The following is a 72089-nucleotide window of genomic DNA, read 5'->3' as shown; positions in this document are numbered from 1 at the left end:
ATTCTGTCTTCATTCATTTCCTATTGATTATTTTTCAGGATTGCAATTATTTCTTTATACATAAAGTATGAATTGTAAATCAATTTCAATCTTTATAAAATTGACAATATAGTTCTAATTCTAATTATACATAGATGCATTTTTTTATTTTTTGCATCTAGATTCCAGTTAGCTAGGACATTAGAGATTGTGAACAAGTTGTGAACAAATTAGATCCCAAAGCTTGTGAGAAGACAATGAGTTTGAACTTTCTACAACCATCAATCATATAAAAATGGGTTACGTACTGCATTTATCTTATTTAATGGGAATTTATAGGATGAAAAGTTAAGTTACCTCGTCTACCAGGTTTGAGAAAACCAAAGACGGCTAAGTTATTGTTGTCTTTATTTATTTTCAGTGTCACAGTTTCCCATTGGTTAACTTTTTAAAAAATAAAACGGGGTGGTTTGTATATGGCTTGTATTATTGTTATGCTTTACAAGATATTTTCTTTCTTTTTTTCAACTTTGGAATGATAATTTATGTCAAATTGTCAATGCATATGTATGAGCCTAAGTGGGTTGAGAGATATGTGTTATTAAGTGTTTTACGATTTTTTTAAAAAGGATTAATGATACTTTGTTTGCATTGTTTAAAATATGTTATTCAAACTTGTTATGCAACACTGTCAATGCTTTAACATTATATATATATAATGTTTGAGTAGTTCATCACTCTTGTTGAGTTATGACCAAGTTCCCTGAATGTGTGTGTGGTATGAGGAGATTCTGGGAAAATGGACATCATATGGGTGATTATATCCTGCAAGAAGAGTTTGAAAAATTTATGACTTTGTGCAATGATGCAGCTCCACATAAAACAATCAGGGATGCTGTAGAGAAGGCAAATATCTAGTCAGATAATATTGGCCATAAACTCCTATCCAAGATGGGTTGAAAAGAAGGTAACTTAAACTATTTACTTAACTTTCTGAGTAATTCTAAATGGCTGGAATATGCAGGAGAGGGTCTAGGGAGCTCTAGGACTGAGCTTGAAAATCCAATAATAGCAGGTGGCTGGAATATGCAGGAGAGGGTCTAGGGAGCTCTAGGACTGAGCTTGCAAATCCAATAATAGCAGGTGATGTTAAACTGAACAATTTGGGTGTTAGAGCTAGCCAACCTGGAAAAGTGGTGTATGATGATGATATATATGAACAACATAATAGGAAGATGCTTGGTTATAGACACATGGCCAACCCCTGGTATGTAATTTAACTTACATTACATTAATTATTCCTATAGAGCAATGAAGTCATTCTCCAGATTTTGTTGACTAGTTATTTGATTATGATCCAATCTAACCTCTTTAAATGTAGGCATAATTGAATCAATATACACATGCATTTCAATATTAATATTTGATTAAGATTTTTAGTACTTATTAAGTTGTTTATCTTTTGATGGGAACAAAAAAGATTATAGTTTTTTACTTTATGAAATTTATTGAATCCTTAATTCTTGTTACTGAACACTGGTATTACTGTTCTCATGATAAATTTAATTGTAAAAGGTCCAAATCGGGAGATCAAAAGTATTTGTAAAAATAAAATTAGATTTCAATATACATTGGACTTAACACACTTTTAGTTTCATTTTTTATTTGTATTATAAATGTGATTGAATTGAGTTTGAATTTGACTTAATTGTTATTCAAATGATTAAGTGATTATATGAGTACATTATAGTATTCCTAGATGATAAAGTGATGATGATATCTTTTCATTTATTTAGTGTTTGGTTTTTGGAAGGTCTTTGACAAGCCAATTAATTTGAAGATTATGAACTGAGATTTTTGAGAGACAAATGGAGAGCATCATATTTTAAGGATTCATATATTTTATTTTTATTTTATAAGAATGAGAAACAATGTTTGTATTTAATAGAAATATTATGTATGTTTAGTTGAGTAATATAAATCATCTAGTTTTACTAAAAATAAATCATATTTTGAGATATTTGTAAACTTTTTATTAATGTTAAATTTAATAAATTATAAAAAAAAATAGTAATTGTTTTCAATTAATTTAGCTACCTTTTAGCGACAGTAAATATATCCTGTAGTCACTTCTTTAGCCACAGTAATTTATTACTGTAGCTACACAATAGCCGCAGTACTTGGTCCTGTTGCTATATTTTAGCTACGGAAATAATAGCGTCGGCAACGGGCTGTTTTACCGTGGCTATTGATCTTTAACGACGGTAGAATGTGCAATAGCGACAGCCTTTCCTGTCGTTATTGATCTATTTTTTACTAGTGAGAAATATACTTAATAGAGGGAATATGAAAACCAAGAGACTCAACTGTGTTCTTTAATTGTAGAGTCTTTAATACAGACCAGACCACTCGAAAAATTATTGATCCTGAGGAGAACTCCTCATCCGGATCAGTCAACAATCATGGGGTCTCATCTCAAAGTAAATAATGGCACCTCTCAGGTAAGGGATCATAGGTAAACACCATAGCTCGAACGGGAGCATGAAGCGGTTGTACATTGCAAGAACCTTCACCATTAAGATTTTTTTGCTTTGTTAGGTTGGAATGACATTGTTTGAGTGTTTTTGGTTGTTTATGATTTACTCTTTTAGGTATATTAAACAATATTTTAACCCCACATTATATAATATATATATATATATATTAAATTTTAGAATGTTTACGAAATCATTTTAAGGAATTTATATTTAATAATTAGTTCACTATATCGATCTCGTATAATCAAATTTCAAATTACAATAATTATACTAATTATAAACTTGTAAAAAATAAAATATATATCGACAAATAAAAAATAAAATTGTAATAACTCCTATATAAACAGATTTTTATATTTTATATCAAAATATTCATATAATAAATTGTAAATTAACTACTATATGAATATCATACAAAAATAAATAAAAAAGTTTTAAAAAAAATTATTTTTATTGAATTAGTTAAAAAATTACGTTTTCTAATAATTATCTTAATGTCTCATATAATATCTTTTATGTTTGTTTTTACAAGCTTCCTATTTCTGTTTTCGAAAACTTTTTCCATCATTATCGTTTATAATTTTAATCGTTAATTAAAATTAATCATAAAATATTAAGACACAACAACATTATAAAATTATATAATTAAACCTAAAATATTATTATTTAAAATCAGTTATTTTCCATAATTTAATTCATAAACTAATTTTTAAATTCTAAAATAAAGTGAAAAAATTAACCAATAAATTAATATCTTAAATAAAAGTATTTAATTAAATTCTAGATTAAAGAAAAAAAAATGTATGGTTGTTAGCATATCAGATCTTTTGACAAATCTCAACTAGAAAGTTTAACCCAGTTATATACCCTTCTCAATCTCGTGAACACGATGAGAAACCAAATTGGGATTTACCTAGAATTTGTTTTTTTTATTGATGTTGATAATTGGTTAAGTCATGTAACTTTCCGTCCTCTAAAATCTCGTAAAATGAGGTAAAGAAATGACTTTCTCGAATCGCCTAAGTGTGAGACTTAACAAGATTAGAGTAATTTTGACTCATTAAGTGTCACACCAAATTTAACTACATGTTTTTGAGAGGGATATAAAATTAAGGATATTAAAAATATTAGATGAGAAATATAGATAGACATAGAAATGATGAGTAAGGGTGACAATTCAGGTCGGATTGGCTGATTATGGTGTTAAACGATACCTGGCCTATTTTATAATTTGGGTCAAAATCTCTGATTTAACTAGACTTTATTTGTAATTGATCCGATCTCGACATGATTGACCTGATTCAACTCGAACTCAATCCATTTTAACCCTTAATATCACATCTTTATTTCATATTAAAATGACATAAAAAAATAATGATGTTAAATAAAAAATTCGTCTATAAAATATTCTAAAAAAAGAGAGTAGAAAGGACAAACAAAAATCCTAGAAAAAAAATTAACGGGTTAGCGGTTTACGTTGGAACATTTGAGATCGAACCGATTTGACCCATTTTTTAATTGGGTCAAATGTGTCGCCTGATTTTGAGGGGAACCAAAAAATACATTATCCTAACCTGATTTTTCCGTTTGCGGTTCGAGTTGTGTTTTCGTGTCTTGCATTTGACATTAGTAATATGGATATGGTGTTGGATAATTAGGCAAGAAGAGTGATTATAAGAGAATAACTAATATTTAATTAAATTGTAATATAATTTGGGCCCATTGGCAAGGGACCAGAAACACTCTTCTACCTAGCTAGACCATCTATGTTGTTTCCGAATAACAATAACTTTACAACTGTAGCATAAAAATTCGTGTTTACACTCATAACATAAATAAAATCCTTAATTTTATTGTACACATTCGACCCAAGAATTATTCATAAATTAGAGTTTTGATAATTTGAAAAAATATAAAAATAAAATTATTGTTAAAATGTATGAATTGAAAATTTCATATTGTGATTTTGGTCTTTATCAGTCATTCCTTTAATTATATATATAATTATAAGAGTTTACTTGCAATTTCAAAGAATGTTAGTATTATAAAAAAATTGAAAAGAAATAAGAGAGGGAAGAAGATAGGAAAACAAAATATGGTGGGGTTTTCTAATTTGTTGGGAAATGTAACATATATATATATGACAAACACAGTGACGCACATAATAGAGGCTAGAAAAAAGAATGTATATTTCAATTAACTAAGTGACGCCTCATTTGCTATTTGCTTTATAATATTTTTTTTAGCGACATTTCGATAACTTGTATTTTAAAATGTTGATATATTCATTAATTTGATTACTCTATATTTCAATACTAATTGAGTATAATTTTTGTCTTAAATATGAGTTTGGATAAAAAGAGAGGAAGTTTTTTGATAAAATAAAATGCACGTTTCAATAGATTGTAATTTTCCACCCATACAAGAAATAATTCAAAACAACAAGAGAATGAATCCAACGGTGTGATGGGTATGTGTAAACACCTCCAAAAGCAGGAACTTATTATTCACGCGGCATGAAAAACGTCGATCCACTCTTAATTACTATATTAAGTGGAGGAGTTTTATTTGAAATTGAAGAGGCGAAGTACTTGTGATCGTTGTGGTGTTAGTTTGACCTTAAATTATGGATTAAGCTCCAGTACCCCATGCTTGTGAAGCTGCAAGAAAATAAAAAGAAAAGAGGTTTGTAATTGTTAATTAAATGTAATGATCGGTAAAAAAAAGAAAAAAGAATGGTAATTAATATTATTGTACCCGCGGCGGAAAGCTCTCCATTTAGGTCGTCGGCTCCAGCGTGCCATGCAAAGTAACCACGCAAGTCTTGGGCCTTAAGATAAGCGACCTTATGTTTGACACTCTGAATGCCGTCGTAGGCGAACCAGGTCTTACCCTTGTAACAATAATCGGTGACAAAACTAGTATCGAAAACAGTGGTTGCATTGTTTTTTTTGATAAAAGCCTTGATATGGTAGTACTCCATTGAGCCGTTAAGGCCGGTCCAAGGCGCGGGACCATCTGCCGGGGCCAAAATGCCGTGAGTATTAGGATCCTTTAGCTTCCAACCGTAGCCATAAAAGGCAATCCCGAGAACCAATTTTTGCGGTTTGACCCCAGCTTGGATCCAGTCTTGGATTCCGCTACTCCCACTCAGGTCAGAGTTAGCGACGTGGTCGTAGAGAGCCGCGGGTGCGCGTGTTTTGTCGCCCTCCAGTTTGGAAGAATAGAAGTCGTAATCCTTGAGATTAATCCAATCTAAGTCGTGGTTTATTATCTTGGAAGGATAGGAGCGCGGCTGATCATCTTTGTCGTTTAATATTTTTATAGAAGATGCGGAGGAAACCGTTGCTGTGAGAAGTAATGCATGTTCTTTAGTGGGATTCCCAGCATCCACAGCCACTGCTACCCGCCACTCTTGAACAAGCAGCCCAAAGTTTGTCATCTCCATTTCACTTGCTGGGTATTCCCAATCAAGATCGAGGCCATCGAACTCGTAATCCCTAGCCAACTTGATCGAGGAATCAATGAATTTTTTACGCGCGTCGCCATTGCTAGCCATGGCAACAAAAGCAGATACGTCCGCTTTTGGACCTCCGATAGAGATCAATGTTTTCACATCAGGGTTCTTCTGCCGGACAGTTGTTGTGAAATTCGTGAATGTGTCGGCTGTTACATCAACAGAGACTTCGTGGGTTTTCGGATCGAGATTCGCAAAACTCCAGAAGATGTGGGTGAAGAGATTTGATTCAATCTTATAGATAGGGAATTCACTCTCACCCAACCAATACACTCCTTTCACAACCGGATATGCCATCGATCTGATTTTAATTACTTAATTTGCTTTGCTTTGCTTTGCTTTGCTTTGCTTTACTTTGCTTTGCTTTGCTTTCTATAAGTTATATCGATCCCTTAACCTAGCTCACTATTTATATATAGTACTAGCTAGTAACATTTCATACATCTTCATTTTAATTAATTACTTCAACTTGTTCTTATTATTCATTATATATCAATCATTTTTTTATAAACTAATTAAACCCTAAATTAATTAATTAATATTGTAGATGATGAATACATGTATAATAATGTGTGTATGTTTACAACCTCCCTCAAGTACTAATTACACATTAATTAATTATACATGTATTTGTCATCTACATTCATTAATTCATTCCATTAAATTAACATACCCTTTAATTTATTTGTCTTCTATCCATTCATTATTATTAAGGGTATGTAAAATAGTGATTATTTTTAAGATTAGTGACTATATTGATAATGCTATTATATATATATATTGGTTCATCTTCTTCAAATTAAAAACAAGAATTAATTAATTTGATGATTTCTCAATGAATATGCTTTGCTTGTTTTGTCACGCTAGCTAACTGTAAGTATTAATCAATTAATACACCACTTCATCATCATTTATCACCTATTTACAACCAAATTTTATTTTATTTTTTGTCTATGATTTCTTCTTAATTATTATAACAAAGTTCAGTAAAGTTGTATATATTTTAAATTAAGCATCCTGCCTTTTATTATAATTGCTAATTTAAAACTATATATATATATATAACACATATATAAATATAAATTTTGGGAGTAGAAGAATTAACTAGTTAATCAAATGTCAATGCTAGTGAGTGAGTCGTCTATATTTCTAGGTATAAGTAAAGTAACACAATTAAATTAAAGAAACCTAACTAATTCATTCTTAGATTTTAGAAGCGATCAAAATCTATGTATAAGACATAGTTTGATTCCTATTTTCTTCTCGATCGCAACTGTCAAAAGGTTGCGACCAATATCTGCAAGTTAATCTATGTATTTTATTTTATGCTCTATATTATTATTGTTGTGATTATTTTGTGGACTTTCAATCGTGATGAAAAGTTTCTATTTTTTCGTGGTCGGGATAATTTGGTAGCTCTAATTGAAGGGTTTAGTTTTATTTAATTTGTTTGTTGTTTGTTAATTTCTTATCCTCGTGTAAGTGTCTTTTTTCTATTTGCTTTTTGTTGGATTTGTTCCACCATTCAAGATTTGTTACTTTGTTGGTTGGGAGTGACTCGTTTGAGTGTTCTTGGTTGATTAGGATTTACTCTTTTAAATATATTAAACACTCATTTTAACCCATCCGTTATATGATCTTTTTTATAAAAAATCTTAGAAGATATTCATGTACACGAAATCATTTAAGGGATTGATATTTAATAATTAATTTAATATTGATCTTGTATCCATCAAATATAAAATTACATAAACTATACTAATTATAAACTTGTAAAAGAAATATATAGACAAATCAAATATATAATTTTAATACCGGATATATAAAAAGATTTATATAATTTTTTTTTGGGGAAAAATGACTTAGCGCCATTTCAATAAAAATTCTCAAAAACGGGAAAAAAAACCACGAGTTTAAGAGATCATTCTAGACAGTTCTAGAATGATTTTGAAGTCGTAACATTCTGAATAAAAGCTAGAAAAGCTAAAAACGTAAATGAATTATCTGATTACAATGCTTTCAATTCTAGTGAGTTCAAAAAACAGAATTTCAGTTCCTGTAGATATTCTAGTTCTGCTTCGTGCTTGGAATTTTTCTCCACGTTCCCGCGAGGGCGCTGCAATCCGATACAATATCTTTTCATAACTCTTCAACGCTCTTGCGGGTTCTACCAACGTAAATGAACTTTATATAGTAGTAATTGAGAGAAACAGATTTATCTAACAGACTCCATGATTCCTTCAATAAATCCGGAACAATCATCTCATGTAGCTCTCGTCGAAACATTGGATCTACAACAAGAATAAAAAAAGTTATAACAAATAAAAGAGATTAATCTAAATGTGGTATTGGTTCTGTCTAACCATTTGAGCTTTCTGATTCTGATTCGAGAAAGTCGTCCAATTCTCATTTTCATCATCCTGCTCTGACAAGAGATAATCTGTCAAAGCTCAGCAAGCATTTTTCTTAGATTCTTCTCTTGAAACTTGTGGTGACCTAACAACCTCGTGAATTGGTGAATTGGAAGGGAAGGTTATACTGCAGACAATCCCGTTTGTGTCATCAAAGTAAAACAACTTCAATTGGGGAATGAAATATCTGAAGAATGTCAAACACCTCCATGAGAATTTGGAACATACAATTCAATCAATTTTAATATTATAACCCTAAATTGTATTTATTGAATTGTGAAAGGTCCCAATTCGCAATAACTTCATTATTACAAACTTTTCATTTCAAAAATTTACAATTAATAAATTCTTGTTTTCCATAAAACTCACCCCCAAACTTAGAAGGAGTAGATTATGAGCCTATTTAGAAACAAGTCTTTTTTTTCTTTTCGATTTCGTGTTTGGATCATGTATAATCGTTTAGGATAATTATGTGATTTGTTTGGATAGTTTTGGTTGTTTAAAAAAATAGGTCATATATGGTATAACTGCTTGATCAATGTCCAAGCATAAACAATTACATTAAATGATTGAAGAGAACGAAACCATACTCATCTCGAAGAAGTTTAGCACAAAGTAATGACACACTTGATCCACAGCTCAAAGTAGCACCAGTGGAAGTAACTGTGTAAACTTTTTCATCAAAATCAACAAATGTTGCAATTGGTGATGTTCTAGATGCAATCTCCCAGTTCATTTCATTTTCTTGTTTCTTGAAATTATCTACTAAGTTCATCTTCTTTGTATTGCCTCTGCAGTAATATGTCAAAAAAGATAATTATGCCTCATTTGCTGAAGGGATTATCTCATCATCAATCAAATAATTCAAATCATTAAATAAAATATCCCTACTTTATTTTTAATAACATTTTAAAACATTAAATACAAAGAATATTTTAACCATTTAATCCAAATAATCAACTTTTCATCAATCAAGGTTTTTTTTCCAATAAGTTGCTTTGTTTTTTCAAAAAATAACTAAATTAAACAAACTCTTAATGTGGTCCAAGAGAAGAAACAAATTCAACAAGGTAATAGTAAGAAAGTTTTTTAAACCTGTCCACCAAAATTGCATATTCCGAGTGAGACATTTGTGCACGACCTCTGGACTGTATAAAACTACACATGGTTTCTGGAAGATCAAACCGCACAACAAGGCAGCGGGTTTGGATGTCAAGTCCTTCCTCACCCACTTTTGTTGCAACTAATAAATTTAGCTGTAAAATCAGACAATACAGGGGGAAAGGAAAAGAACCCTATTAATTAAGGAGTCGAAGGATTTAAGTGCAAAAAATAATCAGCAATAACCAAAATATACCTCGCTAGAGCGGAACTTTTAGAGAATGGCATACATGTTTTTAGGAGACGAATTCCCTGATCCAGAGTGGACTCCTACAAGGAAATCACACCTCCAAGATGATAGAATTGAAAGGCGTCTCAAGATGCATGTCAAATATCCATCTCTTGTTTCCGTTAGGCTAGAAGAATGGATTAACTCATCAAAGTTGTGAGATGTGAGAACTAGGTTGTAATAAACTCAAAAAGAAAATAAGTATATTATTAGAAAAAACCCTAACAGAAACACAAAAGAAGAAAACAACTGAAAGAACACACTAACAGAATTTGATAACGGAGTTCAGCCAAAATCTTGCCTACGTCTACGAGCATTAAGGCTATCAATTAATAAGGAAGAAGAGATAAAAATATTGGGTGCAATAAACCAAAGAGGGGAGAGTTTCTTTTATACACTAAGAAACTTCCCCAACTCCTTTCATCTTCCAATGTGAGATTTATTCTAATTGTGAATATAGTTTCTTTTATATACTAAGAAACTTTTTTTACTCCGATCATCTTCCGATGTGGGATTCTAATTGTGTCAAAAACAACAAATCTCCACCTTGACACAATATCCAAATACTAATCTTCAATATTAAAAATAGTTTTTCAGTGCTTCCAATTGGCTCTCTTCAGCGCCGACTCAAACACGGAATATGTTTACCAAATCTAAACAAGGTTCAGATTTGGTTTTTCCCATGTCTTTCATCTCCAACTCTTTACCCAATTGAGAATTCAATTTTTGAATTTCATATTGGCTTTATGATTCTATCAACATATCATCAATGTAAAAGAGTAAATAAATATAAGACTCATCTTGCAGTTTGCGCAAATACACACATGAACTGAATTTGCTTCTTGTGTACTTGTGCTCAATCATAAACTTGTCAAGTCTATTGTACAATTGTCTAGACGATTGCTTCAACTTGTACAATGATCTGTTCAACTTGCAAACCCATTTTTGTTTTATCAGCAACTTTGAATCCATCTGGTTGATAAATGTATATTTCCTCGTTCAAATGACCGTGTATGTCTGCGGTCTTCACATCTAATTGAGCTAGCTCCAAATTCATATGCGCTACCAAGGCCAACAAAATTTCAATAGAATAGTGTTTAACAATAGGAGAAAGTACCTCATTATAATCACCTCATTCCTTCTGTGCGTAATCTTTAACTACCAATTTTGCCTTGTAGTGAACATCAAATTTTTCGAGAAATCATTCTTTCTTAGCAAAGATCCATTTACAACCAATAACCTTCTTCCTTTTTCGTAGATGCATTAACTTGCATGTCTCATTCTTCTGAATAGATTGCATCTCATCTTCTATATACCTCTCCTTTTTCCATTTTCAGTACTTTGACTAACATCTGAAAAAGTGGATGAAACATTATCTACGACTAGAAGTGCATAGGTCGCCATGTCAACAAACCGACCTGGTTTTTTAATAACTCGTCTTGGTCTGTTCAAAGAAATTGATTCACGTTGTTTTGAAGGTTCTTGGGTCTATCGTTGGAGAGTCACTTATAGTTGGGCTTATCTTTATCTGCTCAAACTCCACCAGTTGCGGATTACAATCAATCTTATCTAGTGTTATCTTATTCAAAATTGAATAATCATAAAAAATAACATCTCAACTGATAATGGTTTTCTTTGCATCCAAACACCAGAGGCGATATTCTTTAACTCCTGTAGTAAATCCCATAAAAAAAGCCTTCTTTCCTCGTGGATCCAGCTTTGATTCAACTAAATGATAATATACAGTAGAACCAAAAATATGCAAAAAATCATAATCAGTTACAGGTTTTCCAGACCATACCTCTAATGGAGTCTTGCCACCAAGTGCAGATGATGGTAGCCGATTTATCAAATATTGAGTGTATGACACAGCTTCTGCCCAAAATTTCCTGTCTAACCCAGCATTAGACAACATACATCGAACTTTCTTCACTAATGTCCTATTCATACGTTTCGATACTCCATTCTGTTGTGGTGTTTTTCTGACTGTGAAGTGTCGAACTATGCCACACTCTTGACATAACTTCTGGAATAGATTATTCTTGTACTCTCCACCGTTATCAGTCTGGAGAATTTTGATCTTTCTTCTTGTCTCGTTTTCAACTTGAGTTTTCCATTTAAGAAAAATCTCAAACACTTCATCTTTATTCTTCATAGTAAATACTCATACTCTTCTGGAAAAATTATCAATAAAAGTAACAAAATAATGTCTACCTCCAAGAGAAGGAGTCTTGGCAGGTCCTCAGACATCTGAGTGCACATAATCCAAAATACCCTTGGTGTTATGGATAGCAGTGTCAACTTTTACTCGACTTTGTTTTCCCAGAATACAATGTTCACAAAAATCTAATTTACAAACTTTTGTACCTTTCAACAATCCTTGCTTGACAAGAGTTTTCATAGATTTCTCACCAGCATGCCCAATCGCATATGCCATATCTTTGTTGCCTCTAATTCCTTACTACTCCCGGAAGTTGATACACATGCTGTTTCATTAACTATACTAACTTGATAATAATACAAATTATTACTTTTCCTGGTAGCTATCAACATCACTAGCGCTTCAGAGATTATTTTAATAATTTCATTTTCTATTTTCACATGTAGGCTTTTTGACTCTAAGGCCCCCAAAGAAATGCGATTCTTTTTTATATTCGGTATATACCGAACATCTCTGATAATTCTGGTGGATCCATCATCATTTCTCAGCTTTCTCAGCTTGATTGAACATATCCCTTTTATTTTACATGTATTAGTTTATAAATATGTTTATAATTTTGTTTAAGTTAAAGAGTGTATTAAAAAATAAGTTTCAATCGATTGCGATTTCCACACAAACAAGAAAGAGTTTAAAACAAGTTTCAATATATTACGATTTCCACACAAACAATAAATAATTTTAAAAAAAAGTTTCAATAGATTGATATTTCCACACAATTAAAAACAAGAGAATGACTCCAACTGTATACAACAGGTCGTAAGCACCTCCTAAGAACTGGAACTGAAAATCATATTTTATTATTCACGCATTTAAAACCATCCTTAGTATATTAAGTGGAGGAGCTTTATTTGAAATTGAAGAGAGAGCTTGTGTGTTGTTGGCGTTGTTACTTTGACCTTCAAATATGGATTAAGGTTCATCCCATCCTTGTGAGGCTACAAGAAAAGAAAAGAAAAGAAAAGAAAAGAAAAGAAAAGAAAAGAAAAGAAAAGAAAAGAGGGTTGTAATCGTAATGGAATGAATGAATGAGTGAATGGTATTAATAAAAAAAAAAGGAATAAGAATAGTAATTGGTACCTGCTAAGGAAAGCTCTCCATTTAGGTCGTCGGCCCCAATGTGCCATGCAAAGTAACCACGTAAGTTTTGGTCCTTAAGATAAGAGACCTTGATTTTGACACTTGAAATGCCGTCGTAGGCGAACCAGGTCTTACCCTGGTAGCAATAATCGGTGACATAACTAGGGTCATAAAAAGTGGTTGCACTGTTTTTGCCTATAAAAGCCTTGATATAGTTGTACTCCATAGAGCCGTTAAGGCCGGTCCTAGGCGCGGGACCATCTGCCGGGGCCAAAATGCCGTTATTATTAGGATCCTTTAGCTTCCAACCATACCCATAAAAGGCAATCCCGAGAACCAGTTTATATGGTCTGACCCCAGATATGATCCAATCTTGGATTCCGTGACTCCCACTTACGTTAGTATTAGTGACGGGGTCAAAGAGCGCCGCGGGTGCGTGTGTTTTTTCACCCTCCTGTTTGGAGGAATAGAAGTCGTAATCCTTGACATTAATCCAATCTAAATTGTCGGATATTATCTTGGAAGGATAGGAGTGCGACCGATCCTCTTTATCATGTTTTATAGAAGATGCGGAGGAAACCGTTGCTGTGAGAAGTAATGCAATATAGTCATGAATGGGATACGCAGCATCCACAGCCACTGCTACCCGCCACTCTTGAAGAAGCAGCCCAAAGTTTGCCATCTCGATGTCACTTGCTGGGTATTCCCAATCGAGATCAAGGCCATCGAACTCGTAATCCCTAGCCAACTTGATCGACGAATCAATGAATTTTTTACGTGCCCCGACATTGCTAGCCATGGAAACAAAGCAGATACGTCCGCTTTTGGACCTCCGATAGAAATCAATGTTTTCACATCAGGGTTCTTCTGCCGGACAGTTGTTGTGAAATTCGTGAATGTGTCGGCTGTTTCATCAACAGAGACTTCGTGGGTTTTCGGATCGAGATTCGCAAAACCCCAGAAGATGTGGGTGAAGAGTTTTGATTCAATCTTATTGATAGGGAATTCACTCTCACTCAACCAATACGCTCCTTTCACAACCAGATATGCCATCGATCTGATTTTAATTACTTAATTTGTTTTGCTTTGCTTTGCTTTCTATAAGTTATATTCCCTTAACCTCTCTATTTATAGTACTAGTAACATTTCGCGCGTCCATCTCCATTTTAGTTATAATTAATTACTTCAACTTGTTCTTATTATTCATTATCAATCATTCTTTATAAACTAATTAAACCCTAAATAAATTCTCCCAACCGGCTTCGCCTCATTAATTTAATGAAATTAATTAATTAATGTAGATGATGAATACATGTATTTGTCATCTACATTCATTAATTCATTCCATTAAATTAACTTACCCTTTAATTGATCTTTGTCTTCTATCTATCCATTCATTATTATTATTATTATTATTATTATTATTATTAAGGGTATGTAGATTACTGATTATTTTTAAGATTAGTGATTATATTGATAATGCTATTATATATATTGGTGCATCTTCTTCTAATTAAAAACAAGAATTTGATGATGTCTCAATGAATGTGCTTTGCTTGCTTTGTCACGCTAACTGTAAATATTAATCAATTAATACACCACTTCATCATCATCATTTACCACCTATTTACAATCAAATTTAATTTTATTACATGTATGTAAATTTTCCTTAATTAATTATCATAACAAAGTTCAGTAAAGTTATATATATATATATATGGAGTGATTAACCAACTAAAGAATTAACTACTTAATCAAATGTCAATGCTTATGAGTGAGTGTCTATATTTGTTTTTATAACACCAAATTGTCTAGGTATAACTAAAGTAACTTTTTTTTTTGTTTGTTACCTAATTCACTTTGTTTTTATTCTGATTTTCTTTGAGCTCATGTAACTCTTTTGTTTTATGCCTTTTATTATATTCACGTTACATCGTCTTTCACCAAAAAAAAAAACACTAAAGTAACAAAATTAAATTAAATCTCCTTAATTCTTAGATTTAGGAGGTGATCAAAACTATTTAGACATAGTTTGATTCCAATTTTCTATGCGATCACAACTGTCAACCCTAATAACTTAAAAAAAAAAAGGTTGGTCCCAATATCTGCAAACAAGCAAACACTTTATGCAATTTTCTTTTTCCAAGTTTGGGTACAGTAAAAATGTTAACAATTCTCAATATATAATAATTCATTCATTTAATCTAACTAATAGGTTTGTTGTCCCTCTTTCTTGACTCATATTTTATTTTATTCTCTATGTTATTATTGTTGTGGACTTTGCAATCTTGCTGAAATGTTTCTATTTAATTGGTGGTCGGGATAATTTAGTAGATCCAATGAAGGGTATAGTTTTCTTTTGTTTGTTGTTTGTTTCAGATCATGGTATAAATGTCTTTTTTTTCAATTTGCTTTTTGGTGGATCTGTTCCACCATTCAAGATTTTTTGCTTTGTTAGTTGGGAGTGATCTCGTTTAAGTGTTCTTGGTTGTTTATGATTTACTCTTTTAGGTATATTAAATAATCATTTTAACCCCTCGTTATATAATATATATATTTTTTTAAAATCTTAGAAGATATTCATGTTCACGAAATCATTTTAAGGGATTTATATTTAATAATTAGTTCACTATATCGATCTCGTATCAATCAAATATCAAATCACAACTATTATACTAATTATAAACTTGTAAAAAATAAAATATATATCGACAAATCAAAAATAGAATTATAATAACTCCTATATAAACAGATTTTTATAATTTATATCAAAATATTAATATAATAAATTGTAAATTAACTACTATATGCATCGTACAAAAATAAATAAAAAGGTTAAAAAAAATTGTTTTTATTGAATTAGTTAAAAAATTAAGCCTTCTAATAATTATTTCAATATCTCATATAATATCTTTTAATTTATATTTGTTTTTACTAGCTTCCTATTTTTGTTTTCAAAAACTTCTTCCATCATTATTGTTTATAATTTTTTCTGTTAATTAAACTTAAATATAAAATATTATAGACGTATCATCATTTATAAAATTATATAATTAAAATTAAAATATTATTATTTAAAATCAATTATTTTCCATAATTTCATTCATAAACTAATTTTAAAATTCTAAAATAAAGTGTAAATTAAAATTAACAACTAAATTAATATATTGAATAAAAATATAGTGACGCACATAATAGAGCGCTAGAAAATAAGTGACGCCTTTTCATTTGCTATTTGCTTTTTAATATTTTTAGCGACATTTCGATAATTTGTATTTTAAAATGTTGATATATTCATTATTGTTATTACTCTATATTTCAATACTAAGTATAATTTTTGTCTTAAATATGTGTTTGGTTAAAAAGAAATGAAGTTTTTTGATAAAATAAAATGTAAGTTTCAACTAATTGCAATTTCCACACATACAAGAAATAATTCGAAACAACAAGAGAATGACTCCAACGGTGTGATGGGCAAGTGTAAACACCTCCAAAAGCTGGAACCAGTGCAATATTGTTATTCACGCGGCATGAGAAACGTCCTCTCTTACTATATTAAGTGGAGGAGTTTTATTTGAAATTGAAGAGGCGATCTTGTGATCATTGCATGTGTTGTTAGTTTGACCTTAAAATATGGATTAAGCTACAGTACCCCATGCTTGTGAAGCTGCAAGAAAATAAAAGAAAAGAGGTTTGTAATTGTTAATTAAATGTAATGATTGGTAAAATTATAAGAATGGTAATTAATATTTTTGTACCTGCGAATGAAATCTTCTTAATTATTATAACAAATTAAAGTTCAGTAAAGTTATATATATTTTAAATTAAGCATCCTGCCTTTGATTATAATTACTAATTTAAAACTATATATACATATATATATATATATATATATATATATATATATACACACGGTGATTAACAAACTAAATAATTAACTAATTAATCAAATGTCAATGCTAATGAGTGAATCAACTATATTAGTTTTTATAACACCAGATTGTCTAGGTATAATTAAATAACACAATTAAATTAAAGTCGGCTTAATTCTTAGATTTAGGAGGTGATCAAAACTATATATTTAGGCATAGTTTGATTCCAATTTTTTATGCCATCGCAACCGTGAAACTTAATAACTGTAAAAATAAAATAAAAAAATAAAAAGGTTTCTTCTAATATCTGCAAACAAGCAAACACTTTATGCATTTTCCTTCTTCCAATTTTGGGTATAGAAGAAATGTTAACAATTCTCAATATATAATAATTTATTCATTTAAATTCTAACTAATAGGTTTGTTGTCCTTTTTTGACCAATATTTTATTTTATTCTCTATGTTATTATTGTTGTGGACTTTGCAATCTTGCTGAAAGGTTTCTATTTTATGGTCGGGATAATTTTGTAGATCCAATGAAGGGTATAGTTTTATTTTGTTTGTTGTTTGTTTCTGATCCTTGTATAAATGTCTTTTTTTTTCGTTTGCTTTAATTTTGGTGAATTCCAATTTAGTAATCGCGGTCAATCGAACTTCTTATTTTCTCAGTCGGAGATCAATTTTGTACCCTCTACAATGAGGGTATTATCACTTTCTACTTCTAACTGCAAAGGCATTCGAGGGAGTATGACTGATCACCTTACTTTTGGGTTGGGGTTAGTTGGTAATCCGCCTTCTAAGATTCCAAAATTCCCTCAAGCCCACAAAAGAGTTGGAGGCCCATGCATATGTTTAGCTCTTGGTTTCGGTTCCCTACTGTCTAATCTCCCCGTATGCTTTTGTAATTGGCAAGTTCCCTATCTTTGATAGGAATGCCAGGAAATCAAAGATACAAGATAAAAACTGCTTTAATATTCCCGATGATTGCAAGGAAGTGACATCGGGCCTACTCTGCCTCTTTAACTGGCGTCGATTGTATCCCGAACAAGCAACCAAAGACGGGAACCTAAGATCGAATAGTTCAATAAAGATCAGGGAAAGGGGTAGAGTAATTGGTCGACTCATCAGGCTCATGACTTGAAGATTGCAGGATTGAATTCTGTCCCCCGCCTAATTACTTGAGATGCTTTTTAGGTATAGGTGGTACTAGACAAGCTCTTTAGGAAAATAAATTATTTGCATTTCTACCTTTTTAATCGAGACGATCTTAGACGGTGGGGGATAAACTTCAGCGTCGAGGGGTATTAAATAAGTCCTTAATGAAAACCTGGTGGTTAAGAGAAGTACCATAATACCAACGACAACACCGTACCAGATAGTTAGATAAGATAAGTAAGCAAGAACTTGCTGTAGATTATAAATGTATTTCCGTGTGTCATTACATTTACAAGAGTATGAAATTATACAAAAATAAGAGAAACTGAAATGTTAGAATATGTAAAGATTATAAATACACTTAATAGAGGGAATATGAAAACCAAGAGACTCAAGTGTGTTCTTTAATTGTAGAGTCTTTAATACCTTCCCTCAAACGAAACGGGGAGGCACACACTGTGAGTTTGTTACGTAATAAAGCAAATCGGTTTGATGTAAATCCTTTAGTGAGGATGTCGGCAATTTGATCATTAGTAGGTAAGTATCGAATGAAAAGAAATTTCTGAGCAACATGTTTGCGAACAAAGTGAAAATCAATCTCTATATGTTTCGTACGAGCATGAAAAACTGGATTGGCCGACAGAAATGTAGCACCAATATTGTCACACCATAGAGTGAGAGGTTGAAGTGGGGAGATGCAAAGTTCACGTAGTAAGGATTGGAGCCAGATGAGTTCAGCAGTGGTATGAGCTAGAGCTCGATACTCAGACTCGGTACTAGACCGAACAAACAACTTGTTGTTTCTTTGAATTCCAATAGATAAGATTGTCACCAAGAAATATACAGTAGCCAGTTGTGGAAAGACAATCGTCCGGACAACCAGCCCAATCGGAGTCAGAAAAGGCAGATATATCGAGAGAAGATGATGGACGAATGAGAAGTCCATGATGAGGAGTATGACGAAGGTAGCAGAGTATTCTTTTTACTGCAGACCAATGAGTGGTGGTAGGAGACTGCATGAATTGGCAAACACGGTTGACAACAAATGCTAGTTCAGGCCAAGTATGCGTCAAATATTGAAGAGCACCAACAATGTTATATGATCAATTTTAGATTTCGAAGATCAATTTTGTGAGAGTTATATGATCGAGTGAGCGAAAAGAAAGAACATCCAAAAGTTTTAAGGAATAAATAGTTTGGAGGACGATTAAAAATAATTTCAAAGGGAGATTGACGAGGCTTACCATTTGAAGGAAGACGATTAATGAGATACATACTTGTCAAAAACGCATCATCACAATAAGATAAGGGCATAGAAGCATGAGCAAGAAGAGTGATACTCATTTCTGTAAGGTGGCGAATCTTGCGTTCAGCAACACCATTTTGTTCACTTGTATGAGGGCATGTTAGACGGTGTTGGATGCCATGAGTTTCAAGATAAGATTTTAGACTCCTATATTCGCCTCCCCAATCAGATTGTAGAGTTTTGATAGATGTGTTGAATTGATTTTCAACAAGTGTCTTAAATTTAATAAAAGTTGACAAGACATCAGACTTTCTATAGATAGGATATAGCCAAGTAAAGCGGCTGTAGTCATCAATAAAATGGACAAAATATCGAAAACCGTTAGTAGAGAAAAGAGGAGCAGGACCCTAAACGTCAGAATGTATTAATTCTAATGGAGACTTACAACGAGATAGAGAAATAGGAAAAGAAATTTTGTGTTATTTTCCATATTGACAAGATTCACAAAAACTTAATTTCTTGTTGCCAATATTAGGTAAATTAAAAGAAGACATAATAAAGGTTGATGTTGATGATGAAGGGTGTCCAAGAAGATGATGCCATGAGTTGGCTGATGAACGAGTTCCAATAAGAGCTTGATGAGTGGGCGGAGGGTTGATGATTGAGTTTAGGCGATATATCCCATTTTTAAGTGTGCCGCGAAGGAGTTCCATCTTCGTGACTTGATCCTTGACAATACAATAATTTGGATGAAATTCAAAAAAGATATTATTATCGGCCGAAAATTTGGAAACACTTTGAATATTTTTGGTTATTAATGGGACATGTAATATATTACGTAGATGAAGATTTTTATTGGAACATGGAATGAATGATTGCCCAATACTAGAAATAGAAAGAGGGTTACCGTCTCCCATTTTAATAGTTTATGTACCATTATATGGAGTTGAGATGCTAAGATTGTCAAGATTCGTCGTGAGATGGTTAGTAGCACCAAAGTCGGGATACCAAGCTGAGTCATAAACAGAAGAAGGTGTAGCCATCATAGCAGAGTGTGTCGTTGAATTTTGATTTTGACGACGTCGACAAGTTTCAATCGAATGACCTATAAAGTTGCAAATCTTATAAAACAGACCCGATCGACAAACATTAGCCGCATGACCAAAACGATCACACAATTGACATTGTATTTTATTTCTGTTGGGCCCACGAGGCCCACGACCCAAAATAGAAGGCCCATTAGTAGAAGGATATCCTGACCAGATAGTAAAAGCCCGCTCGAAGTTTGAAAATTTAGATGAACTTGAAGGCCCATTTATTTGATATCCATTAGAATTATGGGAGCTCAATCTATTGACAGTTTCATTTTCTACACTATAATCACTCATAGAGGAGATCGAACATCACGATCGTTGGAAGTGGGATGGTTTCGAAATCCCTCTCGATCCAAAAGGAAGTTTAGCGGTTGGAGAGTTAGAGTGGAGTGATTCAAGGCAAATCTCATGTGTAAGAAGCATTCCTTGGAGGTCTTCGATGGCGATGGGGTCGGTGCGAGTGATTACCGCTACAGTGAGAGATTCGTACTCAGGACCTAGTCCTCCCAAAGCATAAATGATTAAATTTTACTAAAATATGTTTTACCCAGCACCAGCGAGACTATCGATGATTGATTTTATTTTCTGTAAATATTCAGCCATCGGGAGTGAGCCCTTCTTTACCGTTTGAAGTTGAAGACGAAACTGCATTAGACGAGCTTGAGATTGAGAGGCGAATGTGCATTCTAAAGCAGACCAAAGGGTTTTAGATGTAGTGCATGATTCAACAACCACTTGGGCTAGGATGGATCCTGAAAGGGTGGAGAGAAGCCATGAAAGGATCCTCTGATCTTATTCCTCCCAAATAGTAAAAGCAGGATTTGGTGTAAGGACACTAGATCCGTCAGCAGCATCGGCTTGGAGAAAGGCTTCATGGGCAGAATTAGTTTCAGTAACATATGGATAGAGGCCATAACCTTTTAGGGTAGGTAAGATTTGATATTTCTAAATAAGAAAGTTTTTGTGATCGAGTTTAATGGATGTGAGATTGTGGAAGAGATGAGTGGTTGAAGCGGAAGAAGATGAAGAAGATGTCATGGATATAGTGGTTTGTTAAAACCAAATAATGGCTCTGATATCAAGATAGATAAGATAAGTAAGCAAGAACTTGTTGTAGATTAATAATGTATTTTAGTGTGTTATTACATTTACAAGAGTATGAATTTATACAAAAAAAAAAAAGAGAAACTGAAATGTTAGAATATGTAAAGATTATAAATACACTTAATAAAGGGAATTTGAAAAACCAAGAGACTCAAGTGTGTTCTTTAATTGCACAGTGTTTAATACAGACCAGACCACTCGAAAAATTATTGATCCTGAGGACAACTCGTCATCCGGATCAGTCAACAATCATGGGGTCTCATCTCAAAGTAAATAATGGAACCTCTCAGGTAAGGGTTCAGAGCTAAACACCATAGCTGGAACGGGAGCATGAAGCGGTAAATTGCAAGAACCTTCACCATTAAGATTTTTTTGCTTTGTTGGGTTGGAATGACATTGTTTTAGTGTTTTTGGTTGTTTATGATTTACTCTTTTAGGTATATTAAACAATCATTTTAACCCCCACATTATATAAAATATATATTTTTTAAATTTTAGAATGTTCACGAAATCATTTTAAAGAATTTATATTTAATAATTAGTTCACTGTATCGATCTCGTATAATCAAATTTCAAATTACAACAATTATACTAATTATAAACTTGTAAAAAATAAAATATATATCGACTAATAAAAAATAAAATTGTAACAACTCCTATATAAACAGATTTTTATATTTTATATCAAAATATTAATATAAATTGTAAATTAACTACTATATGCATATCATACAAAAATAAATAAAAAGTTTAAAAAAAATTATTTTTATTCAATTAGTTAAAAAATTACGCCTTCTAATAATTATTTTAATGTCTTGTATAATATCTTTTATGTTTGTTTTTACAAGCTTCCTATTTCTGTTTTCGAAAACTTTTTCCATCATTATCGTTTATAATTTATTCCGTTAATTAAACTTAATCATAAAATATTAAGACGTAACAACATTATAAAATTATATAATTAAACTTAAAGTATTATTATTTAAAATCAGTTATTCTCTATAATTTAATTCATAAACTAATTTTTAAATTCTAAGATAAAGTGAAAAAATTAACCAATAAATTAATATATTAAATAAAAGTATTTAATTAAATTCTAGATTAAAGAAAAAAAAATGTATGGTTATTAGCATATCAGATCTTTTGACAAATCTCAACTAGAAAGTTTAACCCAAGTTTAACCCAGTTATATACCCTTCTCTCGAATCTCGTGAACGCGATGAGAAACCAAATTGGGATTTACCTAGAATTTGTTTTTTTATTGATGTTGATAATTGGTTAAGTCATGTAACTTTCCGTCCTCTAAAATCTAGTAAAATGAGGTAAAGAAATGACTTTCTCGAATCCAAGTGTGAGACTTAACAAGATTAGAGTAATTTTGACTCATTAAGTGTCACACCAAATTTAACTACATGTTTTTGAGAGGGATAAAAAATTAAGGATATTAAAAATACTAGATGAGAAAAAGTGATAGACATAGAAATAATGAGTAAGGGTGACAATTCAGGTCGGTCAGATTGGCTGATTATGGTGTTAAACGATACTAATTTGAACCTGAACTTTATTTGTAATTGACCCGATCCCGATGTGATTGACCTGATTCAACTCGAACCCAATTCATTTTAACCCTTAATATCACATCTTTATTTCATATTAAAATGACATAAAAAATAATAATGTTAAATAACAAATTCGTCTATAAAATATTCTAAAAAAGAGTGAGTAGAAAGGAAAAACAAAAATCCTAGAAAAAACAAATAACGTGTTAGCGGTCTACGTTGGGACATTTGAGATCGATTCAATTTTGACCCGTTTTTTAATCGGGTCAAACGTGTCTCCTGATTTAGAACCCAATCAGAAAATACATTATCCTAGCTAACCTGATTTTTCATTTTTCCGTTTGTGGTTCGAGTCGTGTTTTCGTGTCGTGCATTTGACATTAGAAATAAGGATATGGTGTTGGATAATTAGGCAAGAAGATAGTCATTATAATGAGAGAATAACTAATATTATAATATAATTTTATGTATTAATTATATTATAATATAATTTGGGTCCATTGGTAAAGACTAAGCAACGCTCTTCTCTTAACTTTAGAACTGTAGCATAAAAATCTGTGTTTACACTCATAACATAAATAAAATCCGTAATTTTATTGTACACATTCGACCCAAGAATTATTCATAAATTAGAGTTTTGATAATTTGAAAAAATATCAAAATAAAATTATTGTTAAAATGTATGAATTGAAAATTTCATATTGTGATTTTTGTCTTTATCAGTCATTCCTTTAATTATATATATAATTATAGGAGTTTACTTGCATTTTCAAAGAATGTGACAGACAATAGTCAATGCTTACTCTGCTACCCATAAAAGTTATTATAAGTATATTGAATTAATTCAAGGCCAATAACAAAATAAAGAATATTGTATGTATAATAAAAAAATTGAAAAGAAATAAGAGAGGGAAAAAGATAGGAAAACAAAATATGGTGGGTTTTCTAATTTGTTGGGAAATGTAACATATATAGATGACAAACATAGTGACGCACATAATAGAGCGCTAGAAAAAAAAATGTATAAGCGCCGAACAAACGTTTAATTAACTAAGTGACGCCTTTTCATTTGCTATTTGCTTTTTAATATTTTTTTAGCGACATTTCGATAATTTGTATTTTAAAATGTTGATATATTCATTAATTTGATTACTCTATATTTCAATACTAATTAAGTATAATTTTTGTCTTAAATATGTGTTTGGATAAATAGAAATGAAGTTTTTTGATAAAATAAAATTCAAGTTTCAATAGATTGCAATTTTCCACCCATACAAGAAATAACTCAAAACAACAAGAGAATGAATCCAACGGTGTGATGGGTAGGTATAAACACCTCCAAAAGCTGGAACTTATTATTCACGCGGCATGAGAAACGTCGATCCACTCTTAATTACTATATTAAGTGGAGGAGTTTTATTTGAAATTGAAGAGGCGAAGTACTTGTGATCGTTGTGTTGTTAGTTTGACCTTAAATTATGGATTAAGCTCCAGTACCCCATGCTTGTGAAGCTGCAAGAAAATAGGTTTATAATTGTTAATTAAATGTAATGATCGGTAAAAAAGAAAAAAGAATGGTAATTAGTATTATTATACCCGCGGCGGAAAGCTCTCCATTTAGGTCGTCGGCTCCAGCGTGCCATGCAAAGTAACCACGCAAGTCTTGGGCCTTAAGATAAGCGACCTTATGTTTGACACTCTGAATGCCGTCGTAGGCGAACCAGGTCTTACCCTTGTAACAATAATCGGTGACAAAACTAGTATCGAAAACAGTGGTTGCATTGTTTTTTTTGATAAAAGCCTTGATATGGTAGTACTCCATTGAGCCGTTAAGGCCGGTCCAAGGCGCGGGACCATCTGCCGGGGCCAAAATGCCGTGAGTATTAGGATCCTTTAGCTTCCAACCGTAGCCATAAAAGGCAATCCCGAGAACCAATTTTTGCGGTTTGACCCCAGCTTGGATCCAGTCTTGGATTCCGCTACTCCCACTCAGGTCAGAGTTAGCGACGTGGTCGTAGAGAGCCGCGGGTGCGCGTGTTTTGTCGCCCTCCAGTTTGGAAGAATAGAAGTCGTAATCCTTGAGATTAATCCAATCTAAGTCGTGGTTTATTATCTTGGAAGGATAGGAGCGCGGCTGATCATCTTTGTCGTTTAATATTTTTATAGAAGATGCGGAGGAAACCGTTGCTGTGAGAAGTAATGCATGTTCTTTAGTGGGATTCCCAGCATCCACAGCCACTGCTACCCGCCACTCTTGAACAAGCAGCCCAAAGTTTGTCATCTCCATTTCACTTGCTGGGTATTCCCAATCAAGATCGAGGCCATCGAACTCGTAATCCCTAGCCAACTTGATCGAGGAATCAATGAATTTTTTACGCGCGTCGCCATTGCTAGCCATGGCAACAAAAGCAGATACGTCCGCTTTTGGACCTCCGATAGAGATCAATGTTTTCACATCAGGGTTCTTCTGCCGGACAGTTGTTGTGAAATTCGTGAATGTGTCGGCTGTTACATCAACAGAGACTTCGTGGGTTTTCGGATCGAGATTCGCAAAACTCCAGAAGATGTGGGTGAAGAGATTTGATTCAATCTTATAGATAGGGAATTCACTCTCACCCAACCAATACACTCCTTTCACAACCGGATATGCCATCGATCTGATTTTAATTACTTAATTTGCTTTGCTTTGCTTTGCTTTGCTTTGCTTTGCTTTGCTTTGCTTTACTTTGCTTTGCTTTGCTTTCTATAAGTTATATCGATCCCTTAACCTAGCTCACTATTTATATATAGTACTAGCTAGTTAGCTAGCTAGTAACATTTCATACATCTTCATTTTAATTAATTACTTCAACTTGTTCTTATTATTCATTATATATCAATCATTTTTTTATAAACTAATTAAACCCTAAATTAATTAATTAATATTGTAGATGATGAATACATGTATAATAATGTGTGTATGTTTACAACCTCCCTCAAGTACTAATTACACATTAATTAATTATACATGTATTTGTCATCTACATTCATTAATTCATTCCATTAAATTAACATACCCTTTAATTTATTTGTCTTCTATCCATTCATTATTATTAAGGGTATGTAAAATAGTGATTATTTTTAAGATTAGTGACTATATTGATAATGCTATTATATATATATATTGGTTCATCTTCTTCAAATTAAAAACAAGAATTAATTAATTTGATGATTTCTCAATGAATATGCTTTGCTTGTTTTGTCACGCTAGCTAACTGTAAGTATTAATCAATTAATACACCACTTCATCATCATCATTTATCACCTATATATTTACAATCAAATTTAATTTTATTATATGTCTATGAATTCTTCTTAATTATTATAACAAAGTTCAGTACAGATATACATATTTTTTAAATTAACCATAGTGCCTTTTATTATAATTACTATTTTAAAACTATATATACATATCTACAGGGTGACTAATTAAAAATTAACTAGTTAATCAAATGTCAATGCTAATGAGTGAGTTCGTCTATATTTGTTTTTATAACACTAGATTGTCTAGGTATAAGTAAAGTAACACAATTAAATTAAAGGAACCTAACTAATTCATTCTTAGATTTTAGAAGCGATCAAAATCTAGGTATAAGGCATAGTTTGATTCCTATTTTCTTCTCGATCGCAACTGTCAAACCGAATAACTGTCAAAAGGTTGCAACCCATTATATCTGCAAGCAAAGACTTTATGCTTTTTCTTCTTTCAATTTTGGGTAAAAAAAATGTTAATAATTCTCAATATAAAATAATTCATTCATTTAAATTTGAACTAATAGGTTTGTTGTCTTTCTTTCTTAACCCGTATTTTATTTTATGCTCTATATTATTATTGTTGTGTTAGGATTTGTATCTCCCAAATCCGATCTACTTGAAAAACAATCTGTAAAAAACACAAGAAATAAAACACAAGAACACACAGATTTATAGTGGTTCACTCAAATTGAGCTACATCCACTTCACCCACCACCAGATTTCACTATGAAGAAGAAGGAATACAAAGTTTTTGCCTCACACTTTATATCTCTAAAATTCTGTCTTTTTTTATAAACCCTTAATAATCATATATTTATTGAACATTCAGATAATAAACCTAAATAACTCTTAGTCAGGTCCAAGCCCAAAACCAAATACAAATCCAATAAACTCTAATTAATACTTGTAGAGTTTATTATAAGTGTAGGCTCCATAACTCAACAATCTCCCACTTGGAGACTTACTTCATCATCTCTCGATCGATGGCGGCTTTCCATGCGGTGTCTTAGCGAAGAAGACCAACTGAAGTTGCACACAACTTCAGTTTCTCATTTGTCACAGCTTTCGTCAACATATCAGTTGGATTCTCACTCCTGGGAATCTTCTCAAGAGCTAATACTCCATCTTCTAAAGTTGACCGGATGAAATGATAACGAACCTGTAAATGCTTCGTCCTGCCATGATAAACAGGATTCTTTGCCAAATGAATGGCACTCTGACTGTCGCATCGCAACAAACTTCCCTCGTAGTCTTGACCCAATTCTCGCAAAAAGGGTTGTAACCACATCATTTCCTTAGCAGCTTCTATCACAGCAACATACTATGCCTCACAATTGCAACATTTAACATATATTTGACTCATTTAACACATTTTTATTCGTTTAACACGTTTTTGACATGTTTAACACGTTTTCCACATTTTTCACATTTTTGACACGTTTAACACATTTTGACACGTTAAATAAGTTTTTCACGTTTTTAACACGTTTAATACGTTTTTCACACGTTTAACACGTTTTTGGCATATTTAACACATTTTTGACACGTTGAACATGTTTTTCATGTTTTTGCCATGTTTAACACATTTTTAACACGTTTTTGACACGTTTGACATGTTTTTCATGATTATGACACATTTTCACATTTTTTGCACGTTTAACATTTTTTCACATTTTCACATTTTCACATTTTTGACACGTTTAACACGTTTTTAACATGTTTAACACGTTTTCACGTTTTTGGCACGTTTAACACATTTTTCATTTTCTCCACATTTTTGGCACATTTAACATGTTTTCCACATTTTCTACATTTTGGCACGTTTTGACACATTTAACACGTTTCGATATGTTTTTTACGTTTTTGACATGTTTAATACGTTTTTCACACGTTTAACACATTTTTGACACGTTTAAGACGTTTTTGGCACGTTTGACACATTTTTGACACGTTGAACATGTTTTTGGCATGTTTAACATGTTTAACACGTTTTTGACACATTTTTTATAATTAAGACACATTTAACACATTTTGACACGTTTTTCATGTTTTTGACACGTTTAACATGTTTTTCACAATTATCACATTCTTGACACGTTTAACACGTTTTAAACATTTTAACACGTTTTCACATGTTTTTCACACGTTTTTCACGTTTTTGGCACGTTTAACACTTTTTGACACGTTTAACACATTTTCCACATTTTCCATGTTTTTGGCACATTTTGACATGTTTAACATGTTTTTCACATTTTGACACGTTTAATACGTTTTTCAAATGTTTAATGTGCCAAAACGTAAAAACGTGTTAAACGTGCCAAAAACATGAAAAATGTGTTAAACATGCCAAAAACGTGTTAAACGTGCCAAAAACGTATCAAAACATGTTAACATGCAAAAATCATGTTAAACATGTCAAAAATATGTTTTATCTACAAAAAACGTATTAAACGTGTTAAAATGTCAAAAATGTGTTAAACGTTCCAAAAACGTGCAAAAAACATGAAAATGTGTTAAACGTGTTAAATGTGCTAAAAATGTGTTAAATGAGCCAAAAACATGTTAAACGTGTTCAACATGTAAAAAACGTGTTAAACATGCCAAAAATGTAAAAAAACGTGTTAATGTGTGAAAATGTGTAAAATATGTCAAAACGTGTTAAACATGCCAAAAACGTGAAAAACATGTTAAACGTGTGAAAAACGTGTCAAACGTGTTAAACATATAAAAAATATGTTAAACATTTTAAAATGTCAAAACGTGTTAAATGTGTTAAACGTGCCAAAAATGTGAAAACCGTGTTAAACTTATCAAAAATATGTTAAACGTACCGAAAACGTGAAATGGGTTAAACTTGTCAAAACCATGTTGAACGTATTAAACATGTCAAAAATGTGTTAAACGTGACAAAAACGTGTTATTAGTGTGAAAACGTGTTAAACATGTCAAAAATGTGTTACACGTGTCAAAAACGTGAAAACGTGTTAAACATGTGAAAAATGTGTTATAAGTGTGAAAATATATTAAAAATATTTAAAACGTGTTAAACGCGTGAAAACGTGTTAAACATGTCAAAAACGTGTTCGACTTAAAGTTGGAAGATGATTAGTTTATATTGGATTAATAATAGAGAAATAAATCAAATTTATCTAATTTTGGTAATTTTGGTAGCTCTAACTCAATCCAAATTAAATTCAACCCAGCCCAAATTAATATTTTGGGTTTGGATTAGGGTTGAGTTTGGTTAAACTAAAATTATGCTCAACCCTACTCAAAGCAGATACTAAATAAGCCTTACAAGCCCATGAGCTAGGATAGTCGACCTAGGGTAGCCAATTTAAAAAAAAAAAACAATACATTAAGTTAAATTTATTATTTTAATTAAACATAAAAAGAATTTAGCTTAATAGTTCAAATTAAAATTGAAATTTAGTCTTGAATTAAATCTCAAAAAATATTTTTTTTAAAATAGAATTAGGACAGCAAAATAATTTCATATTTTTTTATTAATCATCCAAACTTTACATTTACATTTACAATTACTTCTAGGTCCTAACTTAAAAGAGAACAAAAGAAACCTTATGAAATAAAGTTCTTGAGTTAATGATCCTCAAGCACACTTTTTGAAAGCCCAAATATTACTTCGGTACTAAGTAATTCTTACAGGCCGATGGACTAGAGTAGTCCACCAAGGGTAGCCATTTAATAAAAGAAACAATATATTTAATTTAATTAAACATAAAATGATTTAGCATAATAGTTCAAATGAAAATTGAAAATTTGTATTTGGCCATGAATTCAAATATCAAAACAAATATTTTTGTAACTAGAACTAAGACAATCAAATAATTTCACATTTTTTTACCGATCATCCACACTTTACAATTACTTTTAGGTCCTAACATAAAAGAGAACAAAAAAACCTTATGAAATGAAGTTCTTGAGTTAATGATCCTCAAACACATCTTTTGAAAGCCCGGGTAATACTGAGAGTCGGTACTAAGTAAGCCTTACAAGCCTATGAGCTAGGGCAGTCCACATAGGGTAACTCATTTAATAAAAAGAACAATATATTTAGTTAAATTTATTAATTTAATTAAACATAAAAGAATTTATCTTAATAGTTCGAATAAAAATTGAAAATTTGTATTTAGTCATGAATTCAAATCTCAAAAAAAAAATATAACTAGAATTAAGACAACCAAATACTTTCATATTTTTCTACCGATCATCCAAACATTACAATTACTTTCAGGTCCTAACCTAAAAGAGAACCAAAAAAAACTTATAAAATCAAGTTCTAAAATTAATGATCCTCAAACACACCTTTTGAAAGCCCAAGTAATACTCAGAGTCGGTACTAAGTAAGCCTTACAGGCCATAGGCTAGGGCAGTCCACCTAGGGTAGCCCATCTAATAAAAAAATATATATTTAGTTAAATTTATTAGTTTAATTAAACATAAAAGGATTTAGATTAATAGTTTAAATGAAAATTAAAAATTTGTATTTGGTCAGGAATTCAAATCTAAAAACAATTATAACTAGAACTAGGACAGCCAAATAATTTCACATTTTTCTACCGATCATCCAAACTTTTCAATTACTTTCTGGTCCTAACCTAAAAGAGAATAAAAAAAAAACCTTATAAAATAAAGTTCTTTAATTAATGATCCTCAAAAACAAATTTTGAAAGCCTAAGTAATATTTAGAGTCGTAAGTCTTACAAACTATGGGCTAGGGTAGTCCACCTAAGGTAGCCCATTTAATAAAAAGAATAATATATTTAATAAATTTATTGGTTTAATTAAACATAAAAAGGATTTAGCTTAATAGTTCAAATTGAGTGTTATGCTAATTCTCCTTTAATTTCGAAAAAAATTGAGAATTTGTATTTAATCTTGAATTCAAATCTAAAAAAATTTATAACTAGAACTTGGACTAGGGGTGTAATCGAGTCAAGTTGCTCGTGAGTAACTCAGTCAAAGCTCAGCTCAACTCGGTTTGACCGAGCTCGAGCTGAGTTCGAGTAACTCGAGTATAAAATCGAGCTCGAGTTCGAGCATTATATTTCTTGTTCGAGTAGCTCGCGAGTAGTTCGTTATTTATATACATATTTATTTATATAATATATGTATATATATAAACTAAAAAAAATCATAAAAGCGCCGCGGCCAAAGCCTAACTTACATTCACAATCTCTTTCTCTCACTTATTTCCATTCATCCCCAAGTGTTCACCCGATTCTTCCTCCATCATCTATTAATTCCTCCATAAAATGCTGAATAGCTGAAGACCAGATTCTTCATCCATCATCCATCAATTTCTCCATCAAATGTTGAACAGCTGAAGACTCGATCCTTCCTCCATCAAAGATACTTCAGTGTGATGAGATTTGTTAAAGTTACATGATTGAGCTTAATAACATCATCTGTCTAGTTCTTCTTCTTCAATTCATAAAAAAGTAGTCGGTTGTTGGGTTTATGTCTGAAAATTGTTCTTACTGCATAGATTTTGAAAGTAAGATGGCTGAATATACTCCCAAGAACATTCTTATAACTGGAACGACTGGATTCATTGCATCACATGAAGTAAAATGTAATTTTAATTAATAAAATTTAATTGTTGAGTTTTCGAGTTCGAGCACGAGTAGCTCGAATTGTCATCGAGTCGAGTATAAAATTTGGTGCTCGATCAAGTTCGAGTATTTATAATATAATTCGATTCGAGTTCGAGTAGTATGATACTCGGCTCGACTCGACTCGTTTACACCCCTAACTTGGACAGCCAAATAATTTCACATTTTTCTACCGATCATTAAAACTTTACAATTACTGAGAACAAAAGAAACATTGTGAAATGAAGTTCTTGAGTTAATAATCCTCAAACACACCTTCTAAGAGCCCAAGTAATACTCAAAGTCGGTACTAAGTAAGCTTTACAATCTCATGGGCTAGGGCAGTTCACCTAGGGTAGCCAATTTAATAAAAATAACAATATATATATATATATATATATATATATATATTTAAATTTATTATTTATATTAAACATAGATTAATAGTTCAAATGATATATATATATATATTTAGTTAAATTTATTATTTAGATTAAACATAGATTAATAGTTCAAATGAAATTTGAAAATTTGTATTTTGTCATGAATTTAAATCTACAAATAAAAAAAATTATAATTAGAACTATGTCAACCAAATAATTTCACATTTTTCTATCAATCATCAAAACTTTACAATTACTTTCAGCTCCTAGCCTAAAAAAGAACAAAATAAACCTTGTGAATTGAAGTTACTGAGTTAATGATCTTCAAACACACATTTTGAAAGTCCGAGTAACACTCAGAGACGGTACTATGTAAGGCTAGAGAAGTCCACGTAGGGTAACCCATTTAATAAAAAGAACAATATATTTAGTTAAATTTATTAGTTTAAGTATACATAAAAGGATTTAGCTTAATAGTTCAAATGAAATTTACAAATTGTATTTGGTCGTGAATTCAAATCTAAAAAAAAATTATAACTAGAACTAGGAGAGACAAATAATTTTACATTTTTCTACCGATCATCCAAACTTTTCAGGACCTAACCTAAAAAAGAACAAAAGAAACGATATCAAATGGAGTTCTTGAGTTAACGATCCTCAAGCAAACCTTTTGAAAGTCCAAGTAATACTCAAGTGGATCATGTATAATCGTTTGGATCATGTATAATCGTTTAGGATAATTGTGTGATTTGTTTGGATAGGTTTGGTTGTTTACAAAAATAGGTCATATATGGTATAATTGCTTGATCAATGTCCAAGCAGAAAAAATTACATTAAATGATTGAAGAGAACGAAACCATATTCATCTCGAAAAAGTTTAGCACAAAGTAATGACACACTTGATCCACAGCTCAAAGTAGCACCAGTGGAAGCAACTGTGTAAACTTTTTCATCAAAATCAACAAATGTTGCAATTGGTGATGTTCTAGATGCAATCTCCCAGTTCATTTCATTTTCTTGTTTCTTGAAATTATCTACTAAGTTCATCTCCTTTGTATTGCCTCTGCAGTAATATGTCAAAAACATAATTATGCCTCATTTGATGAAGGGATTATCTCATCATCAATCAAATAATTCAAATCATTAAATAAAATAACCCTACTTTATTTTTAATAACATTTTAAAACATTAAATACAAACAATATTCTAACCATTTAATCCAAATAATCAACTTTTCATCAATCAAGGTTTTTTTCCAAAAAGTTTCTTTGTTTTTTCAAAAAATAACTAAATCAAACAAACTCTTAATGTGGTCCAATAGAAGAAACAAATTCAACAAGGTAATATTAAGAAAGTTTTTTAAACCTGTCCACCAAAATTGCATATTCCGAGTGAGACATTTGTGCACGACCTCTGGACTGTATAAAACTACACATGGTTTCTAGAAGATCAAACCGCACAACAAGGCAACAGGTTTGGATGTTAAGTCCTTCCTCACCCACTTTTGTCGCAACTAATAAATTTAGCTGTAAAATCAGACAATACAGGGGGAAAGGAAAAGAACCCTATTAATTAAGGAGTCGAAGGATTTAAGTGCAAAAAATAATCAGCAATAACCAAATTATACATCGCCAGAGCGGAACTTTTAGAGAATGGCATACATGTTTTTACGAGACGAATTCCCTGATCAAGAATGGACTCCTACAAGGAAATCACACCTCCAAGAAGATAGAATTGAAAGGCGTCTCAAGATGCATGTCAAATATCCATCTCTTGTTTCCGTTAGGATAGAAGAAGGGATTAACTCATCAAAGTTGTGAGATGTGAGAACTAGGTTGTAATAAACTCAAAAAGAAAACAAGTATATTATTGGAAAAAACCCTAACAGAAACACAAAAGAAGAAAACAACTGAAAGAACACATTAACAGAATTTGATAACGGAGTTCGGCCAAAATGTTGCCTACGTCTACGAGAACTAAGGCTATCAATTAATAAGGAAGAAGAGATAAAAATATTGGGTGCAATAAACCAAAGAGGGGAGAGTTTCTTTTATATATTACACTAAGAAACTTCACCAACTCCTTTCATCTTCGAATGTGAGATTTATTCTAATTGTGAATATAGTTTCTTTTATATACTAAAAACTTTTTTTACTCTGATCATCTTCCGATGTGGGATTCTAATTGTGTCAAAAACAACAAATCTCCACCTTAACACAATATCCAAATACTAATCTTCAATATTAAAAATAGTTTTTCGGTGCTTCCAATTGGCTCTCTTCAGCGCCGACTCAAACACGGAATATGTTTACCAAATCTAAACAAGGTTCAGATTTGGTTTTTCCCATGTCTTTCATCTCCAACTCTTTACCCAATTGAGAATTCAATTTTTCAATTTCATATTGGCTCTTTGATGCTATCAACATATCATCAACGTAAAAGAGTAAGTAATATAAGACTCATCTTACAGTTTGCGCAAATACACACATGAACTGAATTTGCTTCTTGTGTACTTGTGCTCAATCATAAACTTGTCAAGTCTCTTGTACTATTGTCTAGACAATTGCTTCAACTTGTACAATGATCTGTTCAACTTGCAAACCCATTTTTTTTATCAGCAACTTTGAATCCATCTGGTTGATAAATATAGATTTCCTCGTTCAAATGACCGTGTATGTCTGCGGTCTTCACATCTGGTTGAGCTAGCTCCAAATTCATCTGCGCTACCAAGGCCAACAAAATTTCAATAGAAGAGTGTTTAATAATAGGAGAAAGTACCTCATTATAATCACCTCATTCCTTTTGAGCGTAGTCTTTAACTACCAATTTTGCTTTGTAGTGAACATCAAATTTTTCGAGAAATCATTCTTTCTTAGCAAAGATCCATTTACAACCAATAAACTTCTTCTTTTTTCGTAGATGCATTAACTTGCATGTCTCATTCTTCTGAATAGATTGCATCTCATCTTCTATATACCTCTCATTTTTCCATTTTCTGTACTTCGACTAACATCGGAAAAAGTGGATGAAACATTATCTACGACTACAAGTGCATAGGTCGCCATGTCAACAAACCGACCTATTTTTTAATACCTCGTCTTGGTCTGTTCAAATCAATTGATTCACGTTGTTTTGAAGGTTCTTGGGTCTATCGTTAGAGAGTCACTTATAGTTGGGCTTATCTTTATCTTCTCAAACTCCGCCAGTTGCGGATTACAATCAATCTTATCTGGTGTTATCTTATTCAAAATTGAATAATCATAAAAAATAACATCTCTACTGATAATGGTTTTTTTGCATCCAAACACTAGAGGCGATATTCTTTAACTCCCGTAGTAAATTCCATAAAAAGAGCATTTTTTCCTCGTGGATCCAACTTTGATTCAACTAAATGATAATATACAGTAGAACCAAAAATATGCAAAAAATCATAATCAGTTGCAGGTTTTCTAGACCATACCTCTAATGGAGTCTTGCCACCAAGTGTAGATGATGGTAGCTGATTTATCAAATATTGAGTGTATGACACAGCTTCTGTCCAAAATTTTCTGTCTAACCCAGCATTAGACAACATACATCGAACTTTCTCCACTAATATCCTATTCATACGTTCCGATACTCCATTTTGTTGTGGTGTTTTTCTGACTGTGAAGTGTCGAATTATGCCACACTCTTGACATAACTTCTAGAATAGATTATTTTTTTATTCTCCACCGTTATCAGTCTGGAGAATTTTAATTTTTCTTCTTGTCTCGTTTTCAACTTGAGTTTTCCATTTAAGAAAACTCTCAAACACTTCATCTTTATTCTTCATAGTAAATACCCATACTCTTCTGGAAAAATCCTCAATAAAAGTAAAAAAAATAATGTCTACCTCCAAGAGAAGGAGTCTTGGCAGGTCCCCAGACATCTGAGTGCACATAATCCAAAATACCCTTGGTGTTATGGATAGTAGTGCCAACTTTTACCCGCCTTTGTTTTCCAAGAATACAATGTTCACAAAAATCTAATTTACAAACTTTTGTACCTTTCAACAATCCTTGCTTGACAAGAGTTTTCATAGATTTCTCACCAGCATGCCCAATCGCATATGCCATATCTTTGTTGCCTCTAATTCCTTACTACTCCCGGAAGTTGATACACATGCTGTTTCATTAACTATACTAACTTGATAATAATACAAATTATTACTTTTCCTGGTAGCTATCAACATCACTAGCGCTTCAGAGATTATTTTAATAATTTCATTTTCTATTTTCACATGTAGGCTTTTTGACTCTAAGGCCCCCAAAGAAATGCGATTCTTTTTTATATTCGGTATATACCGAACATCTCTGATAATTCTGGTGGATCCATCATCATTTCTCAGCTTTCTCAGCTTGATTGAACATATCCCTTTTATTTTACATGTATTAGTTTATAAATATGTTTATAATTTTGTTTAAGTTAAAGAGTGTATTAAAAAATAAGTTTCAATCGATTGCGATTTCCACACAAACAAGAAAGAGTTTAAAACAAGTTTCAATATATTACGATTTCCACACAAACAATAAATAATTTTAAAAAAAAGTTTCAATAGATTGATATTTCCACACAATTAAAAACAAGAGAATGACTCCAACTGTATACAACAGGTCGTAAGCACCTCCTAAGAACTGGAACTGAAAATCATATTTTATTATTCACGCATTTAAAACCATCCTTAGTATATTAAGTGGAGGAGCTTTATTTGAAATTGAAGAGAGAGCTTGTGTGTTGTTGGCGTTGTTACTTTGACCTTCAAATATGGATTAAGGTTCATCCCATCCTTGTGAGGCTACAAGAAAAGAAAAGAAAAGAAAAGAAAAGAAAAGAAAAGAAAAGAAAAGAAAAGAAAAGAGGGTTGTAATCGTAATGGAATGAATGAATGAGTGAATGGTATTAATAAAAAAAAAAGGAATAAGAATAGTAATTGGTACCTGCTAAGGAAAGCTCTCCATTTAGGTCGTCGGCCCCAATGTGCCATGCAAAGTAACCACGTAAGTTTTGGTCCTTAAGATAAGAGACCTTGATTTTGACACTTGAAATGCCGTCGTAGGCGAACCAGGTCTTACCCTGGTAGCAATAATCGGTGACATAACTAGGGTCATAAAAAGTGGTTGCACTGTTTTTGCCTATAAAAGCCTTGATATAGTTGTACTCCATAGAGCCGTTAAGGCCGGTCCTAGGCGCGGGACCATCTGCCGGGGCCAAAATGCCGTTATTATTAGGATCCTTTAGCTTCCAACCATACCCATAAAAGGCAATCCCGAGAACCAGTTTATATGGTCTGACCCCAGATATGATCCAATCTTGGATTCCGTGACTCCCACTTACGTTAGTATTAGTGACGGGGTCAAAGAGCGCCGCGGGTGCGTGTGTTTTTTCACCCTCCTGTTTGGAGGAATAGAAGTCGTAATCCTTGACATTAATCCAATCTAAATTGTCGGATATTATCTTGGAAGGATAGGAGTGCGACCGATCCTCTTTATCATGTTTTATAGAAGATGCGGAGGAAACCGTTGCTGTGAGAAGTAATGCAATATAGTCATGAATGGGATACGCAGCATCCACAGCCACTGCTACCCGCCACTCTTGAAGAAGCAGCCCAAAGTTTGCCATCTCGATGTCACTTGCTGGGTATTCCCAATCGAGATCAAGGCCATCGAACTCGTAATCCCTAGCCAACTTGATCGACGAATCAATGAATTTTTTACGTGCCCCGACATTGCTAGCCATGGAAACAAAAGCAGATACGTCCGCTTTTGGACCTCCGATAGAAATCAATGTTTTCACATCAGGGTTCTTCTGCCGGACAGTTGTTGTGAAATTCGTGAATGTGTCGGCTGTTTCATCAACAGAGACTTCGTGGGTTTTCGGATCGAGATTCGCAAAACCCCAGAAGATGTGGGTGAAGAGTTTTGATTCAATCTTATTGATAGGGAATTCACTCTCACTCAACCAATACGCTCCTTTCACAACCAGATATGCCATCGATCTGATTTTAATTACTTAATTTGTTTTGCTTTGCTTTGCTTTCTATAAGTTATATTCCCTTAACCTCTCTATTTATAGTACTAGTAACATTTCGCGCGTCCATCTCCATTTTAGTTATAATTAATTACTTCAACTTGTTCTTATTATTCATTATCAATCATTCTTTATAAACTAATTAAACCCTAAATAAATTCTCCCAACCGGCTTCGCCTCATTAATTTAATGAAATTAATTAATTAATGTAGATGATGAATACATGTATTTGTCATCTACATTCATTAATTCATTCCATTAAATTAACTTACCCTTTAATTGATCTTTGTCTTCTATCTATCCATTCATTATTATTATTATTATTATTATTATTATTATTATTAAGGGTATGTAGATTACTGATTATTTTTAAGATTAGTGATTATATTGATAATGCTATTATATATATTGGTGCATCTTCTTCTAATTAAAAACAAGAATTTGATGATGTCTCAATGAATGTGCTTTGCTTGCTTTGTCACGCTAACTGTAAATATTAATCAATTAATACACCACTTCATCATCATCATTTACCACCTATTTACAATCAAATTTAATTTTATTACATGTATGTAAATTTTCCTTAATTAATTATCATAACAAAGTTCAGTAAAGTTATATATATATATATATGGAGTGATTAACCAACTAAAGAATTAACTACTTAATCAAATGTCAATGCTTATGAGTGAGTGTCTATATTTGTTTTTATAACACCAAATTGTCTAGGTATAACTAAAGTAACTTTTTTTTTTGTTTGTTACCTAATTCACTTTGTTTTTATTCTGATTTTCTTTGAGCTCATGTAACTCTTTTGTTTTATGCCTTTTATTATATTCACGTTACATCGTCTTTCACCAAAAAAAAAAAAACACTAAAGTAACAAAATTAAATTAAATCTCCTTAATTCTTAGATTTAGGAGGTGATCAAAACTATTTAGACATAGTTTGATTCCAATTTTCTATGCGATCACAACTGTCAACCCTAATAACTTAAAAAAAAAAAGGTTGGTCCCAATATCTGCAAACAAGCAAACACTTTATGCAATTTTCTTTTTCCAAGTTTGGGTACAGTAAAAATGTTAACAATTCTCAATATATAATAATTCATTCATTTAATCTAACTAATAGGTTTGTTGTCCCTCTTTCTTGACTCATATTTTATTTTATTCTCTATGTTATTATTGTTGTGGACTTTGCAATCTTGCTGAAATGTTTCTATTTAATTGGTGGTCGGGATAATTTAGTAGATCCAATGAAGGGTATAGTTTTCTTTTGTTTGTTGTTTGTTTCAGATCATGGTATAAATGTCTTTTTTTTCAATTTGCTTTTTGGTGGATCTGTTCCACCATTCAAGATTTTTTGCTTTGTTAGTTGGGAGTGATCTCGTTTAAGTGTTCTTGGTTGTTTATGATTTACTCTTTTAGGTATATTAAATAATCATTTTAACCCCTCGTTATATAATATATATATTTTTTTTAAAATCTTAGAAGATATTCATGTTCACGAAATCATTTTAAGGGATTTATATTTAATAATTAGTTCACTATATCGATCTCGTATCAATCAAATATCAAATCACAACTATTATACTAATTATAAACTTGTAAAAAATAAAATATATATCGACAAATCAAAAATAGAATTATAATAACTCCTATATAAACAGATTTTTATAATTTATATCAAAATATTAATATAATAAATTGTAAATTAACTACTATATGCATCGTACAAAAATAAATAAAAAGGTTAAAAAAAATTGTTTTTATTGAATTAGTTAAAAAATTAAGCCTTCTAATAATTATTTCAATATCTCATATAATATCTTTTAATTTATATTTGTTTTTACTAGCTTCCTATTTTTGTTTTCAAAAACTTCTTCCATCATTATTGTTTATAATTTTTTCTGTTAATTAAACTTAAATATAAAATATTATAGACGTATCATCATTTATAAAATTATATAATTAAAATTAAAATATTATTATTTAAAATCAATTATTTTCCATAATTTCATTCATAAACTAATTTTAAAATTCTAAAATAAAGTGTAAATTAAAATTAACAACTAAATTAATATATTGAATAAAAATATAGTGACGCACATAATAGAGCGCTAGAAAATAAGTGACGCCTTTTCATTTGCTATTTGCTTTTTAATATTTTTAGCGACATTTCGATAATTTGTATTTTAAAATGTTGATATATTCATTATTGTTATTACTCTATATTTCAATACTAAGTATAATTTTTGTCTTAAATATGTGTTTGGTTAAAAAGAAATGAAGTTTTTTGATAAAATAAAATGTAAGTTTCAACTAATTGCAATTTCCACACATACAAGAAATAATTCGAAACAACAAGAGAATGACTCCAACGGTGTGATGGGCAAGTGTAAACACCTCCAAAAGCTGGAACCAGTGCAATATTGTTATTCACGCGGCATGAGAAACGTCCTCTCTTACTATATTAAGTGGAGGAGTTTTATTTGAAATTGAAGAGGCGATCTTGTGATCATTGCATGTGTTGTTAGTTTGACCTTAAAATATGGATTAAGCTACAGTACCCCATGCTTGTGAAGCTGCAAGAAAATAAAAGAAAAGAGGTTTGTAATTGTTAATTAAATGTAATGATTGGTAAAATTATAAGAATGGTAATTAATATTTTTGTACCTGCGAATGAAATCTTCTTAATTATTATAACAAATTAAAGTTCAGTAAACTTATATATATTTTAAATTAAGCATCCTGCCTTTGATTATAATTACTAATTTAAAAATATATATATATATATGGATGATTAACAAACTAAATAATTAACTAGTTAATCAAATGTCAATGCTAATGAGTGAATCATCTATATTAGTTTTTATAACACCAGATTGTCTAGGTATAATTAAATAACACAATTAAATTAAAGTCGGCTTAATTCTTAGATTTAGGAGGTGATCAAAACTATATATTTAGGCATAGTTTGATTCCAATTTTTTATGCCATCGCAACCGCCAAACCTAATAACTGTAAAAATAAATTAAAAAAATAAAAAGGTTTCTTTCAATATCTGCAAACAAGCGAACACTTTATGCATTTTCCTTCTTCCAATTTTGGGTATAGACGAAATGTTTAACATTTCTCAATATATAATAATTTATTCATTTAAATTCTAACTAATAGGTTTGTTGTCCTTTTTTGACCAATATTTTATTTTATTCTCTATGTTATTATTGTCGTGGACTTTGCAATCTTGCTGAAAGGTTTATATTTTATGGTCGGGATAATTTTGTAGATCCAATGAAGGGTATAGTTTTATTTTGTTTGTTGTTTGTTTCTGATCCTTGTATAAATGTCTTTTTTTCCGTTTGCTTTAATTTTGGTGAATTCCAATTTAGTAATCGCGGTTAATCGAACTTCTTATTTTCTCAGTCGGAGATCAATTTCGTACCCTCTACAATGAGGATAGTATCACTTTCTACTACTAACTGCAAAGGCATTCGAGGGAGTATGACTGATCACCTCACTTTTGGGTTGGGATTAGTTGGTAATCCGCCTTCTAAGATTCCAAAATTCCCTCAAGCCCACAAAAGAGTTGGAGGCCCATGCATATGTTTAGCTCTTGGTTTCGGTTCCCTACTGTCTAATCTCCCCGTATGCTTTTGTAATGGGCAAGTTCCCTATCTTAATTGTTTAGGGCGAAACTCTGCATTAACAATATCCTTAGGTCACAAGATTTCTTTCTTTCTAGTCGCTCCGTCCCTTTGTTAGGAATGCCAGGAAATCAAAGATACAAGATAACAACTACTTTAATATTCCCGATGATTGCAAGGAAGTGACATCGTGCCTACTCTTCCTCTTTAACTGGCGCCGATTGTATCCCGAACAAGCAACCAAAGACGGGGACCTAAGATCGAATAGTTCAATAAAGATCAAGGAAAGGGTTAGAGTAATTGGTCGACTCATCAGGCTCGTGACTTGAAGATTGCAAGATTGAATTTTGTCCCCCGCCTAATCACTTGAGATGCTTTTTAGGTATAGGTGGTACTATACAAGCTCTTTAGGGAAATAAATTATTTGCATTTCTACCTTTTTAATCAAGACGATCTGAGACGGTGGGGGATAAACTTCAGCGTCGAGGGGTATCAAATAAGTCTTCAATGAAAACTTGGTGGTTAAGGGCAGTACCATAATACCAACGACAACACCGTACCAGACAGTTAGATAAGATAAGTAAGCAAGAACTTGATGTAGATTAAGAATGTATTTCAGTGTGTTATTACATTTACAAGAGTATGAATTATACAAAAATAAGAGAAATTAAAATGTTAGAATATGTAAAGATTATAAATACACTAAATAGAGGGAATATAAAAACCAAGAGACTCAAGTGTGTTCTTTAATTGTAGAGTCTTTAATACCTTCCCTCAAACGAAACGGGGAGGCACACACTATGAGTTTGTTACGTAATAAAGCAAATCGGTTTGATGCAAGTCCTTTAGTGAGGATGTCGGCAATTTTATCATCAGTAAGTATCGAATGAAAAGAAATTTCTGAGCAACACGTTCGCGAACGAAGTGAAAATTAATCTCAATATGTTTCGTATGAGCATGAAAAACTGGATTGACCGACAGAAATGCAGCACCAATATTGTCACACCATAGAGTGGGAGGTTGAAGTGGGGAGATGCAAAGTTCACGTAGCAAGGATTGGAGCCAGATGAGTTCAACAGTTGAATGATTTAGAGCTCAATACTCAAACTCGGTACTAGACCAAGCAACAACTTGTTGTTTCTTTGAATTCCAAGAGATAAGATTGTCACCAAGAAATATGCAGTAGCCAGTTGTGGAACGACGATCGTCCGAACAACCAGCCCAGTCGGAGTCAGAAAAGGCAGATATATCGAGAGAAGATGATGGACGAATGAGAAGTCCATGATGAGGAGCATGAAGCGGTTATACATTGCAAGAACCTTCACCACTAAAATTTTTTTGCTTTGTTAGGTTGGAATGACATTGTTTGAGTGTTTTTTTTTTGTTTATGATTTACTCTTTTAGTTATATTAAACAATCATTTTAATCCCACATTATATAATATATATATTTTTTAAATTTTAGAATGTTCACGAAATCATTTTAAGGAATTTATATTTAATAATTAGTTCACTATATCGATTTCGTATAATCAAATTTCAAATTACAACAATTATACTAATTATAAACTTGTAAAAAATAAAATATATATCGACAAATAAAAAATAAAATTGTAATAACTTATATATAAACAGATTTTTATATTTTATATCAAAATATTCATATAATAAATTGTAAATTAACTACTATATGAATATCATACAAAAATAAATAAAAAAGTTTTATAAAAAAATATTTTTATTGAATTAGTTAAAAAATTACGCTTTCTAATAATTATCTTAACGTCTCATATAATATCTTTTATGTTTGTTTTTACAAGCTTCCTATTTCTGTTTTCGAAAACTTTTTCCATCATTATCGTTTATAATTTTTTCCGTTAATTAAACTTAATCATAAAATATTAAGACGTAACAACATTATAAAATTATATAATTAAACTTAAAATATTATTATTTAAAATCAGTTATTTTCCATAATTTAATTCATAAACTAATTTTTAAATTCTAAAATAATTGAAAGAATTAACCAATAAATTAATATATTAAAGAAAAGTATTTAATTAAATTCTAGATTAAAGAAAAAAAATCTATGGTTGTTAGCATATCAGATCTTTTGACAAATCTCAACTAGAAAGTTTAACCCAGTTATATACCCTTCTCTCGAATCTCGTGAACGCGATGAGAAACCAAATTAGGATTTACCTAGAATTCGTTTTTTTTATTGATGTTGATAATTGGTTAAGTCATGTAACTTTCCGTCCTCAAAAATCTCGTAAAGTGAAGTAAAGAAATGACTTTCTCGAATCGCCTAAGTGTGAGACTTAACAATATTAGAGTAATTTTGACTCATTAAGTGTCACACCAAATTTAACTACATGTTTTTGAGAGGGATATAAAATTAAGGATATTAAAAATACTAGATGAGAAATAGAGATAGACATAGAAATGATGAGTAAGGGTGACAATTCAGGTCGGTCAGATTGGCTGATTATGGTGTTAAACTATACTAATTTGAACCTGGACTTTATTTGTAATTGACCCGATCCCGACACGATTGACCTGATTCAACTCGAACCCAATTCATTTTAACCCTTAATATCACATCTTTATTTCATATTAAAATGACATAAAAAATAATGATGTTAAATAACAAATTCGTCTATAAAATATTCTAAGAAAGAGTGAGTAGAAAGGAAAAACAAAAATCCTAGAAAAAAAAATTAACGGGTTAGCGGTGTACGTTGGGATATTTGAGATCGATTCAATTTTGACCCGTTTTTTAATCGGGTCAAACGTGTCTCCTGATTTAGAACCGAATCAGAAAATACATTATCCTAGCTAACCTGATTTTTCATTTTTTCGTTTGTGGTTCGAGTCGTGTTTTCGTGTCGTGCATTTGACATTAGAAATAAGGATATGGTGTTGGATAATTAGGTAAGAAGATAATCATTATAATGAGAGAATAACTAATATTATAATATAATTTTATGTATTAATTATATTATAATATAATTTGGGTCCATTGGTAGAGACTAAGCAACGCTCTTCTCTTAACTTTACAACTGTAGCATAAAGTTCTGTGTTTACACTCATAACATAAATAAAATCCGTAATTTTATTGTACACATTCGACCCAAGAATTATTCATAAATTAGAGTTTTGTAAATTTGAAAAAGTATAAAAATAAAGTTATTGTTAAAATGTATGAATTGAAAATTTCATATCGTGATTTTGGTCTTTATCGGTCATTCCTTTAATTATATATATAATTATAGGCGTTTACTTGCATTTTCAAAGAATGTGACGACAATATTGTCCATGCTTACTCTGCTACCCATAAAAGTTATTGTAAGTATATTGAATTAATTCAAGGGCAATAACAAAATAAAGAATATTGTTTGTATAATAAAAAAATTGAAAAGAAATAAGAGAGGGAAGAAGATAGGAAAACGAAATATGGTGGGTTTTTCTAATTTGTTGGTAAATGTAACATATATAGATGACAAACATAGTAATAAAAAAAGAATGTATATGGGCCGACAAACGTTCAATTAAATAAGTGACGCCTTTTCATTTGCTATTTGCTTTTTAATATTTTTAGCGACATTTCGATAATTTGTATTTTAAAATGTTGATATATTCATTAATTTGATTACTCTATATTTCAATACTAATTAAGTATAATTTTTGTCTTAAATATGAGTTTGGATAAAAAGAAAGGAAGTTTTTTGATAAAATAAAACGCACGTTTCAATAGATTGCAATTTTCCACCCATACAAGAAATAATTCAAAACAACAAGAGAATGAATCCAACGGTGTGATGGGTAGGTGTAAACACCTCCAAAAGCTGGAACTTATTATTCACGCGGCATGAGAAACGTCGATCCACTCTTAATTACTATATTAAGTGGAGGAGTTTTATTTGAAATTGAAGAGGCGAAGTACTTGTGATCGTTGTGTTGTTAGTTTGACCTTAAATTATGGATTAAGCTCCAGTACCCCATGCTTGTGAAGCTGCAATAAAATAAAGAGAAAAGAGGTTTGTAATTGTTAATTAAATGTAATGATCGGTAAAAAAGAAAAAAGAATGGTAATTAATATTATTGTACCCGCGGCGGAAAGCTCTCCATTTAGGTCGTCGGCTCCAGCGTGCCATGCAAAGTAACCACGCAAGTCTTGGGCCTTAAGATAAGCGACCTTATGTTTGACACTCTGAATGCCGTCGTAGGAGAAAGTACCTCATTATAATCACCTCATTCCTTCTGAGCGTAGTCTTTAACTACCAATTTTGCCTTGTAGTGAACATCAAATTTTTTGAGAAATCATTCTTTCTTATCAAAGATCCATTTACAACCAATAACCTTCTTCCTTTTTTGTAGATGCATTAACTTGCATGTCTCATTCTTCTGAATAGATTGCATATCATCTTCTATATACCTCTCCTTTTTCCATTTTCAGTACTTTGACTAATATCTGAAAAAGTGGATGAAACATTATCTACGACTAGAAGTGCATAGGTCGCCATGTCAACAAACCGACCTGGTTTTTTAATAACTCGTCTTGGTCTGTTCAAAGAAATTGATTCACGTTGTTTTGAAGGTTCTTGGGTCTATCGTTGGAGAGTCACTTATAGTTGGGCTTATCTTTATCTGCTCAAACTCCACCAGTTGCGGATTACAATCAATCTTATCTGGTGTTATCTTATTCAAAATTGAATAATCATAAAAAATAACATCTCTACTGATAATGGTTTTCTTTGCATTCAAACACCAGAGGCGATATTCTTTAACTCCTGTAGTAAATCCCATAAAAAGAGCCTTCTTTCCTCGTGGATCCAACTTTGATTCAACTAAATGATAATGTACAGTAGAACCAAAAATATCCAAAAAATCATAATCAGTTACAGGTTTTCCAGACCATACCTCTAATGGAGTCTTGCCACCAAGTGCAGATGATGGTAGCCGATTTATCAAATATTGAGTGTATGACACAGCTTCTGCCCAAAATTTCCTGTCTAACCCAGCATTAGACAACATACATCGAACTTTCTTCACTAATGTCCTATTCATACGTTCCGATACTCCATTCTGTTGTGGTGTTTTTCTGACTGTGAAGTGTAGAACTATGCCACACTCTTGACATAACTTCTGGAATAGATTATTCTTGTATTCTCCACCGTTATCAGTCTGGAGAATTTTGATCTTTCTTCTTGTCTCGTTTTCAACTTGAGTTTTCCATTTAAGAAAAATCTCAAACACTTCATCTTTATTCTTCATAGTAAATACCCATACTCTTCTGGAAAAATTATCAATAAAAGTAACAAAATAATGTCTACCTCTAAGAGAAGGAGTCTTGGCAGGTCCCCAGACATCTGAGTGCACATAATCCAAAATACCCTTGGTGTTATGGATAGCAGTGCCAACTTTTACTCGACTTTGTTTTCCCAGAATACAATGTTCACAAAAATCTAATTTACAAACTTTTGTACCTTTCAACAATCCTTGCTTGACAAGAGTTTTCATAGATTTCTCACCAGCATGCCCAATCGCATATGCCATATCTTTGTTGCCTCTAATTCTTTACTACTCCCGGAAGTTGATACACATGTTGTTCCATTAACTATACTAACTTGATAGTAATACAAATTATTACTTTTCCTGGTAGCTATCAACATCACTAGCGCTTCAGAAATTATTTTAAGAATTTCATTTTTTATTTTCACATGTAGGTTTTTTTACTCCAAGGCCCCCAAAAAAATGAGATTCTTTTTCATATTCGGTATATACCGAACATCTCTGATAATTCTGGTGGATCCATCATCATTTCTTAGCTTGATTGAACATATCCCTTTTATTTTACATGTATTAGTTTATAAATAAGTTTATAATTTTGTTTAAGTTAAAGAGTGTATTAAAAAATAAGTTTCAATCGATTGCGATTTCCACACAAACAAGAAAGAGTTTAAAACAAGTTTCAATATATTACGATTTCCACACAAACAATAAATAATTTAAAAAAAAGTTTCAATAGATTGATATTTCCACACAATTAAAAACCAGAGAATGACTCCAACTGTATACAACAGGTCGTAAGCACCTCCTAAGAACTGGAACTGAAAATCATATTTTATTATTCACGCATTTAAAACCATCCTTAGTATATTAAGTGGAGGAGCTTTATTTGAAATTGAAGAGCGAGCTTGTGTGTTGTTGTGTTGTTACTTTGACTTCAAATATGGATTAAGGTCCGTCCAATGCTTGTGAAGCTGCAAGAAAAGAAAAGAGGGTTGTAATCGTAATGAAATGAATGAATGAATGGTATCAACAACAACAAAAAAGAATAAGAATTGTAATTGGTACCTGCCGAGGAAAGCTCTCCATTTAGGTCGTCGGCCCCAACATGCCATGCAAAGTAACCACGTAAGTCGAGGCCCTTAAGATAAGAGACCTTGCTTTTGACACTTGGAACGCCGTCGTAGGCGAACCAGGTCTTACCCCGGTAGCAATAATCGGTGACATAAGTAGGGTCATACAAAGTGATTGCATTGTTTTTGCCTATAAAAGCCTTGATATAGTAGTACTCCATTGAGCCGTTAAGGCCGGTACAAGGTGCGGGACCATCTGCCGGGGCCAAAATGCCGCTATTATTAGGATCCTTTAGCTTCCAACCATACCCATAAAATGCAATCCCGAGAACCATTTTTTGTGGTTTGACTCCACATAGGATCCAATGTATGATTCCGTGACTCCCACTTATGTTGGTATTAGTGATGGGGTCATAGAGCGCCGCGGGTGCGTGTGTTTTGTCACCCTCCTGTTTGGAGGAATAGAAGTCGTATTCCTTGACATTAATCCAATCTAAGTTATCGTCTATAATCTTGAAAGGATAGGAGTGCGATTGATTCTCTTTAACATTTTGTATAATGGGCCCGGAGGAAACCGTTGCTGTGAGAAGTAATAATGCACGGTCATGAAAGGGATGCGCCCCAGCATCCACAGCCACTGCTACCCGCCACTCTTGAAGAAGCAGCCCAAAGTTTTCCATCTCGATGTCACTTGCTGGGTATTCCCAATCGAGATCAAGGCCATCGAACTCGTAATCCCTAGCCAACTTGATCGAGGAATCAATGAATTTTTTACGCGCGTCGCCATTGCTAGCCATGGCAACAAAAGCAGATACGTCCGCTTTTGGACCTCCGATAGAGATCAATGTTTTCACATCAGGGTTCTTCTGCCGGACAGTTGTTGTGAAATTCGTGAATGTGTCGGCTGTTACATCAACAGAGACTTCGTGGGTTTTCGGATCGAGATTCGCAAAACTCCAGAAGATGTGGGTGAAGAGATTTGATTCAATCTTATAGATAGGGAATTCACTCTCACCCAACCAATACACTCCTTTCACAACCGGATATGCCATCGATCTGATTTTAATTACTTAATTTGCTTTGCTTTGCTTTGCTTTGCTTTGCTTTACTTTGCTTTGCTTTGCTTTCTATAAGTTATATCGATCCCTTAACCTAGCTCACTATTTATATATAGTACTAGCTAGTTAGCTAGCTAGTAACATTTCATACATCTTCATTTTAATTAATTACTTCAACTTGTTCTTATTATTCATTATATATCAATCATTTTTTTATAAACTAATTAAACCCTAAATTAATTAATTAATATTGTAGATGATGAATACATGTATAATAATGTGTGTATGTTTACAACCTCCCTCAAGTACTAATTACACATTAATTAATTATACATGTATTTGTCATCTACATTCATTAATTCATTCCATTAAATTAACATACCCTTTAATTTATTTGTCTTCTATCCATTCATTATTACTAAGGGTATGTAGATTATTGATTAGTTTTAAATTAAACATCCTGCCTTTTATTATAATTGCTAATTTAAAACTATATATATATAAATATAAATTTTGGGAGTAATTAACCAACTGAAGAATTAACTAGTTAATCAAATGTCAATGTTAGTGAGTGAGTCGTCTATATTTCTAGGTATAAGTAAAGTAACACAATTAAATTAAAGGAATCTAACTAATTCATTCTTAGATTTTAGAAGCGATCAAAATCTATGTATAAGGAATAGTTTGATTCCTATTTTCTTCTCGATTGCAACTGTCAAAAGGTTGCGACCAATATCTGCAAGCAAGCAAAGACTTTATGCTTTTTTTTCTTTCATTTTTGGGTACAAAAGAAACGTTAATAATTCTCAATATAAAATAATTCATTCATTTAAATTTGAACTAATAGGTTTGTTGTCTTTCTTTCTTGACCCGTATTTTATTTTATGCTCTATATTATTATTGTTGGGTTAGGATTTGTATCTCCCAAATTCGATCTACTTGAAAACAATCTGTAAAAAACACAAGAAAGAAGAACACAAGAACACACAGATTTATAGTGGTTCACTCAAATTGAGCTACATCCACTTCAGCCACCACCGGATTTCACTATGAAGGAGAAGAAGGAATACAAAGTTTTTGCCTCACACTTTATCTCTCTAAAATTCTGTCTTTTTTTTTTGTAAACCCTTAATAATCACATATTTATTGGTAAACATTCAGGTAATAAACCTAAATAACTCTTGGTCAGGTCCAAGCCCAAAACCAAATACAAACTCAATAAACTCTAATTAATACTTGTAGAGTTTATTATAAGTTTAGGCTCCATAACTCAACAATCTCCCACTTGGAGACTAACTTCATCATCTCTCGATCGGTGGCGGCTTTCCATCCGGTGTCTTAAGGAAGAAGACCAACTGAAGTTGCACACAACTTTAGTTTCTCATTTGTCACAGCTTTCGTCAACATATCAGTTGGATTCTCACTCCCGGGAATCTTCTCAAGAGCTAATACTCCATCTTCTAAAGTTGACCGGATGAAATGATAACGATCATGTATATGCTTCGTCCTGCCATGATAAACAGGATTCTTTGCCAAATGAATGGCACTCTGACTGTCGCATCGCAACACACTTCCCTCGTAGTCTTGACCCAATTTTCGCAAAAAGGGTTATAACCACATCATTTCCTTAGCAGCTTCTGTCACAGCAACATAGCAACATACTCTGCTTCACAATTACAACATTTAACATGTATTTGACTCATTTAACACATTTTTATTCGTTTAACACGTTTTTGACATATGTTTTCCACATTTTTCACGTTTTTGACACGTTTAACACATTTTGACACGTTAAACAAGTTTTTCACGTTTTTAACACGTTTAATACGTTTTTCACACGTTTAACACGTTTTTTGCATATTTAACACATTTTTGACACGTTGAACTTGTTTTACATGTTTTTGCCATGTTTAACACATTTTTAACACGTTTTTGACACGTTTGACATATTTTCATGATTAAGACACATTTTCACGTTTTTGGCACGTTTAACATTTTTTCTAATTTTTGACATGTTTAACACGTTTTTAACATGTTTAACATGTTTTTCACACGTTTTCACGTTTTTAGCACGTTTTGACACGTTTTTCATTTTCTCCATATTTTTGGCACGTTTAACATGTTTTCCACATTTTCTACATTTTGGCACGTTTTTACACGTTCAACACGTTTCGACACGTTTTTGACATGTTTAATACATTTTTCACACGTTTAACACGTTTTTGACACGTTTAACACGTTTTTGGCACGTTTGACACATTTTTGACACGTTGAACATGTTTTTAACATGTTTAACACGTTTTTGACATATTTGACACATTTTTTATGATTAAGACACATTTAACACATTTTGACACGTTTTTCATGTTTTTGACACGTTTAACATGTTTTTCACAATTATCATATTCTTGACATGTTTAACACGTTTTAAACATTTTAACACGTTTTCACATGTTTTTCACACGTTTTTTCACGTTTTTGGCATGTTTAACACGTTTTGACATGTTTAACACATTTTCCACATTTTCCATGTTTTTGGCACGTTTTGACACGTTTAATATGTTTTTCACATTTTGACACGTTCAATACGTTTTTCAAATGTTTAATGTGCCTAAACGTAAAAAACGTGTTAAACGTGCCAAAAACATGAAAAATGTGTTAAACATGCCAAAAATGTGTTAAACGTGCCAAAAACGTATCAAAACGTGTTAACGTGCAAAAATCATGTTAAACATGTCAAAAATATGTTTTATCTACAAAAACGTATTAAACGTGTTAAAATTTCAAAAATGTATTAAACGTGTCAAAAACGTGCAAAAAACATAAAAATGTGTTAAACGTGTTAAATGTGCTAAAAATATGTTAAATGAGCCAAAAACATGTTAAACGTGTTCAACATGTAAAAAATGTGTTAAACATGCCAAAAATGTAAAAAACTTGTTAATGTGTGAAAATGTGTAAAATATGTCAAAAACGTGTTAAACATGCCAAAAACGTGAATAACATGTTAAACGTGTGAAAAATGTGTCAAACATGTTAAACATATAAAAAATATGTTAAACATGTTAAAATGTCAAAACATGTTAAATGTGTTAAACGTGTCAAAAATGTGAAAACCGTGTTAAACTTATCAAAAATATGTTAAACGTACCAAAAACGTGAAAAATGTGTTAGATTTGTCAAAAACCATGTTGAACGTATTAAACATGTCAAAAATGTGTTAAACGTGACAAAAACATGTTATTAGTGTGAAAATGTGTTAAACATGTCAAAAACGTGTTACACGTGTCAAAAACGTAAAAACGTGTTTAACATGTGAAAAATGTGTTATAAGTGTGAAAATGTGTTAAAAATATTTAAAATGTGTTAAATATGTCAAAAACGTGTTCGACTTAAAGTTGGAAGATGATTAGTTTATATTGGATTAATAATAGAGAAATAAATTAAATTTATATAATTTTGGTAACTCTAACCCAATCTAAATTAAACTCAACCCAACCCAAATTAATATTTTAGGTTTGGATTAGGGTTGGATTTGGTTAAACCCAAATTATGCTCACCCCTACTCAAAGCAGATACTAAATAAGCCTTACAAGCCCATGAGCTAGGATAGTCGACCTAGGGTAGCCAATTTAAAAAAAAAAACAATACATTAAGTTAAATTTATTATTTTAATTAAATATAAAAAGAATTTAGCTTAATAGTTCAAATTAAAATTGAAATTTAGTATTGAATTAAATCTCAAAAAATATTTTTTTTATAAATAGAATTAAGACAGCAAAATAATTTCATATTTTTCTATTGATCATCCAAACTTTACAATTACTTCCAGGTCCTAACTTAAAAGAGAACAAAAGAAATCTTATGAAATAAAGTTCTTGAGTTAATGATCCTCAAGCACACCTTTTGAAAGCCCAAATAATACTTCCGTACTAAGTAATTCTTACAGGCCCATGGATAGGAGTAGTCCACCAAGGGTAGCCATTTAATAAAAGAAACAATATATTTAGTTTAATTAAACATAAAATGATTTAACATAATAGTTCAAATGAAAATTGAAAATTTGTATTTGGCCATTAATTCAAATATCAAAACAAATATTTTTGTAACTAGAACTAAGACAATCAGATAATTTCAAATTTTTTTACCGATCATCCACACTTTACAATTACTTTTAGGTCCTAACATAAAAGAGAACAAAAAAACCTTATGAAATGAAGTTCTTGAGTTAATGATCCTCAAACACATCTTTTGAAAGCCCAGGTAATACTCAGAGTCGGTACTAAGTAAGCCTTACAAGCCTATGAGCTAGGGCAGTCCACATAGGATAACTCATTTAATAAAAAGAACAATATATTTAGTTAAATTTATTAATTTAATTAAACATAAAAAAATTTATCTTAATAGTTCGAATAAAAATTGAAAATTTGTATTTAGTCATGAATTCAAATCTCAAAAAAAAATTATAACTAGAATTAAGACAACCAAATACTTTCATATTTTTCTACCGATCATCCAAACATTACAATTACTTTCAGGTCCTAACCTAAAAGAGAAAAAAAAACTTATAAAATCAAGTTCTATAATTAATGATCCTCAAACACACCTTTTGAAAGCTCAAGTAATACTCAGAGTCGGTACTAAGTAAGCCTTACAAGCCATAGGCTAGGGCAGTTCACCTAGGGTAGTCCATCTAATAAAAAAATATATATTTAATTAAATTTATTAGTTTAATTAAACATAAAAGGATTTAGATTAATAGTTCAAATGAAAATTAAAAATTTGTATTTGGTCATGAATTCAAATCTAAAAACAATTATAACTAGAACTAGGACAGCCAAATAATTTCACATTTTTCTACCGATCATCCAAACTTTTCAATTACTTTCAGGTCCTAACCTAAAAGAGAATAAAAGAAACCTTATAAAATAAAGTTCTTGAATTAATGATCATCAAAAACAAATTTTGAAAGCCTAAGTAATATTTAGAGTCGTAAGTCTTACAAACTATGGGCTAGGGTAGTCCACTAAGGTAGCCCATTTAATAAAAAGAATAATATATTTAATAAATTTATTGGTTTAATTAAACATAAAAAGGATTTAGCTTAATAGTTCAAATTAGGGTATCATGCTAATTTCCCTTTAATTTCGGAAAAAAATTGAAAATTTGTATTTAGTCATGAATTAAATCTAAAAAAATTATAACTAGAACTTTGTCTAGGGGTGTAAACGAGTCAAGCTGCTCGTGAGTAACTCAGTCAAAGCTCAGCTCAACTCGGTTTGACCAAGCTCGAGCTGAGTTCGAGTAGCTCGAGTATAAAATCGAGCTCGAGTTCGAACATTATATTTCTTGTTCGAGTAACTCGCGAGTAGCTCGTTATTTATATTTATATTTATTTATATAATATATATATATAAACTAAAAAAAATCATAATAGCGCCGCGGCCAAAGCCTAACTTACATTCACAATCTCTTTCTCTCTTTTATTTCCATTCATCCCCAAGTGTTCACCCGATTCTTCCTCCATCATCCATCATCTATTAATTCCTCCATAAAATGCTGAACAGTTGAAGACCGGATTCTTCATCCATCATCCATCGATTTCTCCATCAAATGTTAAACAGCTGAAGACTCGATTCTTCCTCCATCAAAAGATACTTCAGTGTGATGAGATTTGTTAAAGTTACATGATTGAGCTTAATATCTTCTCTGATTCATGAGATCCAAATGATAACATCATCTGTCTAGTTCTTCTTCAATTCAATTGAAACTGTTAATTTATTTCATATAAAAGTAGTCGGTTGCTGGGTTTATGTCTGAAAATTGTTCTTACTGCATAGATTTTGAAAGAAAGATGGCTGAATATACTCCCAAGAACATTCTTATAACTGAAGCGACTGGATTCATTGCATCACATGAAGTAAAATGTAATATTAGTTAATAAAATTTAATTTTCGAGTTTTCGAATTCGAGCTCGAGTAGCTCGAATTGTCATCGAGTTCGAGTATAAAATTTGGTGCTCGAGTATTTATAATATAATTTGATTTGAGTTTGAGTAGTATGGTACTCGGCTCGACTCGTTTACACACCTAACTTGGACAGCCAAATAATTTCACATTTTTCTACCGATCATTAAAACTTTACAATTACTGAGAACAAAAGAAACCTTATGAAATGAATTTCGTGAGTTAATGATACTCCAACACACCTTCTAAAAGCCCAAGTAATACTCAAAGTCGGTACTAAGTAAGCTTTACAATTCCATGGGCTAGGGCAGTCCACTTAGGTAGCCAATTTAATAAAAAGAACAATATATATATATAGTTAAATTTATTAGTTAAATTAAACATAGCTTAATAGTTCAAATGAAAATTGAAAAATCTGTATTTGGTCATGAATTCAAATCTCAAAATAAAAAATTTTATAATTAGAATTATGTCAGCCAAATAATTTCACATTTTTCTATCGATCATCAAAACATTACAATTACTTTCAGGTTCTAACCTAAAAAAGAACAAAATAAACCTTAAACCTTGTGAATTGAAGTTACTGAGTTAATGATCCTCAAACACACATTTTGAAGGTCCAAGTAATACTCGGAGAAGGTACTATGTAAGCCTTACAAGCCCATTGGCTACATCAGTCCACATAGGGTAATCCATTTAATAAAAAGAACAATATATTTAGTTAAATTTATTAGTTTAAGTATACATAAAAGGATTTAGCTTAATAGTTCAAATGAAATTTAAAATTTGTATTGGGTCGTGAATTCAAATCTAAAAAAAATTATAACTAGGACAGACAAATAATTTTACATTTTTCTACCGATCATCCAAACTTTACTATTATTTTCAGGACCTAACCTAAAAAAGAACAAAAGAAACGATATCAAATGAAGTTCTTGAGTTAACGATCCTCAAGCAAACCTTTTGAAAGTCCAAGTAATACTCAAGTCGGCACTAGATAAGCCTAGCAAGCCCATGGACTATGATAGTCCACCTAGGGTAGCCCCTTTAATAAAAACAACAATAAGATTTAACTTAATAGTTCAGATTAAAATTAAAATTTTCTTTGGTAATGAATTCAAATCTCACAAAAAAAATAATTTAATTAACTAGAACTAAGACATCCAAAAAAAATTCACATTTTTCTACCGATCATACAAATTTACAATTATATGTCAGTCTTAATCTAAAAGAAAACAAAAAAAAAAACTAAATAAAGTTTTCAAGATCATCAAGCACACCTTTTGAAAGTGAAAGTAATATTGCGTTGTTATCTAGAGCCTAGTAATTTCATGGGTTAGGGCAGTTCGCCTAGGTATCCCATTTAATAAAAAAAACAATATATTTAGTTATATTTATTATTTTAATTAAACATAAAAGGATTTACCTTAATACCTCAGATGAAAATTGTAAAAAATTATTTGCTTATGAATTCAGATCTACAACTAAAAAATTTCACATTTTTCTACAGATCATCCAAATTTACAATTACATATAGGTCCTAACCTAAAAAGAGAAAAAAAAAATCTTATGAAATGAAAAAGGCAGTCCACCTGGTAGCCCATTAAATAAAAAGAATAAGATATATTTTGTTAAATTTATAATTTTAATGAAACATAAAAGGATTTAGCTTAATAATTCAGATGAAAATTGAAAAACATTATTTGATCATGAATTTAAATCTCACAGAAAATAATTTTATAACTAGAAATAGGAGAGCCAAAAAGTTTCACAATTTTCTACTGATCATCTAAATCCTACCTAAAAGAAAACAAAATAAACCTTATAAAATAAAGTTCTTGAATTAATGATTCCTAAGCACACATTTTGAAAGTCCAAGTAAAATAATATTTAGAGTCGACACTAGGTAAGCTTAGCAAACTCATGACCTAGGATGATCCACCGTTGTAGCCTATTTAATAAAAAAAACAATATATTTAGTTAATTTTATTAGTTTAATTTAACATAAAAGAATTTAGCTTAATAATTCAGATGAAAATTGAAATTTGATCATGATTTCCAATCTAAAAAAATAATTTTATAATTAGGACAACCAAATAATTTCACATTATTCTACTATTCATCCAAATTTTACAATTCCTTACAAGTACTAACGTAAAAGAGAACAAAAGAAACCTTATGAAATTATATTCTTGAATTAATTATTCTCAATCACACCTTTTGAAAACTCAAATAATACTCATAGTCAGCACTGGGTAAGCCTAACAAACTCATGGACTATGGTAGTTCGCCTAGAGTAGCTCCTTTAATAAAAATATTAATATATTTAGTTAAATTTATTTGTTTAAATAAGCCTAAAAGTATTTAGCTTAATAATTCAAATGAAAACTGAAAAATTTTATTCGATCACCTATTCAAATCTTATAAAAACTAATATTTGTAACTAGAACTATGGAAGTCAAAATATTTCACATTTTTCTACCTATCATCCAAACTTTACAATTACATTAATGTCCAAACCTAAAAGAGAACAAAATAAACCTTATAAAATAAAGTTCTTGAAATAATGATCCTCAAAGACACCTTTTGAAAGTCAGTAATACTCAGAGTCAGCACTAGGTAAACCTAGCAAGCCCGTCGACTAAGAATAATTTTTTAATTTTTATAGTTTAATTAAACATAAAAGGATTTAGCTTAATAGTTAAGATGAAAATTGAAAAACAAAATTTGATAATGAATTCAAATCTCACAAAAAAAAATAGTTTATGTAACTAGAACTAGGACACCCAAAAAATTTCACATTTTGTTACCAATCATCCAAATTTTACAATTACATGCAAGTCTTAACCTAAAAGAGAACAAAAGAGACCTTACGAAATAAAGTTTTTGAATTAGTGATCATCAAGCACACCTTTGGAATGTGAAAGTAATACTCATAGTCGACACTAGGTTAGCCTAGAGGTTCACGCGTTAGTGTAGTCCACCTAGGATAGCCCATTTAATAAAAAGAACAATATATTTAGTTTAATTAAACATAAAAGGATTTATCTTAAAACTTCAAATGAAAATTGAAAATTTTTATTTAGTCATGAATTCAATCTCAACAAAAATAATTTCACAAGTAGAACTAGGACAACTAAAAATTTCACATTTTCTACCGATCATCCAAAATTACAATTACATCTACGACCTAACCTAAAAGACAACAAAAGAAACTTTATTAAATGAAATTCTTAAATTAATGATTCTTAAGCACACCTTCTAAAAGTCTAGCTAAGTAATACTTAAGAGTCGAAACAACATAATCCTAGCAAACCCATGGGTTAGGGGCTTAGGGCAGTCCACCCACGGTAGACCATTATTAAAAAGAACAATATATTTGGTTAAATTTATTAGTTTAATTAAACATTAAAGATTTAGCTTTCAATAGTTTCAGATAAAAATTTAAAATATTTATTTGGTCACTAATTCAAATCTTACAAAAAAAAAAAAAAAATTATAACTAGATCTAGATATAGCCAAAACATTTAATTTTCTACCGATCATCCAAACTTTACCATTACAACTAGGTCCTAACCTAAAAGAGAACAAAAAAAAAAAAACTTATGAAATGAATTTCTTGAATTAATGATTATCAAGCACACCTTTTGAAAGCAAAAGTAATATTCATTGTCAACACTGTTAAGTCTAGCAAACTCATAGGATAGGATAGTCAACCTAAGGTAGCCAATTTAATAAAAAAAAACAATATATTTAGTTAAATTTATAATTTTAATTAAACATAAAAGGATTTAACTTAATACTTCATATATGAAAATTGAAAAAACTTATTTGGTCATGAATTCAAATTTCATAAAAAATAATTTTATGATTAAAACTAGGAGAGCCAAAAAGTTTCAATTTTTTTTTACCAATCATCCAAACATTACAATTATATCCAAGTCCTAACCTAAAAAAGAACAAAATAAACCTTATGAAATGAAGTTCTTAAATTAATGATTCTTAGCGCACCTTTTGAAAGCCCAAGTAATATTTATATGCGACACTAGGTAATCCTAGCAAGCACATTGCATAGGGCCACCGAATGGTGGCCCATTTAATAAAAGAAATATATATGTAGTTAATTTTATTAGTTTAATTTAATATAAAAGGATTTAGCTTAATAATTTAGATAAAAATTGAAATTTTAAATTTGGCCATGAATTTCAATCTAAAAAAATATAACTACATATATGAAAGCCAAATAATTTCACATTTTTTTACTAATCATCTAAAAATTTCAAATACTTTCTAGTACTAACCTAATAGAGAACAAAAGAAACCTTATGTAATGATGTTCTTAAATTAATAATCCTCAAGCACACCTTTTGTAAGCTCAAGTAATACTCAGAATCGGTACTGGCTATGCCTAACAAGCCCATGGGCTAAGTGAGTCCACGTAGAGTAGCCCATTTAATAAAAACAACAATATATTTATTTAAATTTATTAGTTTAATTAAACATAAAAGAATTTAGCTTAATAGTTCAAATAAAAATTAAGAATTTTTATTTGGTTATAAATTTAAATCTTACAAAAAAAAAATTATAACTAGAACTAGGATAGCCAAAAAAAAATCACATTTTTATACCAATCATTCAAACTTTGCAATTATACATCTATCTCATAACCTAAAAGTGAACAAAAGAAACATCATGAAAGGAAGTTTTTGAATTAATTATCCTCAAGCACCTTTTGAAAGCCCAAGTAGTACTCATAGTCTATAATAGGTAAGCCTTACAAGTCCACAGGCTAGGCAGTCCACCTAGGGTAGCTCATTTAATAAAAAGAACAATATATTTAGTTTAATTTATTAGTTAAAAGAACATAAAAGGATTTATCTTAATACTTTAGATGAAATTGAAAAACATTATTTGTTCATGAATTCAAATCTAAAAAAAATAATTTTAACTAGAACTATGAGAGAAAAAAAGTTTCGCATTTTTCTACCAATCATCTAAATATTACAATTACATCCAGGTTCTAACCTAAAAGAGAACCAAATAAACCTTATGAAATGAAGTTCTTGAATTAATGATTCTCAAACACAACTTTTAAAAGTCCAAGTAATATTTAGAGTCGACACTAGGTAAGTCTAGCAAGCTCATGGCCTAAGACGGTTCACCGAGGGTATCCCATTTAATAAAATGAACAATATATTTAGTTAATTTTATTAGTTAATTTTAAGATAAAAGGATTTAGCTTATTGTTCGGATGAAAATTGAAATTTTGAATTTGGTCAATAATTTCATTCTTAAAAGAATTATAACTACATATATGACAGCCAAATAATCCAAATTTTACAATTACTTTCGGATAATAATCTAAAAGAAAACAAAAGAAACATTATGAAATGATATTCTTGAACTAATGATCCTCAAACACACCTTTTAAAAGCTCAAGTAATACTTAGAGTCGGTACTAGGTTTGCTTAACAAGCTCATGGGCTAAGGTAATCCATCTAGAGTAGTCCATTTAATAAAAGAACAATATATTTAGTTAAATTCATTAGTTTAATTAAATATAAAAGGATTTAGCTTAATACTTCATATGAAAATTAAGAAAAAAAAAAATTTGTAACTAAAACTATGGAATAAAAAAAATCACATTTTTCAACCAATCATTCAAACTTTACAATTACATCCAGGTCTAACCTACAATAGAACAAAATAAACTTTATGAAATGAAGTTGTTGAATTAATGATCCTCAAGCACAACTTTTAAAAGTCCAAATAATACTCAGAGTCCGTACTAGGTAAGCCTAGTAAGTCCGTGGGCTAAGACAGTCCACCTGGTAGCCCATTTACTATAAAGAACAATATATTTACTAGCTAAGTCTAGCAAGCTCATGGGCTAAGTCAGTGCACTAGGATAACCCATTACATAAAAAGAGAAATATATTTAGTTTAATTAAACATAAAATGATTTATCTTAATACTTTAGATGAAAATTGAAAAAAAAATTATTTGGTCATTATTTCAAATCTCACAAAAACAAATTTTATAACTAAAACTAGGAGAAAATAAATCACATTTTCTACAGATCATTCAAACTTTACAATTACATCTAGGTCCTAACATAAAAGAGAGCAAAAAATCTTATGAAATAAAGTTCTTAAATTAATGATTCGCAAGCAACCATTTTGAAAGTTGAAGTAATACTAGAGTCGATACTAGGTAATTCTAACAAGCAATGGGCTAGGACAATCAATCCGGTGTAACCCATTAATAAAAAGAAAAATATATTTAGTTTAATTAAATATAAAAGATGTAAATAATAGTTCAGATAAAAATTGAAAAACAAAATTGATCATGAATTAAATCTTACAAAAAAAAAAGACAATTTTTGTAACTAAAACTAAGACAAACAAAAAAATTCACATTTTTATACCGATCATCCAAATTTTGCAATTATATTTAATTCATTACCTAAAAGTGAACAAAAAAAAACCTTATAAAATAAAGTTTTTCAATTAATGCAATAGTTAAGCCTAACAAGCCCCATGGGCAGGACAGTCCATCTAGGGTATCCCATTTATTAAAAAGAACAATATATTTAGTTTAATTTATTAGTTTAATTATACATAAAAGTATTTAGCTTAATAGTTTAGATGAAAATCGAATCTTTTTATTTGGCAATGAATTCAAATCTTACAAATATATATAATATATAATATATATATATATATATATATATATATATATATATATATATATATATATATATATATATATATATATATATATATATATATATATTGTAACTAGAACTAGGGACGTCAAAACATTTCACATTTTTCTATCGATCATCTCAATTTTACACTTACAACTAGGTCCTAACATAAAAGAGAAGAAAAAAAACCTTATGAAACAATAAGTTCTTGACTTAATGATCATCAAGCACACCTTTTGAAAGCAAAAGTAATACTATAGTCAGCACTAGATAAGCCTTGCAAGTCATGGGATAGGACAATCTACCTAGGTAGCCCATTTAATATAAAGAACAATATATTTAGTTAAATTTATAAGTTTGATTAAACATAAAAGGATTTAGCTTCATACTTCAGATGAAAATTGAAATAAAAGTTTCACATTTTTCTACCTATCATCCAAATTTTACAGGTCTTCATCTAAAAGAGAACAATTAGACCTTATGAAATGATATTTTAAATGAATGATTCTCAATCACACTTTTGAAAGCCCAAGTAGTCGACAATAGTTAAACCTAGCAAGCTCATAGGCTACAACGATCCACCGTGGGTAGCCCATTTAATAAAAAGAACAATATATTTAGTTTAATTTAACATAAAATATTTAACTTAATAGTTTATATTAAAATTGAAAATTTGTATTTGGTCATGAATTTAAATCTAAAAAATAATTTTTATAACTAGAACTAGAATAGCAAATAATTTCATATTTTTCTATTTATCATTCAAATTTTACAATTACTTTCAAGTATAAAACAAAAAAGGACAAAATTAACCTTATTATGAAATGAAGTTTTTTAATTAATGATTCTCAAGCACGCATTTTGAAAGGTATGTCTAACAAACCAATGGGCTAAGACAGTCTATCTAGGGTAGCCCATCTAATTAAAAGAATAGTATATATAATTAAATTTATTAGATTAATTAAACATAAAAGGATTTAACTTAATAGTTCAAATGAAAATTTAAAAAATTTATTTGGTTATGAATTCAAATCTAATAAAAAAAAAATTGTAACTAGAACTAGTATAGTCAAAAAAAAATTACATTTTTCTACCAATCCTCCAAACTTTACCATTACATCTAAGTCTAACCTAAAAGTGAACAAAAGAAACCTTATGAAATGAAGTTCTCGAATTAATGATCCTCAAGCATACATTTTGAAAACCCAAATAACACTGGAGTCACACTAGAAAAATCTAGCAAGCCCATTGGCTAGGGAAGTTCACCTAGGCTAGCCCATTTAATAAAAAGTACAATAAATTTAGTTAAATTTATTAAACATAAAAGGATTTAATTTAATAGTTTGAAATAAATTTTTATTTGATCATGAATTTAAATCTCACAACAAATACTTTTTTTGTAACTAGGATTGCCAAAAAAAAATTCACATTTTTCTAGTTGGGGCTGGGCAGCCAAAATTAGGTGACGGGTCTGATAATACCCCACCCGCTTGTATTATTCTAATTTTGAAGTGAATAGTAAGAACCAACTATAAAAAAAGTGTATATCATGCAAAAAATATCGATTAAAACATTGACACGATAAGTACAAGTAGATGAGCTGAATACACCACTTTTGATACATGTAAAATTAAAGACCGGTGTAGAAAGACAATATACAATCCATTCAACAAATGAAACGCAGATAGTTGACACAAAAACCGACTGAAACTAGGATTGAAACCCTCACCAACCATTATATAGTTGAAAAAACAAAATCAAAATCTCAGCCTCCTCACAAAATTGGTGGACAAAATATAATTTAACTTAAATGAACATATAACCCAACTTCTTCTATGGTTACACATTTTAGGCATAAATACTTAAAACTGAAAAATAAAAGATTCTAATACATTCACTAATATCACATAAAAAGAAATCAAGAAATGGTTATTCATCCTTCTAGGTGTTACAGAATTGACTTTTGGTACTAAATTGACCCTTATCAGAATTTTGAGAATGGAAAAGTGGCAACGGTGTTAGTCCCTGATAAGATACCAACTCAAATCTCTAATAGCGTGAAATTAGCTAAAGTAGAAAGTTTGCATGTTTGAATGAATATCTCATTGGGTTAAAAAGGTTTTAAAAGTGAATATATATATATATATATATATATATATATATATATATATATATATATATATATATATTAAAAATTTAAATTCAACAAATAAATAACTCATAATTAAACAAATTCTGGGTACAAATTTTAATCACAAATTAATCGTGAGAATTGTTATATCACTCTTGGATTTGTCTCTATTGGTAACATTATTTTTTAAAACGTGTGTTTCAAGTTTGAAACTATTGTGTCAATGTGTATTCATTCAAATATCTAATAAACAACTTTTATATTTATTTGAAATGAGATAATTATTAAACTTAATAATTGGTAATCAATAGTTTGAAATTGGTAGAGAAATGTGAAATAACTCATACAATTACTAATAAGTAATAATTTAAATTTTGTAAGAATCAATAGTTGAGTAATTTAAAAAATAGTGTTAGTTGTGTGATTATGTTAAGCTTGAAACAATAACCGAGCCTTTCGAGTTCTTTAATTCAAGAAACGGGTTTTTGATAGTTGGGACCGATGGTGGAATCACTAGTAAAAAAAGGACCTTTAGCGACGGTTTTTCCCGAAGGTTTTGTAAACCTCTCCTAAATACTCCCGAGAGGAACAAATCCTTCGGGATTAAAAATAGATTCCGAGTGAGGTGTAAAACCTTCGGGTTTATTCATTATTACCGAAAATTCTACAAAGAACTTTCGGTTTTTACCTTCCCAAAAAACCCAAAAAAATTCTAAGTGTTGGATGTGGGTTAATTGCGAAGGTTTTTGTCAAAACCTTCGGTTTTGAAATCCCTTGGTTTTTTAATTACGAAGGTTATTCAAAAAAACCTTCGGTTTTGCCTTTTTTGAAAATTTCATTTACGAAAGTTTTACAAAGAACCTTCGGTTTTGCTCATTAAAAAAAAATTCTAATTTTTGAAATTGTTTTTTCCGAAGGTTTTTTAATAAACCCTCGGTTTTGACTAATATTAAAACCAAAAGTTTTATGAAAACCTTCGGCCTCAACCTCTATAAATACAAACCCTAACCCTTCTCTTTTTTATTCCACTCATCTCTCCTTTCTCTCTCTTCCGCCGCCGCTGCCGCCTGCCTCCTCCAAGCCGCGGGTTCTTCTCCTCTCTTCAAGTAATTATTTGTTTGATTTGATTTTTTTTGTTTTTTTTATTGTAAGATTTAGATTTCTTAAGTTTATATATATTATAGATCTAGATTATTTATGTTAGTTTACGTTCTTTTTTGTTTGATTAATATATATATATAAACATATATCTGAAATGCATTTAGGATATGGGTGATTCGACGACATGGAAGAGACTTCGGGGTACACCGGAGAAACTGCATCCGTGTTACCAGAATCTGATAACACAATCAGAAATTGCGGCACGTGAGGAAGAGGTCAGAAAGATGACGCTGGAAATGGAACAAATCCGATTAAGGGATGCCAAAAGAGGTCGTTTGCTCAGTGAAATCAAAGCGGACCGGGCCGAAATGTCTCAGAGATTAGAGAATCTCGAACAGGAACTTGTCTTGTTGAGGAGTCGACTGAATCAACCACCCCCTCCTTCCACCCCATCTAATAATTAATTTCTAAATTTATTATGGATTTATTATGGGTTTATGACAATTAATATTTAATTTTATGCGTTATGTTTTAATATTTATGAATTATTGTTATTATGTTTGTTTGGTTTGGTTTAATATGTTTTAAATAATTATGTTTTGTTGACTTTTCACCTTTTTTTAAAAAAAAACCGCATCGCCAAAACCGAGGGTTTATTTGAAAACCTTCGGTTTTGACCAATTTTTTTTAAAATATTGAGGTAAAAACCGAAGGTTTTCAAATAAACCTTCGGTTTTTACCTTACATTAAAAAAATCAGATTTTTTTCTAAGTATGGGGAAGGGTAAAACCGAAGGTTTTCAAATAAACCTTCGGTTTTGACCTTACATTAAAAAAATCAGATTTTTTTCTAAGTATGGGGAAGGGTAAAAACCGAAGGTTTTCAAATAAACCTTCGGTTTTTACCTTACATTAAAAAAATCAGATTTTTTTCTAAGTATGGGGAAGGGTAAAACCGAAGGTTTTCAAATAAACCTTCGGTTTTTACCTTACATTAAAAAAATCAGATTTTTTTCTAAGTATGGGGAAGGGTAAAACCGAAGGTTTTCAAATAAACCTTCGGTTTTTACCTTACATTAAAAAAATCAGATTTTTTTCTAAGTATGGGGAAGGGTAAAACCGAAGGTTTTCAAATAAACCTTCGGTTTTTACCTTACATTAAAAAAATCAGATTTTTTTCTAAGTATGGGGAAGGGTAAAAACCGAAGGTTTTCAAATAAACCTTCGGTTTTTACCTTACATTAAAAAAATCAGATTTTTTTCTAAGTATGGGTAAGGGTAAAACCGAAGGTTTTCAAATGAACCTTTGGTTTTGACCTTACATTAAAAAATCAGATTTTTTTCTAAGTATGGGGAAGGGTAAAACCGAAGGTTTTCAAATGAACCTTCGGTTTTGACCTTACATTAAAAAAATCAGATTTTTTTCTAAGTATGGGGAAGGGTAAAAACCGAAGGTTTTCAAATAAACCTTCGGTTTTAACAATTCCCAAAAAACTTCTGATCAAGGTCAAGACCGAGAGATATATTTAAAACCTTCGCAAATACACATCAAAACCTAAAGTTAATTTTATAACTTTCAGTTTTAACACTACCTAGTTTGTTCAATTATTTTGTTTTTAACCCACTAATCTTAACTTCTAACTAATATAATCATTTTCGTGTTCTATTTTAAAAATTAATATTGTGTTTCATGTTCAAATATTTATGATTGTGTTTGATTATTATAGAGAAGTCTATATGAATGATCATGTTTGATTATCTTATGAATGTAGGTAATGTTTGATCATATGGATTGTGCAATATTTTAAAGACATCAAATGTGGTAAATTAATATTGTTATAGGTCATTAGAAGGTGAAAAACCAAAGAATTTAACAATTTGTCAAGTGCTAATTCCGAAAGTTATATAATTAACTTTCGGAAATAACCATCAAAACCGAAAGTTTTCTATAAACTTTCGGATTTTACATTTCTCAAGAACGAGGGTTTTATATAAACCCTTCGGTTTTGATGGATATTTCCGAAAGTTAATTATATAACTTTCGGAATTAGCACTTGAAAAATTGTTAAATTCATTGGTTTTCTACCTTCCAATCTAGACTCCTAAGTAATATAATCAAGTGTGTGTTTTTATTTTAAAATTTTAGATTGTCTTTAATGTTAAAATGTTTATGAATGTGTTTGATTATATATAGAAGTGTATATGAATGTTTATGTTTGATTATCCTATGTATTTGTGTAATGTTTGATCATATGAATTGGGAAATGTTTTAAGGATATCAAATGTGTTAAATTAATGTTGTTCAACGTTATTAGAAAGTGAGAAACCAAATAATTTAATAATTTGTGATGTTGTAAAACCGAAAGTTAAATATATAACTTTCGGAAATATGCATAAAAAACGACAGATTTACCAAAGCCTCTCGGTTTTTATAAATTATAAAAATATAAAAACCGAGGGTTTAATATACAACTCTCGGTTTTGGGCAATTAAATTTAATTGTAAAAAATATAAAAAAAATAAAAACCGAGAGTTTAATATACAACTCTCGGTTTTGGGCAATTAAATTTTATTGTAAAAAATATGAAAAAACCGAGAGTTTAATATACAACTCTCGGTTTTGGGCATTTAAATTTAATTGTAAAAAATATAAAAAATAAAAACCGAGAGTTTAATATACAACTCTCGGTTTTGGGCATTTAAATGTAATTGTAAAAAATATAATAAATAAAACCGAGAGGTTTAGTGTAAACTCTCGGAATTCAAATCAAAAACCGAGAGTTTTCAATTAACTCTCGGAATTTAATTGAATAAAAACCGAGAGGATTTGGTATAACTCTCGGTAATCACGTTTTAAATATATAAAAAAAACCCTTTTTTTCTTCCCCGTTTCCTCTTCTCTCTCCCTGCTCTCATCTCTCCGGCCACTTCTTCCTCCGCGCCGTCCCTCCCGCGCCGTCCTATTCCGCGCCGATTGAAGACCGTCCTTCCGCGCCGCCCACTATCCAGCCGAAGACGATGAGGATCCCGCGGCTTGAAGACCGATTGAAGACCGCCGCTGCCGCTGTTCGAAGATCGCCGCTGCCGCTGTTCGAAGACCGCCGCTTTCCGCCGAAGATTGAAGACCGCCGCCGGAGACTTCCGCTATTAGAAGATTAGTTATTGAAGTTATATATATATTAGTTTGAATTTAGGTTAGATTGGATTTTAGGTTAGATTAGTTAGATTTTAGGATTGAATCTATTAGATTTTAGATTAGGTCAGATTGGATTTGAGTTTTTGGAATTTAATTGAAATTATGTTAGATATTTGATTTAGAATTGAATTGGATTTGATTTTAGAAATTTGTATGATTTGGATTGAATTTGTTTGAATTGGATTTTTAGATTTGGTTTTGGATTGGGATTTGGATTAGGTTTTTCAAATTGGTTGTTGGATTTTGTTTTTGCTTAGATTATGTTGGATTATTGTTAGATTAGGTTTATATTTTTGTTAAAAAAGTTTAGAAATTGTTTTGGATTGTGTTATTTGTTTGATTTTGGTTGCTTTGATTTGGGTTAAATATTTGAGTTTTCATTTAGGTTTAATTGATGTTTGATTTAGGTTTTGGTTTGGTTGTGATTTGGTTTGATTGTTTGTTAGTTTGATTGTTTGTTGGTTTGAATGTTGGTTAGATTAAGTAATGATATGTTATACATTAGGTTATTTTGATTTGATTCATGAAAATTTGGTTATATTAATGTTGGTTATTGTTATTAGGTTTGGATTGGGAATTTCAGTCGCCCGCTGCCCGCCCGTCGATCTACATCCACTGATCTTGTTCGTCGCTCTGTTTGTGCAAGGTTAGTTCTTCTTGGTTTATTATATGATTAGGTTAGTTTCATGTTAGATTTATGTTAGATTTTCATGTTAGATTTAAGTCTAGATTTATGTTTGATTTGAAGTATGTTAGATTAGGTATTATGTTTGATTTATGTTAGATTAGGTTTGAAATGTGTATGAATGAAATAATGTTGAATTATAATTTAAATAGGTTTTGAAATGTGTATGAATGAAATAATGTTAGAATATATGTATGTTAGATTGAAGTTAAATTTATGTTAGGTTTTATTATTGTTTGTTTATGTGTAATTTTGGTTATAATATTAGATTAAATTGAATTTTGGTTGGATAATGATAGAATAGGTAGAAATTATGTTAGCATTATGTAAGCCTAATTAATTTAGACAAATTTAAGGTAATGTAAATTTAAGTTAAATTGAATTTTGGTTTGATACACACTCGGGGGAACTAGGAGTGAAAATGGATAAATATGGCTTCGTAAGTGTAAATGTAAACCGAATTTTGAAAACCCAAAGTCAAGACCCGTATATATTGGCGAGTCAAGCAAAACAAGTATTCTACGCCCCTGATATGTCAGCCCGACCCGGTTGGAAGATTGTGACAAAAATAAAACCGCGGTTTACAAACATATAGTTGAGATTAATTAATTAGGTAGATTTAATTATGTTTTTAACTTTATATTCATTTTTATTACTACTTTATTTCAATTACTCACTCATTTTTATTAATGGTGTGAATTAAGAATGTCTGAAGGTCCTAAAACAACTTGGAAGAGTATGAGGAAGACACCCAAGAAATTGAATAAGAGTTACCAAAACCTACTTGCCCAATCCGAGTCGTTAAAGCGACGAGGATCGTCTTCTAGAGACCAACCACCGATTCCTGTGGTCCCGATAGCTACTGCGCCTCCCCGAACATACGAGACTGAAGACGATGATGACCTCGTAGAGTTTATAGAGAGCACATTCGCTGATAACCTGCCTAGCGATGAGGCTGAAGACGAGGGTCTTGAGGAGCCTATCGAGGAGCAGGATGACGAGGAGGAGCACGGGACCACTCCCGACCCATCATCGACAGGTATTTCGTTTACAAATTAGTTAGTGTTTCAATTGATTGACATATTTAATTAAGATTTTGATAATTTTGAAGAATCTTCTGCCCGCAAGAGACGGGGGAAGAACAAGAATATTACGCTGTCTAAGAGGCTAGCGGGGACGAGGATCCCTCTAACGTTTAGAGAGAAGGATGGGAGGCCAGGCGGTACAGACGTGGGAAGGACACGGTGGTCTAGACATGTGGGGTCGATTATCCGGGACCCCACAGCCGTCTCACACCGTCTTCTCAAGTGGAAGGCTTTAAGTGCAGACCAATTGGATTCACTGTGGACTGCTATCAAGGTTAATAATTATTACTTGATTATACATTACGTCATTAAATAATTATTTTTCACATTTGAATGTTATTTTTTTCAGGATCCGTTCGAAGCGACTAATGGTGACATTGAGTCTTTTCGAACAACGGGGTTGGGACACGCCAATCAGATATGGGATAGATGGCGGTCAGATTTGAACAAGAATTATATCCGCGTCCACAAAGGAGACGAGGCGGCGGTACTGGCTAATCCTCCACCGGACTACGATCGAGATGATTGGGAGTTTGTGTGTCGCAACCATTTCTTCACAGAAACGTTTAAGGTACGGTTTCATAATTCAAATAAGAGTTGATATTAATTAATCTAACTTCATTTGTTATTTCAAATACAGAGACACAGTACTACAAATATGAAGAATCGGAAGAATCTGAAATTCCCGCATCGAACGGGAAGTAGACCGTTTGCACAAATTGAAGACGAGTTGGTAAGTACATTATTTGTAATAACTTAATATAAAGATTGTTATTAATTATTTAAATCATTTATTTCAACAGGCGATTGAAATAGGACGGCCACCGTCTGTAATTGAAGTATTCAAGAGGACCCGTACACCAAAACCGACACAAGAAAACCCAACACCCGTCCCGGACGAACACGTGCAAGAGAAAATTGTAAGTGAATTGAATATGCCTAGTTTTTTTTATTATAGAAATGATATTTTATTTGAATTGTGCAGGCTGAGATGGAGGAGGTTGTTAGTAACGAACCGGGAATATCTGATTTTGAATTGACGGAGAGGGTGTTCGGACAACAAAATCACGGGGTCGTCTTCGGAATTGGATCAGGCGTCCGGCCCACACACTTTCGTGAGGATCGTCGTAGTGGAAACAGTTCACAGCGAAACAATGAGCGATTGTTAGAAGAGAATCAAATGATGAAGCTCAAGCTGGAGGAACTGGAGAAGAGGGATGAAGAAAGAAGGCGCAGAATGGATGAAATGAAAGCGGAAAATGAAGAAATTGTGGAAAGAATGGAGAGGGAGAAGTCAGAGATGAACGCAAGAATGGAGAGAATCGAATTGTATATGAGGCAAGGACCACCTCCTCCCCCCACAAGCTAAGGTTGTTTCGATTCAAAACATTTTTTCATTAGTGGTTGAATTTAGAACAGATTGTTCGGAATATTAGTTTGGTGTCGAATTTTGTAATGTTCATGATCAATTAATGTGATCGTTTAATGTATGTTGCATTTCTTTTATCATTGATATATTGGTTTGGTGGCTGAACAGGTTTTGGTTGCGAACAAAATAATCCGCACATTTTTAAAAATTTACAGGAAAAAACCGAAAGTAAAAATGAAATCTCTCGGGTTTTCTCTTTGTGGAAAAACCGAGAGATA

The 72089-nt window shown here is 31.2% G+C and overlaps 4 protein-coding genes across 4 annotated transcripts; all 4 read right to left on the bottom strand.

Moving 5' to 3' along the window:
* Positions 1-5147: 5147 nt before the first annotated feature.
* On the bottom strand, positions 5148-6330 carry LOC124938647 (class V chitinase-like). Its single transcript, XM_047479128.1, has 2 exons — positions 5274-6330; positions 5148-5176 (listed from the first exon to the last, which is right to left on the bottom strand). Exons 1-2 carry the CDS (start codon positions 6328-6330, stop codon positions 5148-5150), a joined length of 1086 nt encoding a protein of 361 aa, XP_047335084.1.
* Positions 6331-24645: 18315 nt separating this feature from the next.
* LOC124938627 (class V chitinase-like) lies at positions 24646-25815 on the bottom strand. Its single transcript, XM_047479104.1, has 2 exons — positions 24759-25815; positions 24646-24674 (listed from the first exon to the last, which is right to left on the bottom strand). Exons 1-2 carry the CDS (start codon positions 25813-25815, stop codon positions 24646-24648), a joined length of 1086 nt encoding a protein of 361 aa, XP_047335060.1.
* An 11429-nt stretch (positions 25816-37244) lies between these two features.
* Positions 37245-38466, bottom strand: LOC124938617 (class V chitinase-like). Its single transcript, XM_047479092.1, has 2 exons — positions 37413-38466; positions 37245-37270 (listed from the first exon to the last, which is right to left on the bottom strand). The coding sequence occupies exons 1-2, from the start codon at positions 38464-38466 to the stop codon at positions 37245-37247; spliced, it is 1080 nt and encodes a 359-aa protein (XP_047335048.1).
* Positions 38467-48387: 9921 nt separating this feature from the next.
* LOC124938606 (class V chitinase-like) lies at positions 48388-49564 on the bottom strand. The gene is made up of 2 exons (XM_047479081.1): positions 48508-49564; positions 48388-48413 (listed from the first exon to the last, which is right to left on the bottom strand). Exons 1-2 carry the CDS (start codon positions 49562-49564, stop codon positions 48388-48390), a joined length of 1083 nt encoding a protein of 360 aa, XP_047335037.1.
* Positions 49565-72089: the final 22525 nt, after the last annotated feature.

This window comes from Impatiens glandulifera, chromosome 1 (assembly GCF_907164915.1).
Source record: "Impatiens glandulifera chromosome 1, dImpGla2.1, whole genome shotgun sequence".
NCBI lineage: Eukaryota > Viridiplantae > Streptophyta > Magnoliopsida > Ericales > Balsaminaceae > Impatiens > Impatiens glandulifera.
Note: the sequence above shows the minus strand (reverse complement) of the source record. Positions and strands in the feature narration are given on the sequence as shown.

Excerpts from the sequence above, each read along its gene's own strand:
- LOC124938647 (XM_047479128.1), bottom strand. The coding sequence starts at position 6,330 with ATGGCATATCCGGTTGTGAAAGGAGTGTATTGGTTGGGTGAGAGTGAA. Across the intron at positions 5,177-5,273 it reads TGGAGAGCTTTCCGCCGCGG|CTTCACAAGCATGGGGTACT; the intron begins GTACAATAATAT and ends ATTTTCTTGCAG.
- LOC124938627 (XM_047479104.1), bottom strand. The coding sequence starts at position 25,815 with ATGGCATATCCGGTTGTGAAAGGAGTGTATTGGTTGGGTGAGAGTGAA. Across the intron at positions 24,675-24,758 it reads TGGAGAGCTTTCCGCCGCGG|CTTCACAAGCATGGGGTACT; the intron begins GTATAATAATAC and ends ATTTTCTTGCAG.
- LOC124938617 (XM_047479092.1), bottom strand. The coding sequence starts at position 38,466 with ATGGCATATCTGGTTGTGAAAGGAGCGTATTGGTTGAGTGAGAGTGAA. Across the intron at positions 37,271-37,412 it reads TGGAGAGCTTTCCTTAGCAG|CCTCACAAGGATGGGATGAA; the intron begins GTACCAATTACT and ends CTTTTCTTGTAG.
- LOC124938606 (XM_047479081.1), bottom strand. The coding sequence starts at position 49,564 with ATGGCATATCCGGTTGTGAAAGGAGTGTATTGGTTGGGTGAGAGTGAA. Across the intron at positions 48,414-48,507 it reads TGGAGAGCTTTCCTCGGCAG|CTTCACAAGCATTGGACGGA; the intron begins GTACCAATTACA and ends CTTTTCTTGCAG.